General features: G+C 34.8%; 5 protein-coding genes across 7 annotated transcripts; 2 read left to right on the top strand and 3 right to left on the bottom strand.

The window, feature by feature from the left end:
- Positions 1-3,857: 3,857 nt before the first annotated feature.
- On the bottom strand, positions 3,858-14,235 carry LOC132613927 (DNA repair protein RAD4). Of its 2 annotated transcripts, XM_060328224.1 has the most exons (15): positions 14,056-14,223; positions 11,943-12,017; positions 11,678-11,802; positions 10,619-10,942; positions 10,376-10,468; positions 9,459-9,551; positions 9,273-9,374; positions 8,956-9,005; positions 8,117-8,809; positions 6,949-7,076; positions 6,795-6,868; positions 6,138-6,332; positions 5,911-6,063; positions 5,050-5,259; positions 3,858-4,477 (listed from the first exon to the last, which is right to left on the bottom strand). In XM_060328224.1, the coding sequence occupies exons 1-15, from the start codon at positions 14,096-14,098 to the stop codon at positions 4,082-4,084; spliced, it is 2,754 nt and encodes a 917-aa protein (XP_060184207.1). In that variant the 5' UTR covers positions 14,099-14,223; the 3' UTR covers positions 3,858-4,081. The 2 variants fall into 2 exon arrangements, with proteins under 2 accessions (XP_060184207.1, XP_060184208.1); XM_060328225.1 differs by lacking the exon at positions 3,858-4,477 and having other exon boundaries at positions 5,056-5,291; positions 14,056-14,235.
- Positions 14,236-29,696: 15,461 nt separating this feature from the next.
- LOC132613677 (THO complex subunit 4D-like) lies at positions 29,697-33,822 on the top strand. 2 transcript variants are annotated; one of them, XM_060327813.1, is made up of 7 exons: positions 29,697-29,856; positions 30,949-31,215; positions 32,285-32,431; positions 32,517-32,585; positions 32,731-32,915; positions 33,318-33,377; positions 33,512-33,822. In XM_060327813.1, the coding sequence occupies exons 2-7, from the start codon at positions 30,991-30,993 to the stop codon at positions 33,678-33,680; spliced, it is 855 nt and encodes a 284-aa protein (XP_060183796.1). In that variant the 5' UTR covers positions 29,697-29,856; positions 30,949-30,990; the 3' UTR covers positions 33,681-33,822. The 2 variants fall into 2 exon arrangements, with proteins under 2 accessions (XP_060183796.1, XP_060183795.1); XM_060327812.1 differs by having other exon boundaries at positions 33,506-33,822.
- A 1,154-nt stretch (positions 33,823-34,976) lies between these two features.
- LOC132615308 (uncharacterized) lies at positions 34,977-35,429 on the bottom strand. The gene has a single exon (XM_060329890.1). It carries the CDS (start codon positions 35,427-35,429, stop codon positions 34,977-34,979), a length of 453 nt encoding a protein of 150 aa, XP_060185873.1.
- Positions 35,430-38,700: 3,271 nt separating this feature from the next.
- LOC132613614 (uncharacterized) lies at positions 38,701-47,183 on the bottom strand. Its single transcript, XM_060327710.1, has 6 exons — positions 46,059-47,183; positions 44,088-44,521; positions 42,821-42,879; positions 42,566-42,694; positions 40,601-40,736; positions 38,701-39,273 (listed from the first exon to the last, which is right to left on the bottom strand). The coding sequence occupies exons 1-6, from the start codon at positions 46,321-46,323 to the stop codon at positions 38,920-38,922; spliced, it is 1,377 nt and encodes a 458-aa protein (XP_060183693.1). The 5' UTR covers positions 46,324-47,183; the 3' UTR covers positions 38,701-38,919.
- A 4,927-nt stretch (positions 47,184-52,110) lies between these two features.
- Positions 52,111-55,737, top strand: LOC132615907 (GDSL esterase/lipase At5g37690). The gene is made up of 6 exons (XM_060330503.1): positions 52,111-52,697; positions 53,315-53,442; positions 53,532-53,658; positions 53,894-54,006; positions 54,128-54,377; positions 55,341-55,737. Exons 1-6 carry the CDS (start codon positions 52,463-52,465, stop codon positions 55,574-55,576), a joined length of 1,089 nt encoding a protein of 362 aa, XP_060186486.1. The 5' UTR covers positions 52,111-52,462; the 3' UTR covers positions 55,577-55,737.
- Positions 55,738-71,919: the final 16,182 nt, after the last annotated feature.

The raw sequence follows: 71,919 nt of genomic DNA, 5'->3' as shown, positions 1-71,919 counted from the left end.
AACGCTAAAATTTCCCCTAAACTATTCGAAATATAACAATTTTGTCCTTCGTTAATATTTGGGGTCGTCCATGCTAGGGTTGTGCATGTTAATGGTTAAACCAATAACCCGAACCGATTATTTGGTTATTGGGTTAATGGTTCGGGTTAATGGATTACCGGTTCGGGTACCGGGTAATGTTTTTGGGTTATTGGCTTATTGGGTCGGGTCGCGGGTTGACCAATTTTATAAACGGGTTACCCGATAGCCCGATAACAATTTAATTAATTACACTTCTACCCTTTCATATATATTAAGTATCATCCTGTGATACTCGTATTATTAGTTCATCTGCTGGATCAAATGCTTCTTTGGTTGCCATCCCATAGTTTTTTTGGGAGCAATAGAAAGTATAACAGATTGTTGACAGACAAACAGGTTCCACCGGTGGTTAAACCATTTTTTTGTTGTTGTGTGAAATCTTAACGGTTAAACCGATAACCGAACCGATAACATACAACAACCGATTAACCGATAACCCATTAACCGATATTTTAACGGTTCTTTAACGGTTTAACATGTCTACAAACCGATAACCAATAAGTTAAACCGATAATTTTGAAACCCGAACCGAACCGACCGATATGCAGCCCTAGTCCATGCCCTCGTCGTCGTTACGAGGTGGCATATATTTGCCCTTATTTTAAAATCCAGCAAACAAAATCATTAAAAATGAAAATCCAAAAATGGCCGTCACATTTCACCTTTAATATAAAAGATTTAAATTATTTTATTCTTACGAAAAAAAAAAAGTGTCCTATTAGTATAGTTCATGGGCAATCTTAGCTCTTTCTTGTTTTCTTTGCTAAAAGTCATCACGAACTTAATCCCCGGGACAATGGATAATCAATCTAGAATGTTCAAGTAATTCTAGAGAATTGAAAAAAAAATAATCTAAGTTCTAGAGTGGAGTATAGAAAGATTCTAGAAAGAATAACTCTAGAAATAAATAGAAGTATGATTCTAAAAAAAGGTAGTCAAGAAAATTCTAGAAAAGAGTAGTAAATATCCTTACTAGATCATTCCATCTCCACCTATAAATAGAGGTGGCCATTTGAGTTGCAAGCAAGAGAGTAAAAGGAGCTCAAAAAGTGATAGAGGTAAGGTGTACTCAAGTATTAAGTGTCTCAACAAGAAGTGTGATAGCTAGAGAGAAATAGTAGGGAGCAACAAAGAGAATTGCAAGAGTGTGAGTGCTAAAGAAAAAATTGAGTGTAAGAATTGTAAGATCGAAGTTGGTCCTTACTTTGAAATAATAAAATTCAAGTTGTGCCTGACGATTCTCAACATTTTCATCCTACTGATTTTCTTTCCTCTTCTTTCTCTTTCTTTTTTGTAGTGAATAATAAGTATCCCTTCATTCTTAACCAGAGGTTTTAATTCGAGCTTGAGATTTTTTTATGCAAATCTAGATTAATCGAAATTCATAGCGGCAATGAAAACCGAGTGGAAACAAAAAAGTTGAAATTGCATATATATTAGTACAAAGTAAAGAGCATGGAGGCAGTGCTTGGTAGACTTATGAATATCAAAAATCAGACATGCCAATCAAGCCAACTAAGGATACAGTTGTGCGTTAGGATATGTGTTTGGACCACTCATTGTATTTGACAAAAATTTCCTAACACAAACTTCTGTAGATTCATTTAATGATATCACAATCTCCTATTAAGTACACCGGTAGAATCTTGGAGAAAATGACATAACTAGCCCCTTATATATGACGTGAGTTTAAAATAGTCTCTTAAACATATCTTTTAGCTGTTTTGGTTCTTTAAATTGTTAAAGGTGAACACTCCAGTAATTATTTAACAAACTTTAGCCGTTAAATTTAGCGAGAATTGTTAATAAAATAAAGATTTAACCAAACAATTTGCAAGAACGAGAATACAACAACAATAACTACTAATCCTCAATTCCAAGCAAGTCGGAATCGGTTTGAACCATCACTAACCATGTCGTTTAATTAAAGCTCACAGCGTGCTTAGATGAGCACGTCTCAATGATATATTTTATATTACGTGAATTCATCATATATTTAGTAGTTTCATGTTAGCTGACAGCATACTGTGATCCTCCTCCTTTATCCGAGTTTGAGATCAACAATGTGAGCCTACACAGAAAAGGTTTTGGAAGAAAGTGTAACAATATCTATTTTAACCAAGTCTTTCTCCTGCCTTAGGACATGTATTTGGACCTTGGACCGCTCTTTCTATTTGAATTTTTTGCCTAACAGAAGCTGTTGTTAGATATAAAGATCCTATCTTGATGAATGGTCAGCATCAAAGTTTCCTCTTAGAGCCCGTTTGGATTGACTTATAAGTTGCTTATAAGCTGTTTTCAGCTTTTTTGAGTGTTTGGCTAGCCAGCTTAAAGTCATTTTGTGCTTAAAATAAGCTCAAAAAAATAATTGGGCCCATTTGACTTAGCTTATCTAAAGCAGCTTATAAGCTGAAAACAGCTTATAAGCCAAAAAAAATAAGTTAGACTACCCTAACTTATTTTTTTTAGCTTATAAGCTGCAAACAGTTTATAGGCATAAGTCCATCCAAACAGACTCTTAGTATAGTTGTAGAATCTTGTCCTGCTTATTGTGGTAGTAGTAAAGGACCACAAAGCCACGTCATTTTTTCCGGCTAATTTACGCAAATATCCCTTTTTTAAGTTTCCATTTAGATTTTGTTTTTATTTTAAAAAGTTACGGTAGTACAAACCTTTGGAAATTACCCTCCAGACAATGTTAGATCCGAGTCTAATATTTGCTCATATATTTATCAACATTACCAGCAAAACATTAGATTGTAACCAGAGGCGAATCTAGGATTTATAGAGCATGTGGGTTCACCACTAAAAAAAAAAATGTATTAAGCAGGATTTGATCTCTAGTCCCGTAGGTAAATAACTCAACTTTCAACCAAGTGCACCATTTGGTCTTTTGTAGTATGTGTTCCAGTAGGTAGTATTATACTAATTTTAAAAAATATATACATAAAATACTTAGTTTTACGGCGAGATCATGTGTTCATGTGCTCCAAAAAAAGGGCCTAAAATCGCCCCTGATTGTAACGTTGCAATACTTTACAATATTTTAGAACGTTGTCTTATGTTTTCTCTTAAAAATTTAGCTTGTTTGAAAGGAATCTTTAGATCATAGTCTTACAAGTCCATAAATTATAAAAGAAATAAAAGGATCATTTACTAAATGGTTGTCCTTGAAAATTCCACATTTTATCACCCTTACTAGTTAGTTCTCAATCTTGTCTAGCATAAATCGATCCCAATAGTTATAATGGGGCAAATTTGGTAGAACAACAATACGAAATGTATTTTAACCAGCTCTTTCTCGTACTTTTATCCTTCCTGATCGGAAAAAGGAAAATATTTGGTTGAAGTTGAAAAATATGAGTAATTAAAATTGAAAGGGGAAAGATATTGTCCTTTTTTGGACGATAGTAGGACCCACACACATTGTTGTTTCATGATCTGATATTACACGACATCTCAATTCCAAGCAAATAGAGGTCAATTACCAGGTGCGGATTCAAGTGGAGGTGAGGATGTTCACCCAAACACCCTCGATAAAAAATTACAATGTATATATAGAATAAATTTTCTGTGTTTATGTATATATATTAACTTTTGAACACTCTGAACATACGTAAAAGGTTAGCTCAAGCGATCCAAAATGTTCAAAATTATCTCTAACACCTTAGGTTTTATTCCTATCAACAACATTACTTTTTATATTTAGCTTTTGTTGTTTTTTTTAACCCCCTGAATGAAAATGTCGAATCCGCCACTATCAATCACATGAATCCTCACTTACCATGTCGCCCCACTTAAATTCACCTCAAACCAATATTACACAAAACACAAGCGTTTTAAGTCATGATCTGATGTTACATACAATTATACATTACTATTTCTAGCAACCTAAACTTACAACCCAACTTGCATGAGATAAAATAGAGAGAATAAAAAATTCTCTAAACTTCTCATACTGAACCAAAAACCTACTGATGAAAAAGATAGATTGAAAGCTCTACAACTCCTCGTATTGAACTGAAAATCCACAATGACATCGCTTCGTCCTTGTTGAACTTTCTTCATCGACAGTCTGATCTTCTACTAGGAATACATGTTCATGGTTTTCTGCAAGTACAATTGGTGGACTATTAGATTTGGCAATCTCACATTTTTCTTGCTGGTACTCAGGAGCGGTCCTCGTGTTCTCAATGCCACCAGCTAGTGGGGAGGATTTATCATTGGACGTTGCAATATTGACAACTGATTGTGAGGATGCCCCGTCCACGTAGCAATTGTGCAGCCTCTGTCGAGTAATAAGCGATGCAAGAAGCTGATACCACCGAGAAAGAGCTTCTGCTTCATTCCTTTTCCGCTCTTTGGCCTCTCTTCTCGCCTCTTCTTCTGCATATGCCTGATAACATCTCAACAAATTCAACATTAGTTCTACTGGATGGCTTCGAATATAATAATAGTCTTGACACGTTCGATAGCATTAGAAAGAAAACATTCGAGCACTTCACAGAAATGTGTGTGCGCATGCGCTTTTGCCCCAAGACTTCAAAGAAATTTATTTGGTAGTTTATGTCACAAGGGACTTGTTCATGGAGACCCGCATAAACAAAGATAAAAACGTTTTGAGCGTGGGGAGGAAAAATACAGAGAGGCGCGATAAATATTTTAAACAAAATAGTGTCTACCAAAAGTATAATTATGCATTGCAAGAGATAGTAGTCAACAATAAGCTTTTTTGACTGTTGCACATCCATAACAAAGGAATAATCTTATCGTATATTTGATTTATTCTTTATCTTTGACCGCCGCCAACCAAGAACTTGAAAAGAAAAGGAGAAAACATTAGAAATATCTCAGTGTCCTATATGTCTAGTAAAGTGAGTCTTAGAAACGCGATTGCTCCGCCATTACAAATGACATTAAAACGTAAGCAAGCAATGAAAATCTATTCCAGTTATCCAATTTATTTACCTCCAGAATTGCATCCTTAAACTCGGTACACACCACAAGCCCCTCATATACAGGTAGAGATCGACCATTCCGGAACTCAAATCCAACCATAGCAGGTGCAAAATCAATTTCCAGCCTTTTAACAACAGGAACCAACCTTGGAAATCTCAAATGGACTGTACCCGGTGGAAGGCACTTCTCAGACCAGACATCCACTTGACCACGCTCATTCTAAGAAAAAGCCACATACCAACTGTCACTTCCTGCTCAAAAACAGTCATAAAAACAAGAAAGGCAAATAAACCAAAAAATTAAAGGAGCTAAATATCGTAACCAATTATTATATCCGCTACAAATAGGAAAAGAAGCAAAATGGTGTACATGTAGAATGTGTGAACAGGGACAGATAGCGTACCTCTGTGTAACTCTTTATCGAAAAAGGAATTTTGTAACTCTTTATCGAAAAAGGAATTATCTTACACGGAAAGAGAATACAGAGAAATAAGAATTGGCTATATAAAGTAGATGGAAAAGACGACGCTTACACGCTATAGATCTGTCAAAAGAAATCCATAGCTTTACATAATGCTGTCAAAGGATAAAAGAGGTCTTTACCGAAGACTTTGCACCCGAAATATGACTAATGAAGATACGGGCTTTCGGAAAGATGAAGATGTCAAAGGGCAAAGAGTCCATCTTTTGAACAACCAAACTAACATAAGATGCTAGCATGCACCCACTTAGAGCAGATGGAGATTCTCAGATGGGAAAAATGGTAAATACTCTATCCTAAGCATGATCCAAATGAATATTGATCTTATAAATTAGCATAAAACATCAAATCCCAAATAAATCTCAACACTTCTATCACTTAGGCTTCACCTTAGGTACCATGCCATTTACTGCATGAGGAAGAAACAGTGGTTCAGTTTGCCACTGTCCATAGAGGGCGAGAGTTCCTCCACAATCCCCCTCGCCACAATCATCATCTTCAGCATCCTGTCCTTTGTTCTGCTTTCCAGAACGCTTCAGAACCTGAGCATAAAACAAGAGGATTATGGTACTTGTAGAGTTGTGGACACAAAAAGATTTATGTACAGGGTAAAAACCTTTGCAGGGATCTCGTTAGCTTTCACTTGGAGCCCCTCGCGAAGCCATCTTTCCTTTCTTTGGAGTGTTTTTACACAGGATCGTGGGTATACTGGATGACCAGAACAAAAACCTAATACAGGTCCTTTGGGGTAAAGTATTTGATACTTGTTAAGCCATCTTTCAATTATGTATAAGTGATGGTTTCTGTAAGCCTGCAGAGAAAATTAGTTCAGGACAAATCTATCAGTACAACATAGTGTGTCAAATGGGCGGGTTGGGCTGAATTTTGGGCGGGTTAAAATGGGCTGAGTTATTAACCCACCCAAAGGTTACTTGGGCTGAAACAGGTTGGGATAAAATGGGCTAAAAAGCAGATCATAACCCAACTCGCCCAATTCTTACTAAGTTTTAATTTTTTTTTTTTGATGTCTTAATAATTTTTTTAAGTACCTAATTAAAAAATTGTTCTTTATCATGGCTATACATAAAATATCTTTTTAAAATATTTTGACAAGGTTTCTGATGGGTCAATTTGCTACATATAAGCCCAGTTTTCAAATGCGCTGAATTGGGTGGGTCAAAATGGGCTGCGGCGCTAAACGGGTGGGTCATGTTTCATGGGCTAATTTTGCCACCCCTAGTCACATCTTAGCAAATACTTGTGTTTGTTAAACCTGTTGATTTGTTGGAAGAGGTTCAGTCAGTGCCCTAGTTTCCAACTCCATATCTTCGAGCGAGCTCCTGGTTGCTGTAAAAGAATTCCATGTTAAGAATTCTGCATGAGTTTTCTATCACTATTTTCACACATATCCAGCAGACAATCATTACCTCCTTGTGCAAACTGAACTACATCACTGGTGGCAACCGACTCCAACTCCTTTAATGGTGCCAATACTGCATCCCACCAAATTGGGTTGACTCGTTCAGATTTTATCTTGTACCACTTTGTACAGTACCTGACAAGAAAATGAAAGATATATTAGACAGAAGTATCTACTATCTACCAGTCAATCTCATTCTTAAAGACTCTATCATCTTTTTATATTGTTTATAAGTCGACCCATCCAATTAATTTAAAAGCTTCCGAATTGATCATCAAACGTCGCTGCCCTGAGGAGGCATGTGCCAATATTGATATTTTGGTTGTACTAGGATGCTCTATTTCCCCTTACCCCCAAATTTCGCCATAACTGTCCTCATTACTTGCTTATTCATGAACTACTACATGAACTAAAGTACTTTCTCAGTTCAAAACTAGAAAAAATAAATAGATAAATAATCATGACAATCACTAGAATTGACAACGGTGATAATAATAAGAGTACTTTAGGTCATACAAGAAATGATGAAGACTATGATGATTGAGTAACAAATTTTAAAAGAAAACCAGAACTCATGGCTTGCATCTCGTCTATGTGAAGGGGTAAACGAGGAAAAACTGACACAGGAAAGAGAAAACGGTTTAAGATTCTGTGTGTGAAAAAATGATGGTACGAGAAGAGTAATTGTATAGTAATAAGACTGACGAATAAATCAAGATGGACAAACCATAAAATATGAATGCATAAAAAGTAGTATCATGCTGCAGATAAAATGATTAAGATTATATATTAAAAAAATGATTAACAGAATTAATAGTCTGTTTTTTCAAGCTTCCAAAATCAGCTTATTTTGCAAAGTGCTTTTCGGAAAGTACTTTTAGAAAGTAGCAGTTTGTGTTTGGCTAATCACTTTTGCCAATATTAGAGCAGCACTTTGTGCTTGGCCAATGTTATAGAAGTGTGTGCGGGGAAAAGCTGCTTTCTAGAGCTTCTGAAAAACAGTTTTTGCTACTACTTAAAAGCACTTATTTTTGTCTTTAAAAGCTTGGCCAAACAGCTCAACTTTCTACAATAAGCCCTTTCCCTTTCCCAGAAGCTTGGTCAAACAGGTTATAAATCTAAGAGAAACTATAGCAGTCAATGAACGGAACACCAAAGCAGCAAGAGCTGGAAACCTGCGTGTCACATCTTTAGCTCCATTTCCAGCAAAAGCAACAACATATCTTAAAGGCAACTTGCATGCAGCAGCTGCAGCTTCCACAGTTTGCTCTCCATCGGTTATTGCATTTACAACATCAACATGCACCCACTTCCCTGTCAGGTTCTCACCACTGCAGTAGACCTCCGCCCAGTATAGAGGCGCCCCTACTTTCTTAGACCCAATAGCAGTCGATATTCCATGAGAGGAAGTTGAACACTCTTCTGCTTTAATTTTCTTCTTTTTGAATGGTGATGCATTTGATGTACTTTCTACATCCTTCACATCTGAGACCGTAGCGTTCCTAGCAATTTCAACTGCGGTGGTAGAAAGAGCCATTTCCAACTGCATCTCAAATTCAACATCCCCTTTTCTCTTTGGCCGCTCTCTCTTCATAATACATGCATCATTAGCATCAGGCTGAGCATCCGATGTTGATTGCGACATTCTTCTATTAGCTTGGCCAGCAGATGTTGAAGTTTTATCAGGACCATTATGCTTGCCATCAGCCATAGATTTAGCAGGAGAGAGAGGAGAATGCTTTGATCCAGTCACCATCAATGTCGAAGAGTTAAATATCCCACTACCAGCCCTACCAAGGCCTTGACCAGAGGGATTTGTTTTCTCAATTTCAGGCTTCAAAGGAGCCACATCCAATATTGATACAAACCTGCAATGAATGTTTTCAGATATCTCGAAGGTAATTTCTCATGAAATAACAGTCATTCGGAAGCCAGAGTAATGGATAATACAACAGTCAGTAGACAAACAACAGAGGCTATTTAGTTGTAATAGAATAGGAAAATAGCAGCTTACCTGGTCGTAAGATTCAAAGCCCTAAACAGTGCCACAGACAATGCAGCAACCTGTAATAGCGAAAAACAAAAGGGAATGTTTCTAAGAGCAATGGGCAACATACTAAACATTGTTTCTTTAATCAAGATATAAAAGCCAGCACAGCCTCTAACTCTGCTTTTGAATATGTAGGCTCCAAAACTTAAGCAATTGACCATGATATTACACCATATCTAAATGACCATTAGTTTCTTTAATTTTTTTTATTTTTTTTTAAGGAAATAAAAGGGCAAATAATGAACAAAAGAACTACCTAAGTGAACAAACACAAAACATACCTCTTCTGGTGTCCCTTCCTGAGACTCAAGAGTTGATGCCAAAGCTGAATGAAATGACTTCTCCGTATCATTTGCACCTCTAACACGGAAATGACTGTGGAACTGCATCCAGTGGTAAATAGGTGAAATAAAAGAATGAAACTTGTATATCAAAGGGCAGTTATGATGATGACATATAAGAGATACCCAATTGACAAGAGGAGCTAGAGCCTTTGCAGTAAGTTTTGGAACATCCGTTAACTTTAGGAGATGTGCCGGCAGCAGTGAAAGCAAAGAAGCCTGGCAAAAATAAGTAAATTCTTATATAGTATAAGTATCAGTACCTGGAGGGAATGCTTTAAAAGGTCAAAAACTCACCAGTATTTCCATATCATGCGCCCAAAACAGCTACAAAGCATACTAAGTCAAATATTAATGTTCCTTTTTTTTTTTTTTTTTTTTGGGGGGGGGGGGGGGGGGGGCGGGGAAGTCATGCTAAGTCAAAGATTAATGTCATACTAAATTAAGTTACAAGAAAAACATATGATAACTAAAATTTTCTGGGGTTACGTATCCATAGCCATAAAGTTCCCAATGATCATGTGTTTACACAATTTCTAAGCTTAACACATATCACAACGATAACAACAACAAAGGTCACAGATGACAAATCTAATTGGACATCAAATGGCATTTTCCTACAATTTTCCACATCTTTGTAATTATTACTCCCATTCACATATTCCCCAAAACTACTTTAAGTTTCTAAGTTTAAAATATAATTTTAGAAACCTGTGAATAATATTTTGGCACAACTTCTAAGAAGTTACTGTGTCCCCCCCCCCCCCCCCCCCCCCCCCCAAAAAAAAAAAAAACCAAGTTGACCAAGGAAAATCGAGAGGAATATATTGCTGCTTAACTTAGAATTAGTTAATTCCCTAAAGCTGGAATGAACTTTCCTGTTTTATTTATCTTCTATATCTTTTTTTTTTTCTTGGAGACTAGATAGTTGGGGAAGATTCAAGTTAAGAATAAACAACAATCAAGTAAAATTTAGTTGTTTTACATTCTAATATTGTAGACAACTGGGGGAAGAATATCACACTACAGGCATAAGAAAGAACCTGGATAAGAGGATCATTGCAAGCACTATCTACCAACCTGCCCCTTGCCAGTAAACAAAGCAAATTAACCTTATGCACAAGCTCAGCCAATTCCTGTAATTAAAGGGACAAAAAGTATAACTTGATAAACGTCCAACCAAGGGACTAACAACTTAGATCATGGTATTCATATATTTTCTCTATATTATTCAAACCACATTTAAAAAAAAAAAAAAAAACTACAATAAAGATTATTCAAACCACCTTTTCTTCAGCAGTTGCTCGGCGTACTGTCTTCTGTTTACTAGGATCAGGCAGAGCATCAAACTCAACAGTCACACCATTGATTGTATCTTCCTTAACATCGCTTTCGGACTTCAAAGTATGAACCGACCCATCTTCCCAATCAACACCATCAAGTTCATCTTCCCTCTCAATATTCTGATACTGAACATTTGTACTTTCATTTTCCACTTCCGATGGCCCATTTTGTAACACATCTCTAGTGCAGCATTTAGCATCTAATGTAGTCCTCGCAACTGTAGTACTAGTAAGTTGCTTTTCTGTCTCCCTTGATCCGTTCTCTGGCTAAACATATAAAACAAAATAGAAATTAAGAAATCCACTATTCAAATGGAGCTTCATGTGAAAATGACAATAATGATCTTATCTTTGGTAGTAGGTTCAAAATAGTCCCTTAAGTATTAATTGACCAGTTTTGATCCTTTAAGTTTGCCAAAAGTGAGCACTTTTGATCTCAATCAAATATTTACCAAACTCCAATTCTTAAATTTAACTGGAACAGGGAGGGGAGGGAATTAACCAGTAACACCAGAAATTTTCGTCAAAGTTTCAGAAACCGCAATATAAAAAACTACACTAGATACAATCATACAAAAAATAACAGAAACTGCACAAAAAATAACAGATATTGCACCTCAAAAAGTTGCAACAAACTCTTGAAATAGATCAAAAATAACATAAACTACAAAATTAGTACTGCCAAATGTGAGTTCCCATTAAATATTTTTTATTTTCACTGTTCCGATTAAATTTAGGTTGGGTAAATATTTGACTGAGACCAAAAGTGTTCACTTTTGAAAAATTTAAAGGACCAAAACTGCTCGACTAATACTTAAGGGACTATTTTAAACATACTACCAAAGATAAGGGACCAGTTTTTCTCTCTAAATTATCAACCGGAAGACATGGAAACACATATGATTATTGAGCATTACCAAACAAAGACGTCCTTCTTGCTGAAGGAAATGTTTCACTCGGTACATTGCCTAACTGAAGTGATAGAGCAAGAAAGAAACAAACCTTGCCCTCAGAATCCTGTTTGCATAGGTAACTATCATCTGTTTTCAGACGCCGAGAGCCGCGTGACTTGTTGACTCGTTTCAAAAGTTTCCCCACTGCACCTCGAGATATATTTGCAAGAGTTTCTGAAATCGAGCATGTTATTCTTGATATAGTTTCAAGCTTCAAGTACTCAGATCTCTACTATTATTGTCAATGCATATTAAAGTACTTCTCGAGATTTTTGAAAATAATATTAATACTGAACGATTGGAATATAACAAACCATTGCCACTGGCTCCATCTTTGCAGCCGCGTCGGCTCTCCATCTCACCATAGTGTTTCAAAGAATCTTCATTTGCTGTCCAAATGGAACACATAAGTTAAACCGGACCTCAATGTGTTCCAGTAATGAAACTAAAAAACTAGCACATTACAGAAGTCCATGCATAAACATATTGATCTTCTCCCTTTTGACAACTGATCACTAGTCATTTGTGAAGTTCATGAATGTTCATTTCAGAGTAAGACACCACTCCAGGCAGACAAACAGAAATACTGATCATCAATATACACACGTTATCAATTGAAATAAAGAAACATGCCTCAGATGGTCTGCTACGGAGTACTCACTCAGGCTTTCACTTCAGCCACATGCTTTCTAAAAGCTATAACTCAAACCAAGAAAGGGCTACCAGCCAAAAAGTGGGGAGGGGAGGGGGAGGGGGAGAAATCCCAAAAAAACTAGCAAAGAAAGATGAAGAATCCCATAAGGGGGTAGTTAAACAAGAGGAGACAAGTTAAAAAATGTGTGAAACAAGAATCTAAGCAACGACTTTTATGCATTCTACCTTATGTTTTGGTGTCATGTTGTTCGTGATTAAAGAAAAAATACCACTTCATAAACAGATTGAGAAACAGTAATCAAAGATTGATCTTTTATGCATTCTTGGTTATGTTTTGCGGTCATGTTGTGTAGTTAAACGGTTGCTAAACTGAATCCCAAAGAAAGCTAGCAAAGAAATATGAAACAATCCGATAAAGGGGAAGTTAAAGAAGAAACAGAAGCAAACATAATGAGAAACAATAAGCAAAAAATTGAATTTTTATGCATTCTTGGCTGTGGTTTGGTGTATTATTCTGTAGTTAAACAGTTGCTAAACTGAATCCCGAAGAAAAATATGAAATAATCCTTTAAATGGGTAGTTAAACAGTAATCAAATATTGAATTTTTAAGCATTCTTGGTTATGCTGTGGTTAAAAAGTCGCTAAACTAAATCACAAAAAAAAAAAAAAAAAACAAGGAAATGTGAAACAATCCGATAAAGGGGAGGTTTAAGGAGACACAGAAGCAAACAAAAATGAGAAACAATAATCATAAACTTGATTTTTTATGCATTCTTAGTTATGTATTGGTAACATGTTCTGTACTTAAACGGTTGCTAAACTGAACCCCAACGAAAGCTAGCAAAGAAATATGAAACAATCCGGTAAAGGGGAGGTTAAAGAATACACACAAGCAAACAAAATTGAGAAACAATATTTAAAAAAAAAAATGAATTTTTAAGTATTCTTGGTTATGTTTTGGTGTCACATTGTGTAGTTAAACAGTTGCTAAACTGAATCCCAAAGAAAAATATGAAATAATCCTTTAAATGGGTAGTTAAAGTAAAGGATAAACAAACTAAAAAAGAGAAACAATAATCAAAAATTGAATTTTTAAGCATTCTTGGCTATGTTTTGCTGTGGTTAAACAGTTGCTAAACTAAATCAAAAAGAAAACTAGCAAAGAAATATGAAACAATCCAATAAAGGGGTGGTTAAAGAAGAAACAGAAGCAAACAAAAATGAGAAACAATAAACAAAAAATTGAATTTTTATGCATTCTTGGTTGCGGTTTGGTGTATTATTCTGTAGTTAAGCAGTTGCTAAACTGAATCCAAAGGGAAAATATGAAATAATCCTTTTATAGTGAAAGAATATGATAAATAAACTAAAAATAAGAAACAATAATCAAATATTGAATTTTTAAGCATTCTTGGTTATGTTTTGCTGTGGTTAAACAGTTGCTAAACTGAATCACAAAGAAAAATAGCAAAGAAACATGAAACAATAAAGCAGCAAAAATGAGAAACAACAATCAAAAAAGTGAATTTTTATTCATTATTGGTTATGTTTTGCTGTAATATTCTGTAGTTAAACAGTTGATAAACTGACCTAAGAACAATATGAAAGAACCCCATAAAGGAATAGTTAAAGAAGAGAGATAAAAGATAAGAAAAATGTGAAACAAGAATCAAAGATTGAATTTTTATTGCATTCTTGATTTTTTTTTTCTTTTGTGTGTGTGTGTGTGTTTTGTGGACATGTTTAGTTGTTGAAGAGTTAAGAAAACAAACCAGTTGATTGATTCTGTTGTTTTGCCTGATTTCTGGTTCGCATATTTTCAAGCAAAGAGAAGAAGAAGAGGCGCGAGATTTATGGTTGAAACCTATAAAATTCCCAAACCGGGAAGAATTGTGCTTTGTTGTTTTTATTTTTATTTTTTTGTGAAATATTGAAATACTTTTTTTTTTGCCCGATGTCCGGATTTTTTTTTTTTTTTTATAGGAGGGTTGGAACTCAAGACCTCTAATTATGGAGGAGCAGCCCATTTGTACCATGGTATTGAAAAAGTTTTATTTATGGAACATAATTGTTTCATTCACCTAACTACCATTAAGATAGCAAAGAAAAAATGCATAAAAAAATCAATTCTTTTGTTGTAAAATTAAGTTAGAAATAACCATATTGAATGATTTAAATAATAGAAGATATAAGAGATGAGAAATTTTTTATTGATTCAAGTGTATTCAATTATATCTATATCACATTCTATATCTCTAATTATACTACTTCCTCCGTTTTAATTTATGTGAACTCATTTGACTGGGCATGATATTTAAGAAAGAGTGAAGACTTTTGAAACTTGTGGTTCAAAATAAGTTTTGAATATTTGTGTGATTGTAAATCATTTCATAAAGTGATTTGTTTCCAAATTAGGAAAGAGGTCATTCATTTTGACACGGATTAAAAAGGAAATAGGTTCACATAAATTGAAATAGAGGGAGTATTATTTAGCGATAAGATAACAAAAAATATACTCATGACATTAACCAATTGGCATCATTGGAAAGTGAGGAGAGATCACGTAGGTGTGGGAGTTATAATCACATAATGGTGGGAAGTAGTAGGAAATTTTTTGTATTGTGAAGAAAAATAGTGAGAGTTATAGCCTATTTGGCCAAACTTATTTTTCCCTCAAAAGTACTTATTTTTTCAATAAGTGCTTATTTTAAAAATTTGAGGTATTTGACCAAGTTTTTTGGAGAAAATAAGTATTTTTGGAGAGTAGCAGAAGCAGTTTTTCAGAAGTTAAAAAATTTTTTTGCCCGAAAGTACTTTTTTGAAAAGTATTTTTAAGAAAAATACACTTAGAAGCACTTTTTAAAAGCTTGGTCAAGCACTAATTGCTGCTCAAAAGTACTTTTAAAATTAATTGGCCAAACACAAACTGTTTTTAGACAAGAAAAGCATACTTTTAAAAATAAGCTGATTTTGGAAGTTTGGCAAGCAGACTTTTAATTTGTGTAATGGATATTCATACATTGGGTTTCATAACATCTTTTCTTGAGATGTTCTTGATACGGAGAACTGACAATACGGAACATGGGCCGAGCTTTTCAAGATTCATGCTCGTTCTCACAAGGTCGTTCATCACATCATTCCTCCCCCCACAGGTAAGGAGAAGTCGGCTCCCAAAACTGATGAGGAAGTCGAATTATGGACGACCATTGACGCCACCATGCTTCAATGGATATATTCGACAATTTCGAATGATCTGTTAAACACCATCATCGAACCAGACGCTACTGAAATGGAAGCTTGGGTCCGCTTGCATGATATATTCCAAGATCATCAAAACTCTCGTGCGGTGACTCTCGAACAAGAATTCACGACGACCCGTATGGAGGATTTTCCCAATGCCTCCGCCTATTGTCAGCGTCTAAAGAGCCTTGCGGATCAACTGAAAAACGTCGGGCTCCCGTGACGAATAGCCGCCTTGTCCTTCAACTGGGTTCAGGTCTCACTGAAGCATACAAAGGGGTTGGGACACAAATTCGCCATGCTAAGCCTCTCCCCCCATTCACAGAGGCTCGGTCTTCCCTTCTTTTGAAAGAACGTGAACTTGCAGCCATGGTGTCTCACGGGTCTGGTTCGGCTATAGTAGCCGCAGTTGACGACGCTGCACTTCAATCTGAAAACACAAGCTCACACCGAGGGAAAAACAAAAATTCCCACCGCCACAATTCTGGGAATGGCCGTAAAGGGGGTTCTGGCCGTAGCAGCGGTGGGGCACAGCCAGCGGGCTCCTCTTCGCAGTAGTGGCATGCCGAACAACTTGGTCATCGGCAGTGGGTACCACAGACTCAATGGGTTGCTGCTCCTCCCCCCATGTCCTTACCCAACCACTTCTTGGGCTCGTCCCCCAACTGGCCCAACAAGGCAGCAAGGTATATTGGGCCCTCCTCCAGCCCAGCAGCAATAGCACCTCATGGATCGTATGTTCCAACCGACATCGAGTCCGTAATGCACACCATGACCTTGAACCAGCCCCATCAAAATTGGTACATGGATACCGGGGCCACTTCTCATATGACATCCTCGAACGGTAATCTCTCGTCTTATTTTAATTTGAGCAATCAAAATAATGGTATTGTTATGGGAAATGGTCATTCGATTCCAATTCGTGGTTGTGGTCATACTAGTTTGCCTCCCCCAAACCCCCATTTATCCTTACGGAATGTCTTACATGCTCCTAAACTCATTAAAAAATTAATTTCAGTGCGGAAGTTTACTACTGATAATTCTGTGACTGTTGAATTTGATCCATATGGGTTTTCAGTGAAGGATTTTCAGACGGGGATGGCACTAATGAGGTGTGATAGTCGGGGAGATCTTTATCCAATCGCCACCATCAAATATCCAACCACCACTCCATCAACCTTTGCGACTTTGTCCTCTCCCTTTTGGCATGATCGTTTGGGTCATCCGGGAAATTCTATTTTGGATTGTCTTAGGCTCAATAAAAGCATTGAATGTAATAAATCTAGTCATTCTAGTATTTGTCGTTCTTGCGTTCTTGGTAAACACATTAAGTTGCCGTTTGATTCTTCTATTTCCGAAACTTTGATGCCATTTGATATTATTCATAGTGATTTGTGGACCTCTCCCGTGTTAAGTTCATTGGGTCATTGGTATTATGTTCTCTTTTTGGATGATTTTTCGAAGTATTTATGGACTTTTCCTTTAGCTAAGAAATACGATGTTTATGCGAAATTCTTAGCTTTAAAAGCCCACATTCATACCCAATTTGAACGTCATATTAAAAATGTCCAATGTGATAATGGGAGGGAATATGATAATGGTCAATTCAGGAAATTTTGTAAGTCTAATGGGATGTCATTTCGTCTTTCTTGTCCACATACGTCCTCACAAAATGGGAAAGCCGAAAGAAAAATCCAATCTATCAATAATATCACTCGGACTCTCCTTGCTCATGCTTCTCTTCCCCCTTCATTTTTGCATCACGCCTTACAAATGGCAACATATCTTCCTAATATTTTACCAAGCAAATTATTGGGTCATGTTTCTCCTCTTCAAGTGTTATACCAAAGAAAGTCATCTTACTCTCATCTTCGGGTTTTTGGGTATTTATGCTATCCCCTCTTTCCTTCTACGACTATCCACAAATTGCAAGCCCGGTCTACACCGTGTGTATTTTTGGGGTATCCTACGAATCATAGAGGGTATAAATGCTATGATTTATCGTCCAACAAAATAATTATTTCTCGTCACGTAATTTTTGATGAGAATGTTTCCCCATTTTCGAATTTACATTCTCCCACTTCAACTACTTATGATTTTTTGGATGATGGTATTTCCCCATTTTGGATGCATCATATGGCTAATGATCTGGATGATCAGCCAGTCCACCCCAAGTTGCACCCGTGGCCCGGCCAAATACCCCCCTCCCACCGTGGATCTTTCTGCCAACTCCCCTCAATTGGCAGCGCATGGGCCAGCCTACTCCCCTGCAGGCCAACCCCCTCTGTTGATAACTCCACAAACAAACCCACCTTCCCCTCTCACCTCTGTCTTGGGCCAACAACCATCTGGTCCGTCTCCCACACCCACACAAACATCACCCCAGCCGCCCCAATTACCAATCAGCCTCGAATGGTGACCCGGAGTCAACATGGTATTTTTAAGCCAAAACGTACGTTTAACTTGAATACCACGGTTACGAAATCCCCTCTCCCTCGTAACCCTGTGACCGCCCTTCGTGACCCGAATTGAAAAATGGCTATGGATGATGAATTTGATGCTCTTATTAAAAATAAGACGTGGGAGTTGGTGCCCCGTCCACCTAACATGAATGTTATTTGTTCTATGTGGATTTTTACTCATAAAGAAAAGTCTAATGGTGATTTTGAGAGGCATAAAACCGTCTTGTAGTTGATGGAAAGACTCAACAGGTTGGCATTGATTGTGGTGAGACCTTCAGTCCGGTGGTCAAGCCGGCTACGATCCGTACCGTTCTCAGCCTTTCATTATCAACGAAGTGGCCGATTCATCAGCTAGATGTCAAGAATGCTTTCTTACACGGCGAGCTCAAGGAAACAGTGTATATGCATCAACCTATGGGTTTCAGAGATCCCATTCATTCGGATTATGTATGTTTACTCCGTAAGTCCTTATATGGACTTAAGCAGGCCCCAAGGGCATAGTACAAGCGTTTTGCACATTATGTCTCTTCTCTTGTTTTTTCAAACAGCAAATCTGACAATTCTTTGTTCATCTACAAAAAGGGGTCCAACATGGCATACATTTTACTTTATGTTGATGATATTATTCTTACTGCTTCCTCAGATTCTCTCCGATGCTCCATTATGGCTCTACTTGCCTCAGAATTTGCTATGAAGGATCTGGGTCCTTTGAATTATTTCCTTGGCATTGATATCACTCGCCATAAGGATGGCATGCTTCTTTCGCAACGTAAGTATGCCGAAGAAATCATTGATCGAGTTGGGATGTCTTCCTATAAAGCTACTTCTACTCCGGTTGATACTAAACTGAAGGTGAGCAGCACATCGGGTGCTCCATATGATGACCCGGCTCACTATCGCAGTCTCGCAGGTGCACTTCAGTATCTTACTTTCACGAGGTCAGATATTTCTTATGTTGTTCAACAGGTATGCTTACACATGCATGCTCGGCGAGATGATCATATGTATGCTCTTAAGCGCATCATCCGTTACATTCAGGGTACATTTGATTATGGTTTGCATCTTTATCCATCCTCAGTTACTGACCTCCTTTCCTACACTGATACGGATTGGGGGGCTGCCCTGACGTCGGTCGATGTCTGGTTATTGTGTCTTTCTTGGAGATAACTTGATAACTTGGTCTTTGAAACGCCAACCTACCCTCTCTCGTTCGAGTGCTGAGGCGGAGTATAGGGGGATTGCTAATGTTGTCTTTGAGTCATGCTGGATTCGAAATCTTCTGTTGGAATTACATTGTCCTATTCATAAGGCTACTATGGTATATTGTAACAATATAAGTGCCATTTATCTCTCAGGAAATCCAGTACAACATCAGCGCACTAAGCACATTGAAATGGACATCCACTTTGTTTGTGAGAAGGTTGCGCGAGGACAGGTTCGTGTCCTTCATGTTCCATCCCATTATCAGATTGCCGATATTTTCACCAAAAGACTACCACAAGTCTTATTTGAAGATTTTCGGGACAGTCTCAGCGTTCGTAAACCTCCCGTTTCGACTGCGAGGGTATGATAGATTATGTAAATATTAGTTAGAATATTTCGTAATCTCCTATTTTAGGTTAGCTTTGCTTAACATATTATTTGGTAGAATTAGCTCCTTAATTCTAGCCTAATATTACGGTTGTATAGTTTGTATGTTAACCAAGTCAAGGAATGAAATGAGGCACGGAAAACATTTCTTTCAGAAAGTTTTTCCAACACCCTTTCGCCTAATGGACAACCAGAATTTAGGTACGTAATCCTCTTCCCCACACGTCTTAATTGTTTTATTTTTTAAAACAATGTTTTTATTTATCAGAACTACTGGTAAATATTAGAATGAGATAATGGTAAAGAAACACACCTGATCTGTCACCTTTTTCGCAAATTTCACGCTTCAACTATTAGTTGTTCTATTTTCTTACATGAACTCAGGGCCCGTCCAAGGCCAAAGCCACTAAGGCAATGTCTTTGGGCCCCCAAATTTTAGGGCCCTATTTTTTATTAAGTTTTATGCTAATTTGTTTCAAATTTATTGTGACTTGTGATACTTTTATGTAATTTCTAAATATGTAAATTATTTTTTTAAAACTTAAAGATTGTATGTCTGAATTCACGATAGAAATAAAGAATTTGGACTCTTTAAATTCAAATTGTGTCACATAAATCGAGACAGGCGAGTGTACAATATTTATAAAATAAAATAAAAGAGAAGAAATTCTTTTAGTTGCGTGATTGATTAGCTATATTGTCAGTTGAATTTTTTTCCAAATAAATTGATTTGAAAAAATTGTTAACAACTTTGCATTGTTCATGACGACTATAAAACAGTAATTAATGACTTCCCATATAAAAAAAACTAGAAAAATAAATAAAAATATATATGACGATCTTTCTCTTTAAAAAAAAAACATAATTAGGCCTCTATCTGAGGTTTGGGTTTAGGCCTCCAATCTTATTGAGACGGCCATGTCTGAACTATTACTATATATGTATTAAACACCCAGTTGAGCTTTAAGGGAACAGTTGATAGTTAAGTAGCTTTGAAGTGTGTTTTAATACATAGATGATGATGATAGTTCAATTAGAAAAAATGGAACAACTGATAGTTGTGGAGTGAAACTCACGAAAACCTGATATTTCATATGTGTTTTTTTACCATTAAATCATATCGAGCTATTTCGAGTAATTTACCATGAGGCACTTGACCGAGTTAAAACATGGGAGAACACTCTTGTCCACTAGATCTCTAGCGTTTTTGACTCACTTATCAAAATCTGTATGTAGGTTTGATATGGCAGTGATTTGGTGCATTCTTATGCCAAGAAAATATCAGAATTAGATGAGATGGTAAGAAAAATGGTTTTTGAGAAATTGGGGTTGGAAAATTACTGGGATGTTCACAAAAAGTCAACAAGTTGTGTACTTGGCATGTTCCATTACGGAGTACCTAAAGCTGAGGAGACAAAGGTTGGACTACCTGCTCATTCTGATAAACTCATTACAACAATTTTAAGCTAGCATGAAGTTGGTGTAAGTGGGCTGCAAATTAAGAAGAAAAATGGGCAGTGGCTTGATGTTGAATACTCATCACCTCATTCATTCATATTCCTCGTTAGTGACTGTTTGATTGTAAGTGCCCTTAGCTTTCTTTTTATGATCTCCTTTTAGCTCATAAGTTATTTCGTAACTTGTCTAGCACTATTAGTTTTTGGAGCGTCAAAACAAAGTCCTATTTGATTACAATATTTTCAAACATTTTAAGTTTATTTTTAACTTTAAAATATTGTAATTATAATTTTTTGCCGTATCCCAATATGTAGTTTTTATTTCAAGTGATGTGTTTCTTAGTAAATTTCTTTTTTCAAATTCCTTCTCTTTTGAACTAACTATATATTAATAATCATTGTAGGCACTTACAAATGGTAGGCTGCCATGTCCATATCATCGAGTGTATATGGGAGACAAAGTGAGGTATTCCATGGGGTTTGCCACAATTTCTAAAGAAGGGTGTATCATAAAAGTGCCAGAAGAACTTGTTGATGAAGATCACCCTTTGCTTTACAAGCCCTTTGATCCTGTCAAATATCTAGAGTTTGTTCTTAAGGGTGGTAATGGAGGTGCTGATGGTTGTGCTCCCGATAGCTTCTGTGGTGCTTAAGCTTTGGCAGTCATTGGTTGCAGTCTATCTTGTACTCCCTTCTTTTCATTTTATGTGTCTTTTAGTTTCGCTGGGCACAATGTTTAAGAAAAATAAGAAAGACTTTTAAATCTTGTGATTTAAATTAAAAATATGTTTAACGTACCAAATTTTCCTTTGTATTTTGTGATCTTAATCAACCATGCCATATGAGATGTTGGAATTAAAAAGTTATGTACAAAATATAGAATGTGACACTCTTTTTTAAATAGATTAAAAAGGAAATTAAGACACATAAACTGCAACTGATATTGGAATACTAGTTTAAACTACCTTTGAATAAAATATACATGCAATCTACGTTTGAATAAAATATTACATGCAATTTATAGCCTTAAGTTCGAAGTTCATCTACATCGCCACCCATACAAAGCCTCAAACAACAATTAAGATACTCGCTTATTAGTTATTATTATAGTAAAATTTGATAAAGTGGAGATGCTTATCCAAATTATTTTTGAAGTCAATGATACATGCTTTCAACATGGCCTCGAGTAGTTGCATAGATCTTTCAGCCTATCTATTTGCATGAGAATGGAAAGTTGTATTGAGAAATATCTGCCTACTACCGCCTGAAACGACTGCCAGAGTGAGCGATTAACTATGCACCTCTGTTTAAGATAATTGATACTGAAGTATTGTGCTTTAAGTGCAACGAATTCTAATGAAGCCGCAGTGTTGACCGTCTTAACCAGTAGAAGTGTGTGACTTTGTCTTAACTCATGGTCGAGCAAACCAACTGTCATGACATATACTTATCTTATTCCATTCAGCAATAGAAATCATAAAGAGTTTAATAAACATTTGTAAGATCATAAATGTGGCACTAGTATCGGTATATTTTTGGGGGAGGGAGGGGAGAAAGGCAAGGAGAATACATTAGATCCTTAAAGCATGCGATGAAGGATGAAGAGCCTCAGCCAACTGAGCTACTTTCTCTCAAATGTCTATTCATCATTATTACTGTTTCTATATAGGAGGATCGTCGTCCATCACTTAAAAAAAAAATTAAGGTGGGCCCCACTCTTCTTTAATAATAGAAAAATTGTAAAAAAAAAATTGAGAGGAGCCCAATCTTCTATAATAGTAGGAATGAAAAAAAAAACAAATTTAAAGTGAGGTCCACTCTTCTATAATAGTACAATAACAACAACAACAACCCAGTGAAATCCCACAACGTGGGGTCTGGGGAGGGTAGAGTGTACGCAGACCTTACTCCTACCAAGGTAGGACGGCTGTTTCCGAAAGACCCTCGCCTCAATAAAAAACATAAAAAGAGGTCAGATAAGGCTAAGAGATTCAGAGCGATATGAAAATGAAATAACGCAAGCGACAGAGATAACATAGGATAATCAAAGCACAGGAAATAACAGATAACAGCAGAAATCGGAGCACAAGAAATTATACTGCGATAATGCGACTACTAATAAGAAAGGATCACGAGACTATCTACTAGCCCTCTACCCTAATCTGGGTCCTCCAAACCCTCCTATCTAAGGTCATGTCCTCGGTAAGCTGTAACTGCGCCATGTCGTGTCTAATTACCTCTCCCCAATACTTCTTCGGCCTACCTGTCACAACCCAACCCCCATGGACCATGACTAGTGCCCAAACTGGACACCCGTATACGAACCTGTTAATATAGTTAAACTGGAACTAAGGACAATAGGGAAACTTGTAAAAACAAACGAAGGGTTCGCAACACCACATATCATAACCCTTGTCCCCTGAGAAGTCACAGCATAACAATAACACAATATGCAAGCCGACAAGGCTGCCACTATACACGGGGATATCCAAAGCATAACAATAACACAATACGCAAGCCGACAAGGCTGCCACTATACACGGGGATATCCAAACCAAACCATATAGACACAGCTGACCAAAACTTATATACAACCCACACATGTCTACAGACCTCTAAGAGTACGAGAGTGAAATATGACGGGGCAGGGCCCCGCCGTACCCCTGGATGTATATATAAGTCTATATAGAAGATCTGTACCAAAATATCTAGGCTCCGAAACAATTGAGCTCTCCAAACAGCTGAGCCGAAGTCCTAAGTTGGAGGATCACCAAATCGAGTATCTGTACCTGCGGGCATGAAACGCAGCCCCCGAAGAAAGGGGGTCAGTACGAGATATGTACTGAGTATATAAAGCATGTAATGCAATAAGGAAAATCACAACTGCGTAAACGATTACAGGAGGCAAGTATGATAATCAAAGATACCAATGCACTTGTGCCTTACGATATGAAAATCATGCATGTCTATATCATATACCATATCCGGCCCATTATGGGACTTGGTGAATAAGTCATCATATACCATACTCGGCGCCATAATCACATCATAATCATATATATATATATATATATATATATATATATATACCGTACCCGGCCCTCTAGTGAGGTACTCGGTGAACAATGCAGTGAAACTGTGCACGAAAACATACCCGGGCCGGGACTCGGTGAAAGATATATTAACAGTATGCACGAGCAGAGTAGTGAGCAACCATATGCAAACTAAATCATCATCTGAGACTCAATAGAATAAGTAGAATAACTAACACTTGAGTATCAAAGACAACAGTTATGTCAAATGCCCCTCGAATGTCATTATAGATCATGTCAAATAGAACTTCAGGAATCATAGACACGTATCAAAATATAATGAAACAGGTTCTGGAAATTAAAGACATTAGCCATCCTAGTGTCTCTAAGAGTAGGAACTTCTTTGGAGTTATACGCTCGTCGTCTGTTTGTTTCATAAAGATCATGCCAAAAAGAAGGAAGGGATAGCTTTACATACCTTTAACGCTTATCCGCGATACAATACGAATACGCTGTCCGAAGTACCTCAACCTATATTAAAACGTTAAGAACTATGGTTAAGCTACGGAAAGGTTTAAAACGTATTTCAACGTTAGCAGCTTATTTCTAGAAAATTAAGAGCTGCCATGACTGTGAGTTGCCATGGCTAAGCTATGAATTTGCTTTCAAGAAAATGAGAGGATGAAGTGTGATTCATTAGTCATCAAATGCACTATTATATGCAGCCCCTCCATTGGACACGTGTCCCACTATAGCATGGACCAATCAGATTTGGCCATGTTATAGTGGGGTCCATTCAGCACATTAATTAGTTTAATTAACCCTTAATCACCACTTAATAATCTAATCATGGTTAGTTAATTCCTAATTTTCTCTAATATTTCTACACTAATTGAAATTTACAACAAATCGTGCACTTTATTAAAATCGGGTTTAAAAAGTCCTTGTCTCATATCTCAAAAATAACCTTGTCCTTGAACTTACGTCGATTAACTTACGAATAATCCAACGTACAAAAATACGGGGTATAACACTACCCCTACCTCGTCTGAAACCATCCATGGCCAACCTCTTACACCTCCGCACTGGGACATCTGTGTCTCTCCTCTTCACATTCTCAAACCATCTCAATCTCGCTTCTCGCATCTTGTCTTCCACCGAGGCCACTCCCACCTTGTCGAGATTAAAAAAAATTAAGGTGGGGTCCATGTGCAGAAGCAGGGGACAATTGCTACGAAAAAAATTAAGGTGGTGTCCACGCGAAGAAGCATGAAACAATTACAACAGAAAAAAAAATAAGATATTTAAATAATGATAATAAGTTCAGAAAATGGTAAAGGTAGACTTAGAGAAAATGTAAAGAAGAGAAGTTCGGGAAAAAAGAAATAACGATTTAAATTAAATACAACAACTGCTAAAGAAGTCATAAAACCAAAAGATTTAAAACTTATACCTTTGGGTTTAAGTTTAGACACATACGTCTCACACCAATAATGAGGAATAACATCAAGAAGACGAAATATAAACGGTCTTCTATAATAGTAAATTAAAAAAAAAAAGTGGGGTCCACTCTTCTATAATAGTAATTTTTTTTTAAATTAAGTTGCGGCCCACTTTTCTATAATAGCACAAAATTTTAAAAAAAAATTAAGGTGGGGCCCACTCTTCCATAATAGTAGAGATAAAAAAATTAAGGTGGATCCACGTGAAGAATTAGGAGATAATTGCAAAAAAAAAAAAAAAAAAAAAAGGTGGGGTCCACATGAAGAGAAAAAAAATAGCACATTTAAATAATGATAATAAGTTCAGAAAATAGTAAAGGTACGCTTAGAGAAAATTTAAAGAAGAGAAATTTAGGAAAAAAGAAATAACGGTAGAAGTCATAAAACCAAGAGATTTAAAACTTATACCTGAAGGTATAAGTTTAGACATATATGTCTCACACAAATAATGAGGAATAACATCGATAAGACGAAATATAAACGGTCAAGAAATGTATACACATATTTTCTTAAAATGATGAAGTTGGTCTATACTTAAAAATTTAAGACTACAGCAGATGCTGACACATAAAAACGCTTTTCAGTGTTGTTGAGTACAAAGAGATGATGACATGAAACTCGGTAAGAGAAGGTGTATATCAAATCTTTCAATTGGAGAACCAAACCAGGAAAGTCATATATGGGAGAAGCGGACTAAATAAAATAATTTATTGATATTTTCAATTAATTGAATTATAGTACTTTGTGTAATAAAAATTTCATAATTATATTACTAAAAGGTACTCTTTCTGTCCTAATTTATGTGACATAATTTGACTAGACACGAAGTTTAAAAAAGAAAGGAAAAATCTTTGAAACTTGTGTCTAAAACAAATCATAGATATTTGTGTATAAAAGGAAAAATTTCAAATTAAATGATTTCTAAACATAAAAATATATCATTTTTTTAGACAATCTAAAAAATATATGGTACTATTTATTGTGTTGGGCCTGTGCTAACACGGGCTTCCATCTTCTAGTTTATAATATAAAGATAATTTTCCTTTTTAGATATGACCGCACATTCATCTTCGCATTCGTATATCTGCAACACTCATATTGTGGATATGTTGAACTTTAAAGCCCAAACAAGGGCAGAGCCACAGTGCTCCAAGGGTGTTCACTCTTAGTCGGAAAATAATACTGTGTATATAGATAAAATACTGCAATATATCAATATATATTATATTTTGAACACCCTTCCTACAACTAGGTGAGGTAGCTCAGCGGCGGAAGGGTGTTCAGTAAAAGCTTAGCAGTACTTTGCCTGGGTCGGATTCTCAGCAGCTTCCATTATTTGAACATTTTGTAAGTTTGATTCTCAGTAATCATACACATTGACTATACTTATAGCTAAGGGTGTACAAAGTACCGATAAACTGCACCAAATCGATAAACCGAATCAAACTGAGAAAAAAATCTGATTAGTGATTTGGTTTGACTTAGTTTGGTGTTGAAAAAAAAAACCATAATTGGTTTGGTTTGGTTTTAGCTAAAAAAAATCAAACCGAACCAAACCGACCCGACACTACATGTATTCATTTTTTTAAATATTTCATACATAAAGATAATTATTTGTAATGTAATTTATAAATATTTCTTAAATTTTTTCGTAGTTTTTTGTCTTTTATCATAATATATTTCAAGCTTGAACTTAGAATTTTGAATATCAATAAGTTTATATCCCACGAATGTTAGTAACTTAAATAAAGTGCAAACCGAAACCAACTCAACACTAATGCTAACAAAAGTAATTCAATTCTACCGCTAGGAATGATAATGATGTTGGATATCTATTCTTTAGTTTTGCATAATTGGTTTAAAGAATGAAAATACATAACTTAATTTTTTTCGTTGTCATGTAATTAATACTTATTAGTCGTACTTATTTTAACATGACTTAGTACTTTTAGATTATGGTCATTTTATTTATGGTTTATTAATTAGCAATATTTATTTTAACTGATTTTATTATCTTTCTTGTTGAATATTTTAATACAATGTCATCACTCATCTCACATTTTGTGTTTTTATTTTTAAAGAAACACCTTAATTATATGGTTGTATCTTAATAGGACTAAAGAAATAATCAAAGTAAAAGTTATATGTTTTGCATAAAGACTTTTCCGGAGAAAAACTCGAAAAACCCGAGAAAACCGAATAACCCAAGAAAATCCGAGGTTGAAAAACTCAAATTTTATTGGTTTGGTTTGGTTTAGTGTATAAATTTAAAAACCCGACGCAATTAGTTTGGTTTGGTATTTAAAAAATTCGAACCAATCCGGTCCATGTACACCCCTATTTATAGCCTTATGAGCGGGCCTACTTTACATTTTTAAAGCAACATTAGTACTCTCTCTGTTCCAAAAAGATTGTCCTTCTTTCCTTTTTAGTCTTTCCCAAAAAGATTGTTCCCTTTCTATATTTAGAAACAATTTAACTTTGTGAGATGATTTACACCGTACAAATATCTAAAGCTTATTTTGTATCGCACATTTTAAAAGTCTTTCTTTATTTCTTAAACTTTATGCCAAATTAAAAAAGGATAATCTTTTTGGGACGGTGGGAGTATAAAGTACAAACCTCACATCCGACTTTTTCCTTTTAAAAAAACAAACCCACCGGTCTCCAATTGGATTCCAGATATGTCTTGGACTTCCTTTTTCTTTTATTTAATTAAAAGTTACTTAATGAATAAGTCATAAAATCTCTCTACAACTCTCGTGGAAATCGAAAGTAAAAAGGGCTACACAAAGAAAATTAAAAAGAATCCTCTTTTGATTTTGGTCTCTAGTCATCATGTCTCGTTGTTACTTGTTAGTGCTTGCGTATCGGAAGAGCCACTGAAGCGTGAAGCTTAAAAATGTTCTTGACTCTAAGACTCAATTCTCTTTATCTCTTTTTTTTCTCAATCAGTTCACTTCATGTTAAATTAAATATATATAATTTTTTAGTTCTTTTTAATGCTCATTAAACTAATATTAATATTGCATAGTTTGATTTTAAAATTTTCAGTGCACCCATTCATTAAATTTTTATTTTACTAATATTTTGTACTACGATTTTTAATTTTTTGGTGCACCAACTCACAAAAAAAAATTTTGCTTATTCAAAATCTGAACACCCTTCGTGAAATTCTTGGCTTCGCCACTAAGCCCAACGTTCACTACCATATAACATTATTAGTCTTATACTCTCTTTGTTTCGATTTATGTGAACCTATTTCTTTTTTAGTCCGTGCCAAAATGAATGACCTCTTTCCTAATTTAGAAACAAATTCACTTTATGAAATGATCTACAACCACACAAATATTCAAGACTTATTTTGAACCACAAGTTTCAAAAGTCTTCACTCTTTCTTAAATGTCGTGACCAGTCAAATGGGTTCACATAAATTGAAAGCGAGGGAGTAGTTGTTTTATAGAACTTACATTTTTACTTTGGTAGACATCTTTCTATCACGTAACACAAGGATAACATTTTTTTTCGTTTCTTGAGCCAAGAGTATATTGAAAACAGTTTCTCTACTTTCGTTATCCTTTCCAGACCCCACTTGTAGGATTACGCTGATATATTGTGTTGTTGTTGTATAACACTTTTTCCTTTCAATCATCTGATTTTAACACTATGAGTAACATCTCCACCTATTGTACATTTCTTTTTAATTTCCTAAACAACCATACATTTTTTTCTACACTAAGCGTGTAAATAAATAATTAAAAAATCATCTACAACCACACAAATGTCCTTCTATAAAATTACATTTCGAATATTAAAAAAAAAAAACAATCCCACAAAGATCACACGTACTAAACTGCGCTGTTTTCCCTTTAAATGGGTTTGTCCTTCAAAATCAAATTTATGCCTAGAAGAGTATAAGTTATTTAAAGAATTCAACATAACTTGTGATATATTATGACGTGAAAATATAAATTTATTACCCGTAAAAAAAAATAACTTGAGGGACAAAAATTAAAGACAAGCTAGAAGGCTTTGTATTGGGCCTATACCCGAAGGCCCAAATACACTTTCTTCCACAGTAAGTCTTCTCATCGTTGACGCCAACTATGATATAATGACCCCCCGCCTTCACAAAACAAAAGCAAAGTAGTAGAAAATACTCTCCAATTCACCTTTTTTCTCACAAACCCTAGCATCAAAATTCATCTCTATTAAACCTAAAAAATCTCTTCATAATTTGTGGAAGAATTGCAGATTTTGCTTGTTCGTTGTGTGTTTCTACAGATCTCGGTAAGTTTTTTTTTTTTTTTTTTTTTTTTTTTTTTTTTTTTTTTGATATTAAAACTAAAGTAATGTTCATGTTTAGCGTTATTCAATAATTTTTTTTTTCTTTCTGATTTGCGATTGTTTTTGTTTGTTTGCTAGTTTATCTATTTGTATAATGCGTGAAAACGGTGTACTATTGATTTTTTTATTTTTATTTTTAATTATGAAAGCACAATTATTGTTTGCTTGTTCGTTGTGTGTTGCTATGCTACAGATCTCTCGATAAAGCCTTTTATCGTGTTTTTTTCCCTCCTTTTTTGCTGCTATTGAAACTGCGGAAAGTTCATGTTTAGCGTAATTCTGTAACCTATGGTTTTGCTGATTTTAGAATAAGTTTATTTGTTTGTTTTTATCATGCGTAAAAAGTGTGAATTATTGATTTTTTTTTTAATTGTGATAGTACTTTTTTTAAATAGTGTTTTTTTTTTGTGTCCGAGTCTCTTTTGAGCCCCGACTAATCCCGGGGGTGCACAGGCCCTCGGCAAGGAGTTTCCCGCAAGTGCACCACGGGTAATTCAGGGTTTCCCCAGGAAATTGTTTGCACCCATGCGGAAAGTTAATGATTAGCTTTGTTTGATAACCTATGTTTCGGTTATTGAAATTGCTTTTAGAGCTGTAAAGATCCTGTTATGTTGTGATTCAATTGCCATTTGTTGGCATGTTTGTTTTTTACTCGGTTATTGTTTGGTACGTGCGAGAAGAGGACGTATACTTCTTGTCTGGAACCTAATTTGTGCTATTGGAATTTCTTTTGTTGAAATGGGAACTTGTTGTTTAAGGACAGATTGTGTAATGCTTTGAATCCAATTTATTATTTCTGTGCTGTTGGAATTGTTTGATCTCTTTTTCCTGGTAAATAGATCCATGTTGATTAGTAATTTCTTTGAGCTGTGTGTGATATTTATGTTATCTAATTAGTGGAACAGTTTCTAGTTTAAATGCCATTGGAAGTCTGCTTCTTTTGTATTTTTAATGGTTTGTTTCTTGCTAATTGTTTTGGTTAAACATGTTTGCTTTACAATCATTGTTAATGTGATTTGTTGTCCTTGCTTACAGATTGGCTTTTAGCTGAAGTTCTCCTGTTCTGCTTAGATCATCATGGCTTCGCTAGACATGACCCTTGATGATATGATAAAGAGTAGGAGAAATAATGAGAGGGGTGGCAGGGGTCAAGGCAGGGGCCGACGTGGAAGAGGGGCAGGGGGATCATTTAGAGGGGGATCGTTTAGAGGTGGATCATTTAGAGGTGGAAGGACAACAGGAGCTCCTCGTAGAATGCCACTTGGCGTTAATGCTCAGCCATCAGCCCACACAATTGCCAAGGCAAGCTCAAAATTATTGGAAATCTTATGATTTCATAGACACATCTGATATGCTTTATGAACCCAACTGAAGGTTCTCTGCTTTTGTTTAGTTGACATACAAGAGACTCTTGCTTTTTTTGGTTCCAAGGAGAAGTCCACTTCGGTTCAGCCATAATAAGCTGTTCAACTGTAGTGCAATTGTTGATGATCTTTGAACTTTCTCCTTACTCGAGGATTTCTGATGGATTTTTTTGATATAAGTGGGAGATTCAGGTGGCCCTGCTCAGGCAAATCACTTCCATGTAGCATGCTGTCTTTGCGAGATTCATTAACTGAAAATTTGAGAGCCGTTTCACCATTTAAACACCCCTAAATGTCTAGAGGGTTGAGTTTTGTTCACCATCTATAATCCTTATTGTCTGGTAGCCATCTCAGTTAAGTCATAATAAGTTGTTCAACTGTAGTGCAATTGTTGATGATATTTCAACTTACTCCTTACTCGAGGGTTTCTGATGGATTTTGATATAAGTGGGAGATTCAGGTGGTCCTGTTCAGGCAACTGAAAATTTAAGAGCCTTTTCAACATTTTAATGCCCCTAAATGTCTTAAGAGGGTTGAACTTTCTTAACCATCTATAATCTTTATTGTCTAGTAGCCAGGGCTCTAGTTTCTCTCATTACTGGTTTAAAGAGGGAGTTTGTGGCTGTCCTAATGAATTCTACTTGCATTTTGTGGAACTACCAAGGGACAAGATCTTCTGTTACCATCTCATTTCAAGGCGTTTTTTGCAAAGTTGGCTTCATTTGAACATCAGAACTGGAGCTCTTACCTTTTTGCTTAACCACCTGATGTGCAGTGGGTCAAATCCTTTAACTCCCATCTACACTTAATTCTTCATCGTTGACTTCTCTTTTGCTATTAGAGTGCATTTTTTGAGCAATCCAACTTAACTGGAAACTACCGCTAGTGCTATGGAACTTTGATGAATTGATCTACTGTCGAAGAATGGTGAATTTATCTTTTTGTTTGGTAGCATGCTGACTTTTACTTTCAAACCTGTTAATCTTTCCGGCATATGCTTGCTTCAGTCTTTCCGCAGAACCAAGAATTTGCCATGGCAGAATGGTTTGTTTGAGGATAGCCTTAGAGCTGCAGGATTATCATCAGTGTTGGAGAGTGGCACAAAAGTATATGTCTTCAATTTGGACATTGGAGTGACTAATGAAGATATAAGGGTACACATCTCATGTCTTTTCACATTATACAGTCCTTTGCAGTAGATGTCTTTGAAGATTTGTTAAAACCAGACTTGAAACGCAGGAGCTCTTTTCCGAGATTGGAGAACTAGTACGATATGCAATCCACTATGACAAAAATGGACGTCCAAGTGTAAGATATTCTTCCCTTCATTTTGTATGAGTTTAGCAGATTTGTTTTCAATATGTAAACTCGACTTTGTTGGATTTTATGATGCTAGTCTGTATGGTTTTAGTTTTGTCCTTTATTGTAAAGTTGATCTTATCTTAACTTTCAGGGAGCTGCTGAGGTGGTCTTTGCCAGAAGAAGTGATGCATTCCAAGCTCTTAAAAGATATAACAATGTGCAGTTGGATGGGAAGCCTATGAAGATTGAAGTAGTTGGTTCCAACCCAGAAATTCCTATGTCAGCTCATGTAAATGTAGTTGGAGGAACCAACCGGAGGAGGACTGTTGTCATGGCGTATGTCTATCTATTAGCCATCTCTTTCTTTGACCAATAATTTTATTGTTTCATGTTTGTATATATGTGAATGCTAACTTTGTGCGCTTACATACTTAATACACTCTCTGTAAATGCATCATACTTTTTGTCTTGATCAAGTCTCATGCAGTGGATGTACTTGTGGTTGTAGTAGTGCTTTGTAGATTCTAGAGTCTGCTCCAATTGATTTGTGTTCTGTATCAACCTAGGGTGGCATCTATTTCAATATTTGTTTTCCTTTGTGTATAGGACTGGAAAGTATTATGTTTGCTGTTTTAGATTTTGTTTGTTTCTATAGGGCGTTCTATGCTTGATGGTGTAATGTCTTGATATAGGTTGTCTTGTATTTGAGAGTTAAAATTTGTACTTCGATTAATGCAGGTCGGGTGGCTCAGCTCGTGGAAGAGGAGGCGCTACATCTTTTACTGGTCGGGGTTTTAGGTAAATTTCTGACGTGGACAGTTATTTATTCTTTAGATGACTTCCAGTTTTTGGCAGTCCTTATCCCTTTAGCATGAGCTGTTTTCATGGCTGCATATGCCTAACCTGGATTTCGTGTTTCTGTACGGTCAAAGGGGCCGTGGTGGTTTTAGGAATGCACCTAGGCGTGGTCGGGGTGGCGGTCGTGGTCGAGGTCGGGGCCGCGGTGGTAGGGGAAGTAACAGGGGTGTTGAGAAGTCAGCTGAGGATCTGGACAAGGAGCTGGATAGCTACCATGCCATAGGTGAACCCATGCAATCTTAGTTGTGCTAAACTTGCGACTTAACTAGAAGAGCTGCTCAGTGCTGCTATGTTTTCCAGTTGTAGTTTCTTACCGTTTATGATTGTATGGATGAAGCCTATTAATACTCTAATGAATGAATGGAAAATAGTGTGGTTCATGTTTCTTGCCATCTTCCCCTGCAATTGAAGTTCGGCATGAATTATGCTTTAGGCAATTTACATTGTTCAATTGTATCACCAACTGAGCAGACAGATGAAAGAGAGAGAGAGAAGCCCTTGAAATCTGCAGATATTATGAGAACTATTGAAGGAATCCATATTTGGTGTGGCCATTGATAAAGTGAGTGATTGTGTTGAGTGCTTGTAATGAACAAAAGCCACCAGAATGAGAATTGAGTTAAATACTTGCTACGACGCACCTTTATAACTTATGTATGACAGTTATGCGCGGGCCGATCGTGGCTTTTCCGATATAATAAAAACGGAAATGCAGACGGCGATAGATATAGATTTGAAAAAGTAGAAGTGAAATGAGCAATCATGAACTTTTGTTTTCCTATGTAGCTTGAGCAAATAAACAAGAGGAAATAAGAACTAGCCATTGCAGCTCTCCATGGACAAGATAACAACTCTGTCATTAAACTGATTCACTTCAAATTTGAATAGACTTCCCTCAATGATTAATGAATATTTTAGTTCTCGTAACTCTCTCAAAATAAGAACTACCAACTGGATTTTGTCTAGCTTTAGCACCCAAAAGTGAAAAAAAGAAAAGGAAAGATCAAATAGTAGGAAATCATATTTCCGCGTTCACATTTCACTGATGATTACATAGATAAGACGAGACATTAAAATTATTCAATCTCAAATATGAAATACCCTACAGCCGCACCCGACTCTTCCCCCCTCGTATGTTAATCCTGAAAAGGAATGAATGATAAGAGAGAGGCATGTTGTATCAACGGAAAGTTCTAAGAATATTTCGTTATTTCTAGAAGAGTATATTCTTCTCCTTCTCGTCCTCCTCTATTTCTTCCTCCTCCTTCTCGTCTTTCTTATTTTCTTCCTCCTCCTCCTTGTCGTCCTTATTTTCTTCCTCTTTCTTCTCTTCCTCCTCCTTGTCCTCCTTCTTTTCTTCTTCCTCCTCCTCCTTATTTTCTTCGTCTTTCCTCCTTATTTTCTTCCATTATCTTTTCTTCCTCCTCCTCCTTGTCGTCCTTATTTTCTTCCTCCTTCTCATCCTTATTTTCTTCCTCCTCCTCCTTGTCCTCCTTATTTTCTTCCATTTTCTTTTCTTCCTCCTCCTTCTCGTCCTTCTTATTTTCTCTTTTTTATTTCTTCCTCCTCGAAGGCAGATACTGGAAACGTCCTTTTAATTCCACTAGGTATGGCAAATGTGATTTTATTGGATTTAGGGTCCTTAATCCATATATCAGAAACATTAACAGTGAAAGAGAGCTCCTTAGTCTTGACGCCAGTGATATTTTTCAGTCGACGGTCCTCAACAAACGATGTGACCTCAACAGCATACGTCACCGTTCTTTTGATCTTCTTGAAATAGTGGTCAGTTTCCTTCTTCTGCTTCAGCCAAATGAAACCGGTTTCATGGTTTCGACCAGCCTCCACGATGTCCTCCAATGGGAAGATTCCACGTGGCAAGTTGATTTCATCTAGCAGTTGTAGACATTTCTGCATGCATATCAATGGATCAGTATATACTTCAGCATTTTCACGATGGTTCTCTATAACTTCAACCTGAGTTGATGACATTTAAGCTGGGGAAAGAGAATGAGAAAAGATAAAATTTAGTGTAATTGATATGTGATTGGAAGTTCTTGAGTGATGGATATGGCAATTGATAGGGATACTTATAGGGTAAAAAAGTACTCGTGCTGAGCGTTTGCACGATGAACGCGATATGTGTTTAAATATGCACAACTAATCACTTAATCATGATTAACTAATACTCCTCCGTTCATAATAAGTGTCTTTTTGGCTTTTGACACATTCCGAATACCTCTTAGAAAAAAAATAGATATTTTGACTTACTCACTCTTAATTAAATAGTTATTTAATAAAGTTTCTTAATTACATAAAAATCCATTTATCTAAAGAGGTAAAGTTGAAAGAAAACAATTAATAATCTTCTTGATTATATAAATAGTCACTTATTTTGGATCAAAATAAAAAGGTCAAAAGAACTCCGAGGGAGGATAATTAAATCACATAACAACGCTATAATTGCATCAATATAATGTAACCACTTGGTAAAAATAAGTATATTTACACCAAGGCCATTTGAGAGTTGAAGATACCAATGCCCTTATTTTCGTAACGTGCAAATTGCGCAACTACAACTTGGATGGATAGCTCTTGATTTATAACAATCACTCTTGAAGTTCAAAATTTTAATTTCGACTTAATTAGATTGGAGTGAAAAAGACGTTACTCAATGAACAATCACAAATGAAGCAAGTAATCAATTAGTCATCGTGATTTGTGAATGCTCTGGATGAGGCAGGGATTTTTAATTGAGTCATATAGTTGAATACTTCCTTAGGTTAATAATAACTAGTATTCGGTTGATATTAAAAAATATTAATCATCGCAAATTATAATCTGATTTGTTTGAACACAGTAAATTGTATTTCTTTAAAAAAAAATGTCAACCATCTTGTTATTACACTAACCATTATTACCGTCCAAAACATGTTAAACCACATTTTATTAATCTTCCATTTGCCATGAGCTTCCTCAAATTGATTACATCTCCGTTTGAAGGTTATTCTCTATATGTAGCCATCTTCACAAAAAAGGCATGCCTTTATCCTTAGCGATGGCATTTATCACTCAATAAAATACGATGAAAACTTGAAATAATTTGAAACAAATGGAGATATATTCTTTTAACCAATGTATCGACGCAATAGCATACTATCATATTAAAAAGGATAATAACTAATTTAAATAACTATGTCAAGTTAAAATTTATTTTTATTCTCAACTAAAATATGATATTTCAAATTAAAACATTGATCTTCGCACTTTGATGATTATTCTTTTTGAGACAGAGAAAGTAAAATTTATTTCCTCTAATTCAGCAAAGGGAAATCAGCAATAAAAATTACTACTTAGCAGAGCTCTTCGTCGCAAATGCCGTATGCATTTTATCACCCTTCCCAGTGAGAAAACTTTCAGTTCTGCAAAACAATGAACAGTTATGATTTCTTCAGCAAAATAGCGAATAGAAATTGTAACCATCTCCAAAACTGTAATGTAATTATTAAATTCAAATTTTATTCACTTCATCTTTTACTAATTAACCACTCTACTCTCAAAATTTAAATAATTTTATAAAAGAAGATCCCTAACCGAAAATAAGGGATACATCCCTTAAATTTACTCAGTTCGTTACTCACTTCGAAAATAAGGGATACATCCCTTATTTGGTTACTCAGTTCCTCTTATACACGTTTTTTAATTAAAATCAAATACTCCTGGTTTAGTTTAGTTACTCAGTTAGTTTTCAACTTTTCATACTCATTGTGAATTTGCTTTTTTTTTTCTTTTTCTTTTTCTTTTGCTTTCTAAAAGTGGGATTTTATATATTTGAGCACTTAATAAAATTTCAAGTATAATCATGCCACACAATTTTCTATTAGGTCTAAAACAATTACGTATCGAAAACAAAAAAAAAGCTATGCATTGTCATTCTTTTGCTAACATGTAGCTAAGTTCCTGCATTTGAACAATTACCAATTATGACTCCAATAAAAATAAATCGTTATCTACCCTTATTTTTTTAAACACACTTGATCAACATTGTACAAAAATTTTCAAGCTAAAAGTAAGAAATCATTCAACTTACTTTAAACACTGTAGAACGTAAGCTTAGACAATTATCATTGTTAGAAACAATTCAAGAAAACTGACCACACACAAAAAGCAAAATTTGTAGCTCAATGATAAAAAATGAAAGAAAATGTGTAATTAATATAGTAACAGAATCAATATTTACATAAGAAAGGGTTTATTTGGCACGACCTTTAGAGTCTAGTAATTAACTTACTTTTAGTACAATTAAGTACTCTTTATTATTTTGGAGAAGAAAATAACAAATCTATCATACTGATAATGGATGAAGTACGTCTCTCTATGAATCTCTTATAAAATAATATTAATAATTATTATTTAGTATTTTGTGCAATTAGCAATTTTCAGTTGTATCTCTATCCCCCTCTTTAAGTCTTAGAACAACAATCTGCAGTTTTCAACAATATATTATCCCTTCTCACACCGACGATTTAGAAGGTATATTTTACAGTTTATCCAATACAATTTCTTAAGTAACAAATTTTAGCAATTAAAATCTAACACACAGTATTTGAGTCAAAAGATAATAAACCATAATATTCTTATAAAGATTATACTGTTACTTTACCCAATCTCACTTAGTCAATATAAGTGAAATATAAGTGAAAGTATATTGTCAACATCAATCCTTTGATCCATTCATTTGTGAATATTCACTAATTTGCCATGATTACCAATTGTTCCATTACTCAATTATACATAAGTTATGTCAGACTTGTATTGTTACTCCATGTTTATCAATAACACAATTCTAAACTGTCAAAATATAACATATTTCCTATGTAAAGAAACTAAAAAGACATTTTAAATAATTGGAAATTGTATGTGTTTAGTCAAGTATCAAAAGTAATAAAATCAGAATATAGCAATAACTGAGTGACCAAAGATGCTATAATCTCTCTAATTTTAGGAATCAATTGTAGCTCTAGTATCAGACTGACAGCTTGTTTCTAACCTTGGACATATAATCTTAATGCAACCTTATGCCAAATAAGATAAATATAGAAGTATCTGTTGATAAGCACACAGAGTAATTGATCAAATTCGCAAACGTTCCCGTGAGGGAACACATGATAGCAGCAAACATACTCTAACAAGTCGAGAGGATAAATTCATACACATAATCACACGAGCAAACTATACAAAAGCATTTCATACAAAACAAAAATGCAATTACAACCAATCATCATTTGTTTCTGCTTCTGTTTCTATTCCCCTCTATCTGGGGCTTTAGAATTGTACATTCTATTTAAGATATTGCTTTACAAAAGAAAAATGTACATGAGCAATGGATACAAAAAATTGTGGAAACATGAATAATAATACTTTGCTTCAAGTATCACAAAAATTTGAAGAAAATAACAGAGAAAGCATTAAGAAAGCGTCGTTATTCACCACTTGCTTCTTTGTTCAATGTTAACTTCCCTGTTTCGTCTCTCGTGAAAAGTTTTTCAACTACTTCATTCCAGTTAGTTCTTGCATCAGCGGAATGGCCCGTACCTGTGGATGCATCTTCTTCGCCTTTTATGAGAGAAGCCGCCTCTGTTACTCCTCGTGCTGATTCTTCCTCTTTATGCACTAAGGGTTCCTCCTCTGCATCTTTTGGCACCGCATGTGGAATTTTTAAAGTAACAGCTCTTTCTAGTGCCTTTTTGTGTTCTTTTTCTAGTGTGTGCTGCCTTTCAATTTTCTGCACTGGCGGTGGGGTCGTCGGTGCCTCAGAACTAGCCTCCTTGAGTCTCTGCAAGGAAGCATTAACTCAGGAAAAATAAAAATTCCTTCAACAAAAAATTTCAAGTAAACGACAAGTCGACATAGGCTTTCCTGCATGCGGAAATATAGTTGACTTTAGCACACTAATTCTGCTACTTGAAGATCCTAAGGGTCGTTTAATTGTTGGTTAGGAAGGTAATTATTCATGTATTAGAATTAGCATAGTTAATACCATGTTTGGTAACTTTTTAGTTGCTTGTATAAAATTCAGCACACCAAGTGTGACGTTCTGGTTATCATTTTACAATCTCTCATAACTAAAACATGTATGAGTCAATATATGCATCATTTTATGAGGGGTAGAAGACGGAATAACTAAACACTGAATTACTAATATACCTGCATAACTCTAACCAACAACCAACCAGTCCCTTAAGAATTAAAGCATATTCATGAAAACTAAAGCTGATGGACATTCTTAGTAGGGTGTTTCTCTTTCAGACTTTAAAGAGCATAGACATATCAATACAGGGGCAGGGCCATTATCCACCAAGTTCGAAACTGTGCGCCAGCCAGCCCTTGGGAATTTCATGATTATCAAAAAGAAAAAGAAAAGAATGCAGATGAACTAATGCACCCTATACCAGATAGCAGCCACAGAGTTAAACTACTTTGTGACTTTGGAGAAAAACAGGCCTTTCTTGATTGGCCATCGGAAAAATGCTAATGCCCCCCAAAAGCTATGCCTTCTAACAAGGGTGATAAGCTATCCCGGCCCAGTGGCGGAGCCAGGATTTCAATAAGGAGATTCAAAATATAACGAAATAAACACATGAAGACACCAAGGGGATTCAACATATACTATATATAAACACATAAAAATTAGTTTTGACCTTGTATTCACAGTGTAACTTTTTGATGGAGGGGGGTTAGATAATCCCTAGCTCCGCCAATGCCCTGGCTACTACTCACTCCATTTCACCATGTGCATGCAGGCTTATTTCAATGTAATTATCATTTCTAGAAATTTTGGTTCCTTTTGTGGGATAACCTTGAAAGATAATCTCTGTCTGAAAGCCCCATATACTCCCAGCATTTCCTCTTTCAGCTTAACCTCACTCGAAAGAGCACAAGGTTGATCTACTAATGTTTGTTAAAAGATTTCCAAGATGATTAGTTCTGCAATGTTTATCGTCATCTAATCTAATTAATCATCTGTGTTCACACGCGCCTTCCTTTCTTAAAATTTAATCCTCGTTTGCTTGCAAAAATATCTCATGTTACGGATAAGAAAATTGTAATCTGAAGGGTGAGGCTCTCTTTTCAAATGACAAAAATAAGCTGAAGCCACTTACGGCTAATGCCTTTTCTGATTCTCTTTGTATCCAAATAATTGCATGATCCGATGTTGCATTGCAGGACAGCACAATATGTTCAAATCTTCCATCAACTGGGATAGCAGTTCTAACATCTGGAGGGAATCTCCCACATCTGTCGAGCAGGAAATGTAATTAAGAGAGAGTATTGAAGCATATATGTTTTCAACATCAGTCAAATGATCTACAAGGGTAAATCAAATTCAGACCATTTTTAAAATTCTACGCAAGAGCGCAGCTTCCAAAGCATTCCAAAGGAATAAAACATCTTTTTTCATTTCGCTTAGAATATAAGGTAAAAGCCCTCAACACTGTGTACTCTAAGATTTCATATGGATGCACTTCATATAGCAGCAAACAATCTGTTCAAATAACTCAGAACCCGAAGCATGCATAATATCAAATAGTTTGTTTTGTTGTATCAGAATATGGAAACTGAGAATTTAGTTAGCAGTAAAGTTCAGTAAGTATTGCACTCAGATGACAGCATGGGATAGAGAACAGGCAATGGTCCCAGTCTAGGCAAACTTGTAATGTACTTAAAGGAGAAGAACAGAGAAACACAATCAACAGGCTCAGATTAAAAGGTTTAAGCTAAACTTTTGAAACTAAAACAATCAGGTATGGTAAAGTACTTCAGTTTGTTAACAGAACTGTTATGCTTCCAATCACTACCCTCCATGTACGACACGCTTAAAAACACCACATTATTCGCCAATAAAAATGGCATTCATGGTAGGCAGCAGGTAGAATACAAGAACATCTCTTTGTCCGGCCAGAAATTTGAGTTCAGACTTTTGGATGTTTAGAGTGAATATATCAATTCGCTGGAATGAATGATTTTACTTACATAACTTCTCTGCTTGTTGACTTTGTAAAGGTATACAAGTACAACTGCCTGGCCTCTTTGTCCAGATAAAAGATTTGAATTGAGCAAAGTTGGCATGCACATTAATTACTTTTTTACGTGCTCCTTTGACTGTGCATGCATATATGTTCTTGGTGTCTATAAGTGTCATTCTCCTTCCCCCCCTAGAGTTTCACTAGGTCGAAGCGGCAACAAATATTGATGCAAGGCTACATAGCCTGCATTTGTTTTCTCTTTAAAATGGATACAGCCTGCATTATTCTATTTGCTTGGAAATAGCACTGAAAATTAACAAATTTCAGATATTGAATAAATTTCAGTAACACCTCGAATAGTTCAGAAATGTCTTTTTTATTTTGCTGTGGTACATAAATGCTTCTTAATCGAAGATATCAGGTTGGCGTGTTGCCAAAAGCTGGGTCACCTGTTTGAACCTTTGATGCGCAATTCGAAGATTTTATGCCTTGGAATAACAGAGAAGCACCTCACGCGGGCGCTTCTACGTGAGACCCCAAAAGAAAAAGATAAGGCTGTCTATTCTACCAAGCCTGCTGGAATGGGAGCCTTCTGGAAGTAGGGGCTATCTTTCATCTTCAAAATGCGGGGAAATACAGGAAAGGGATTGTTGCATCTGTCAGGCTTGGTGTTTCACAAATCCATGCATAGGAAAAGATGAGAGCCAGGCAAAGATTTATTTGCAATATTAGAAGTTACTTAAACAAGGTTAAAGAGCAAATTGATGGGCCAGAATAAAATCTTCAGAGTTCATAAAACGCCAGATATTTCTCTTTTAGGACAACGCAGGCGAGTCGGTAATAGCACAGAATCAGGTACCAGTACCAAGCAGGCGCTAAACATAACACAGACTCGAGACAACAGAAGACTAAAAGGAATGAAGCCTCAAGATACAAAACAGAGGAATTATTAAACGAATATGTGATGATTAGTTTTGGCACAAGGAATATGTATTGATTCCGAGAGACTTAGCACAGAGGCCTGCTACAGAATCATCACTAATTTGCAAAACTCTTAACAGTAGTGTGGAGTAGTAGTATCACTATTTGAACGTGATTTACCTGCAAAATTTTCTTTCAACAACATGATACATTCGACCAGGTGCATATAATCTTCTTGGATCTCTAAGCTTCCTACCTTCAGGTATGAAGGTATCTCTCAAGCACACCAAAAATAACAAGCACGGTAAACTGTTGAAAGCATTAACGTCCAGTTTAAGAGATACTTATAACAATTCCTCCTTAGAAAAAAAAAGCAGAGGGAAAAACTCAAGGGCTTTGCCCTTCACCCGAAGTATGTAGGATAATTGAACTAACCAGAAGACAGTTTTGAATATATCTTCCAGTGGGGTGGGTGTTCTTGGTAAGAAATCATCCTGAAGAAGAAGCCAAAATTGAAATATTAAATTCAGAGAACATGAATGTTCCGTGAAGTTCCATTAGCAATAAGGAACAAGTGAGCACCTAGTTTATTGCGTTCATGGCTTTCAGCCTACAGCAGTACAATTTTAGTTCAGAGATCATACAAGGAAAAGAAATCCCAAGTTGGAATCTTCCAAAAAATATTTCGGATAAAAACAGCACAAACATCACTTTTGGTAATTATTTTATTGCAATATCCTGAAAGTTTGACTTCCCCTTCAATTAGTCGAGGTTCGCGTAAGCTTGTCCAGACACCACAATTATAAAAAAGAAAAACAACTGATCAGACAAGATAAGATTTACACAGAGTGAATTCAAATGAGCTAGTTTTTGGGATGAGAAGAACGCTAAGCTAATTTCGACAAAAAGCTGACCATTTGGAAGTCTCAAATAGTCTGACTTTGTACGGACTATGTCCCAAGTCACGGTACCTGTAATATATAAGTTATAAGCTTATTGCGCAAACTTTAATCTACATTAAATTGGCCGTAATATAGAAGAACTAAAAACTGCCATTGGCTAGTACATCTGTCTCCTAAAGTTTTCCGATGGCTATCATACACAACTCCTGCCCAATAAAATCCTGTAAAAACAAGGTATCATCAATAATTAAGAAGCTTTTTTCTAGATTTGTTCTAATACATGTAAGCATCCCAAAGTCTTGATATGTGCTTCTCAAGTACTATATATACATGCCAACAATTCTTGACACAAAGACAGCAACTATAAACAAGAGACCACATTTATCTGCACTAAAAATAAGGACGGAATGATAGTCAAAGCAGTCACAACTCCCAAGGCATTTTCACCACTCACTCATCACAAGTTGATAGCGATAAAGGAATGACATTCAAAAAAATAAAAAATAAAAAATTCAATCCGCTTCTATATTTAAGGATGTATTAAGTTATCAACATCAGATTTGGTTCTTTTCCTCTAGCCTCCTACATTCTTCAGCCCAAAATTACTAGCTAAATCAACTGACCAAACAATCATCTAGTCTAGATCACACTAAACAGGGAACACCATATCCAACTTTTTCAGTCACAAGCTACGAGTGTACAAAATATTAATCAAGTAGTAACATATTTTGGAATATGTTGCTAAAGTATAATTGCAACAAATTAGAAAAGCCAAATCAACGACAACTACACCAACTCACCTGCAAAACCACTGAGTGTATAACATCAGCATATTTAACAGCCAAGTTGAGAGACATACACCTAGCAGGAGCAACAGCATAGCAACTGATTAAACTCCTCGGGATACCCCCTAATCTATCCCGGTGATTCGCCACAATTATAGTCAACAAAGATGCAACTCCAGAACCCAAAGAATGCCCAACAAAGATCATCTTGTAACTCTTCCCATTCTCAACCCAAAGCCTTTTTAAAGTCTCAGATTCTCTATTTAACATCCAAATTGCTGCCTTCAACAAACCATGATGCACATACCCTCCATCAAACATCTGTTTCCCAAGCTTATTATCCATCAAGCATTTATAATCACTTTCTTTAACCAAATTTAAACCCCTAATGGCTACAACAATCTCATGGTGGTCATGATCAAGGTAAATCAAATAAGGTGGAGCATTACCTGTCAGAGAAAATGAAATAATACTAAATGAAAATAGTGTTAGAAATAAATGGAAAAGAAACAATATAATTTTTTATGAGCACATACATTGACAGTTGGGGGTTTTTGGGGGGGGGCCAAGAATTTCACATAAGGGAATTCAAAACTACTAAATTATCACATCACCTATCATTTGAACCTGCAACCTCAACTAATTTTTTTTTTGAACCCCCTTTGACACTACCAAAAAAAAAATCTCTTAACATTTTTGCGCTATTTGCTCAATATCATAATTTTTTTTCTCTAACATTTTTGCCCTATTTGCACAGTATCATTAAGAGATTCAATTGAACCCCCTTGTTGTAACCTAGCTCCTTGTTACCTATTGTATTGTACCGTATTGTTACTTTAAATGCAATGTTTGTTACTTAAATTTTGTTGTATCGTATCATTAAATCCACCGACGAAACACCCCCATTTTATGTAAAGACCGATTTTTGATGTGGTCGCGCCATTACCTTATTTTTTTCTCATTTTGCCTTTGCTTATACTTTTTTTTTTTTTGATGACATGAGAACCCACAGCCGCTACCCTTTGGATGCGCATAGGGTAATCCCAGCTCCCATGCAATAGCTCGCGAACCACACGGGAGAGGTAACCCGCACTAGGCAAGCCCCGTGCGACGAGCTCGACCCAGAAGGCAAATCCCCTGCAGTCGTAGGTAGGGGGTTTCGAACCTGAGACCTCCATTATGAAAGCTCCATGCTCAACCAACTGAGCCACCCTTGCGGGTTGCCTTTGCTTATATTTAATAAACCAATTTTATACTTTACCTTATCTTTTTAATAATATCTCTACCCCATACCTTATTTTTCAATATTAAGTTTATTCTTCATATTGCTCATATTTGGCATTATGTAACGACCGAAAAAGATACAATCTATTCAAACGTTGTATTCATCAGAACAATAGAGCACAGTTATGAAAAATGATACTCCCTCTGTTTCAATTTGTTTGACTTACTTTTCTTTTTAGTCCGTTAAAAAAAGAATCAACTCTTTAAGTCCAACTTTCCATATGGCATGTTAAAGACAACAAGATACAATAACATTTTGGCATAATACATAAATAGGCCCTTAAACTTGACTTCAGCTGGCATGTATGCCCTTCAACTTTGGTTGTGCACAAGCAGACACCTCAACTTGTATAAAGTTGAACAAGTAAACACAAATGCTGACATGGCATTAATGTGGCACTAACGTGGCCCTCCAATATTTATGTGTCACGTCAATGCCATGTCATCATTGTGTTTACTTGTTCAACTTTATATAAGTTGAGGTGTCTACTTATGCACACCCAAAGTTGGAGGACATACACTCAAGCCAAGTTTAAGGGCCTATTTATGTATTATGCCTAATATTTTGGTACATTTTTGTGACCACAAGATTCATTACTTTCTTAAACTCTGTGTCAAGTCAAAACTGGATAAACAAATTGAAACGGAGAGAGTATGTAACAACCAGTCAAAGAAACTAATTCAGCAATGCGAAACATTTACCAAGTGTTTCTTGATATGCAACACGTTTCACAGCCCAGTCAGGATTAATCTTATAGCCTCCTTCAGGTGTGAATTTTGGGTTATGAAGGTCATCTTCATAAACAGCTAGAATTGTATGACAAAGACGAGGAATAGGTTCAAATTCATCGTAGGTTGCTGGAGGCCACGTGGCACTGTCATCATTACCTATGTAAGTACAACGTTTCCATACCCAACGCATACATCCTAACACAACTACACATTCAAATCCACAAGCAACTGACATTAATTAAAGCTTAAAATGTGTAAAATGAAAACCAAGAACTGCTAAAAATATGTAATTTTTTTACTAAAGATTGTGTTTTTGAGGTTTGTAAGTGGAAATTATCAAGTGGGGTTGTAATAATTTACAAGAATATGTGATTTTCAAGATTGAATGAAAGTGGAAAAAATTCAAGAATGTAAGTAGAACTATTAAAAATCTGTAATATAAATATGGGTATGTAAAAAGATTGTGTTTTTGAGAGGTTTGTGAGTGGAAATCATCAAGTGGGGTTGTAATAATTTACAAGAATATGTGATTTTCAAGATTGAATGAAAGTGGAAAAAATTCAAGAATGTAAGTAGAACTATTAGAAATCTGTAATATTTATATGGGTAGGTAAGGAGATTTTGCCTTTTTGAGGTTTATAAGTGGAAATTTCAAGTGGGGTTGTGAGGATTTACAAGAATATGTTATGGTTTAGGTTTTTTTTTTTTAATAGAACTGGGAGATTATGAAGAACTAATAAAAATCTAAACTTTTTTTCAGATGGGTATAGCTAAAGATTGTATTTTTGGGGTGTGTAGGTGGAAATGTTATGTGGGGTTGAAAGAATTTACCAGTTTTTTTTTTTTTTGGATTTTTGATGATTGAATAAGAATGGGAAAATGAAGAACATAATAGAACTTAAAATAATGTGTTGTTGAGGTGGCTAAGTGGGAAATGTCACGTGGATTTACAAGAAATGTTATGAGTTTAAGATTATTTTATTTCTCAAGGTTGAATATAGAAGGAATTGATATGATTCTAATCTGGTTCTTGGCTTTGGGTCTAAGTAAAAGTGTTTTGGGTTCCACTTTTTGTGGTATAATGGAATAGTCAATTGAATTATTCTTTGTACCAATTCATATTTGCTAGGAGTTTGGATATATATTTGATTGGAATTCTTTATAAAAATAACAACAACAAAAAAATAGTAATTGAAGTGGTGTTTGAATACTGTGTATTTCACTGAAAGTTAAAGATTGTCCGCTGAAAAACGTGTCTTAAAAAGCTAAAAAAACAGTTAGTCCAAATGTCCAATATTTTGAAATTTTCTTTAAAAAAGAAAAATTGTCATTTTCAAGCGTCTCCTTATTTTATTTTAATCATATATGAGCTGTTTTTTGTAACTTGGCGTTTGGTTTTAATGGTTTAGGAGCTGCACGGATTATTGAGTGGGGAAGGCACAAATTAATTCGACGAATTGACTATTTTCCACATTATATGTACATTTTGGATTCTGGAAAATAACTAACTTGTGTTACCAAACTTTTTGCAATTAAAGATATCTAATCAAGATATAAAATGGATTTTTTATTTGCGAAAAAAGCTCAAATATGTCATCGAACTATTGAAAATGGTTCATTTATATCACTCGTCAATAGTTTGGTTCATTATGTCGTTGAACTATCAGAAATGACTCATTTATGACACTCATCAATAGTTTGACTTATTTATGCCACCGTCGTTACCAAAATGACTCATCCATGTCATTTTTCATTAACGACGATTTTACAATACCAGATATGATATGTGACCTCCAACTAGATGGTTGTGAGTGGATTGGGTGTATGAGTCGGTTTTTTTATTAATTTGAGATTTAACATGTTGTAGCACGTTGCTTATTAACAAATGTTTGTTATGGTGTTTTACATTTTCAGTGCCTTTATAGTATAAATATTTTTCACAATATTAATGTATAAAACTTAAAGAACTCATAGAAATTAGATAGTTTTTTTGGCTTCCTATTCGGTGTTTATTACTTGTTATGAAACTTGAACAATTCGAATTTGCGCCACTCAAAATTTATTAAAAGATGAAACAACTTTTGTCATAATTTTACTTATTTTTAAGATTCTAACCTGAGACCTTTGATTAAGTAGTTGTGTAGCCAAACTTTTTGCAATTGAATGGTACAAATTAATTAAACAGTCAATTGGCTGCGTTTGGTGATTTTTCCATGAAACGGCAATTATTATTTTAGTCTGACCATTCAACAAGTTGAGAAGGTATTGACCATCTACTTTTCCCCATGGCCCAGGAGAAAAAATGATTTTTTTCTAGGCATACGTTGAATAAATTTTGAAATTGCAATATTAAAGTGAGAAAATTAGTTTAAAGTCCAATACAGCAAATATAAAAGGATTAAGAGTCCTATAAGTTCTTTTTCCATCATCTAGAACTTCAAATGCTACAATAGTTTTTTTTTTCCGGTCATAAATTAATATTCTACTACTACAAATTAGAAAGTTTACTTCATGGAAAAGAAACATATATTTGTCACGATAATAATTAAGTAAGTAAATGCATGTTCCTTTAAATATTTAAGCTTTTAAATGAGATATTCATAGACTTCAACATGATATTAGAGCATTCAGAAGTCCTAGATCTGAATCTCACTGTCATCCATTATTTAAAAAGGAATCAATAAATTTTTACATATTTGGCGAACGAAAAATAAATAAGCTCGCACATGATGAAACTTCTTTTCTTGTTCACACTCAATAGAATTTGCTCAATCCTTTTATTTGTTGTTAAGGTGGAAAATTGAATCATGTATTCTCTATCTTCATCCGCAATCAGATCATTGTTCGTGATTCAGAATTATATTTTATCATCAGTTCAAGCCTTTTTTTTTCACCCTAAAAATGAATAGATTTTTACGTGTATGATTTAGATGCCGCATATTTTCTCGAAAATTTATTCCATCGAAGGGATTTGGTATAAGATCCCTGATCTCATTGATCGCAGTTCTTCTCTTTAGAACATAGTGATTTGACCCCGTAAAAAAATTATTTTTCTTAAAATTCACAAGCCCACCCTCATTTTAAGAAAAGTTTTAGTTGAAAAAAAAACATGATTTATAATAAGATAAGCTATGATAATTCTATTGTCTAACTCATTTTCCTTTGTCTGCAATTCAAAGTGAAAAAGAAAAGAAAAAAGAGAACATAGATCATCAAGCAACCCCAGAAACATATGGATAGGATTTGTCTTCTAAGATTTTGGCTCATTTCTCTTCTACCTCATCTAACTCAATCAAAATTCTAGAAGAATGTCTATTCTTATTAAAATCGTGAACTAAGGTCTATTAAAATATTAAAAAGCTAGTAGCTAAACAGTAGAGCAGGTGAATTAATTTTTTAAATAAACCATAAATGGTAGAGCTAATATCTTACATTGTAAAGTTCGATTTTCGCAAAAAAATAAAATAAATCTGCATGATCGCAACACATACTTAAGGTGAGGAGCTTGAAATTTCATATATTTTTAGGGTTAAAATGAAAATATAAAAAAGATTAAGAATGACGAGGTGAAATAGCAAATTAAACCTCTGATCCTTTTTCACGCTAAAACAGAATTTAACAATGGAAAATTGGAAATACAACATTCACTTCCAACTTGGGTCATAAGGACCCTACAACACAAGAATGGGCTCAACAGCCCATTTACCGGGAAAAGTCCATTCAAAAGTCATACTAAGTAATCTGTGTAAGTTCGATTTAAAGGGAAAGCGCTTCCTATTTAAATTTTTTCTATGTTCATGGTTCGACTCTGATACTTTTAATTAAGGATGAAAAGATCATATCTAGTCTACCATAATTTTTGGTGTTCAATTCTATTTCAAGTTTAGGGAGAAGGAGATCGATCCTTGCTACTTTTCTACCCCTAATGAAAATTATGAGTAAATTTCACTTAATCCTCGATTACATTAAGTTTAAAATAATATCTCTTTCATTTTTAAGACAATGACCAAAATATTTGTCTTTTTTTGTTTTTGTTTTACACGTCTCTTAAGAAATATTAATTAGGAGGTGTATTTGACTAACTTTATCCTTATTTATGTCTTATAATATCTCTCTATTAAATTTTTACTTTATTTATGTGTCATCTCCATTAATGACAAAATTCTGTTAAAGGTAAAACGGGGAAAGAACAAGAACAATTAATTGTGCCTTGAATTTCTAAAACGATAAATAATTTGAGACAACTATTTATATTAAGCCCGACAGATAATTTGAGAACTATGTAAGTTTATTATTATCGAAAAACTAGAAATTAAAAATATAAAAGCCAAAAAATAGAGCAAATATGTAACAAATATAACCATGATGGAGGACCCATCTAGCAAACTGACAAATTATGTTTGGACCCTGGTTAAAGAAAGGAGCATGTGCAGAGGATGCCTCTATATTGAAGAGGATATATTGTATTTATGCTATGGAGTTGTCTCTTTATTTTCTTAGTTGCTTAGATTAATTCTGAAATCTCCATCCCTTCTTCCTTTTGATGTTCTTCTTCCTTTCGAAGATTTGATCAGAGGCGGATGGAGCATTATAAATAGGGGTTTAATTGAGCCCCAAACTTTTATTGTGGGTTATAAATTTATGTGTAAAAAATTGCTAAAATTATAATAAATAGTAGATATGAACCCATAACTTTATAAATATAATGGTTCAATACTAAAAAAAAATTAGAAGGTTGAACCCCTATAGTACAAATTCTAAATCCGCCTTCAGTCGAGGGATGAGAGTAGTCTTTTTCCAATAGGCTAGCTGCCTATTGCAGGAGTTCCTGACCTGAAAGGACACCAGCAAGCTGCTACTGAATGTGAACAAAGTCAAGGAGATGGAAGAAAAGAAGCCTCAAGCCGATAAGTCATCATCTTCGAGAATTTCGAAAGAAGAGCTGAGGGCGCCCATTGTCCAAGATTCCCCACTGCTGCCCCCCGTGGGAGTCCGGGCCGTGTCTCAGTCCGACCAGTCGGTCTCACAGTCAGGCAGGCTTATACCATTACGCTCACGAGCAGAATCTTGGATTTGATTATAATTTGAAGTATTTGTAGTAGTATGGAGAAGAATGATTATATTAATGTATGCGATTACATCTCTTTTTCTTTTTATTTTGCATCTACAAAATTATTAAAATGTGGGTTAAAGTGACACGGATGCTTTATAAACGGAATTTGACATTACAACATAGATCGCATTTCATAATTGCTATCTATACTGAAATCGCCAAGGTAGCTATTTTAGAACCCTACCTTCTTTGTGATGATGAATTGACTCAAAATAACAAAAACAAATAAAAAAATACATTGCTACTCCCTGCAATGGCAATTTGGTACCTCTCATCGGCTTTCTATTTCACAAAAAAAAAAAAAAAAAAAAAAAAAAAAAAAAAAAAAAAAACAGTGATATTAGTCGAACAATCAATTGTTAGCTAGAAAAAGAGAATTACAATTAAGTTTTATGGATTTAACAATTCCCGAAATAATAAAAAGTACCCTAACATTGTATAAAAGTGAGTAAATTTTAATTAAGATTTTGGGTGACAAGAAAACAATGCCTTCTTTATCTTTCAAATTAATCAAAAAATTCTAGTAACCTTCTTTGTTGAAAACTAAACATGTAAGTGCCTTTCTAATGTGTAGTGATGGTACCATTATAGTCCACGGAGCTAATTTGTAGAAAGTGGATTCGGCAGAATTTAATAATATTGATTAAAGTTACATATTTGTCTTTAAAAAAATCATTTAATATGTATATATTATTAATTTAAAGCTCAATAATTCAAAAAACTAAAAATTTCGAACTCATAAACTTCAAATATTGGCTCCATCTCTAATTATAGTCTTAATAAGTTGAGAACTTTTCTTACACCTACTAGCCATAGCAACAAGCCAACAATATAGTTGTGTTTTTCTTCCTGCCTAAAGCAAAAACAAATACACTGACTTATCCAATTCAGTTGGCCAAATGCAAGAAAAATTTCAACCATCAGTAAGAAACTCCCAACTACCAACAAATTAAACTTCCATAAACCTTAAACTTATCACTCAGATTTTCTCATTAAGTGAACAACAAGGAAAAAATCAAATCCATCACCTACTATCATCAAACTTGAAGTACATGACATAGACTAAAAAAAGATGCCATGCAAATTCACTACACACTTATAAATTCTCACTATCAATTGTAACATTTCTCAAGGACTAAAACCAAAAAAAAAAAAAAAAAAGAGCAATTTCTCGTTCTATCCTGTAGTATCCATTCACTCGAAACTGCTCGGCCTCGGTTTCTAATTTCCGTAAGGAGAACGAGCTTTTCGAGTTGTTCAAATGGTTAATTTAGCTCAAGTTCTTGGATTTTTTATCCTTGGAATTGTTGTATCTGTGGCTTCAGCTGGAGAATCAGTAGTAACATATGTATTTGGTGACTCATTGACAGAAGTTGGGAACAACAATTATTTACAATCTCTAGCCAAATCTAATTACCCTTTTTATGGAATTGATTATGAAGGTGGAAGAGCTACTGGTAGATTCACTAATGGAAGGACTATTGGTGATATCATATGTAATTTCTTTGGACTTATGCTTCATAATCTTGAGTAACTTTTTTTTTTCCTCTTATTTCCGGGTGGCATATAGGCGGGTTGGATTAAAATTTATGTTACTCGAATTCTTCAAAAATATCGATGCACCCGTGGTGGATCTTGCAAAAATGCACTACTTTTGGAGGATCCTACACGCACTACACGGCATTTTTAAAGAATCCGAGCAACATAGATTAAAATGGATCGAACTTTTAATAAAGTGGTCATGACCCAAGTCGTCCAAAAGTTTGGTTGGGTGGAGTGGGTTCAAATGACGGGTCATAACCCAAAGTCCACCTTTTATTCTTCTTTTAAAAAAAACAAATGTGAAGTTTGTACATTTTTATTTTCAAATTTACATAATTCCCAATCATCATATTTTGTTTTGTATGTCTGGATTTGAGTTGCATTTTGACCTTCCGATTTAAGCTAGTTTGACCGTTTTGAGCCCTATAGTTTGATGAGTCGTTTCGAGTTCAAGCCGTTCAGTCAAAACAACAAATAGGTCATAATTCAACTCGTTTAAACTTAATCGGGATGAATGAGTTACTAGAAAATGGGTTGATTTTTGACATTTTTTTTCCTCTTCAACTTTCAGCTGCAAAACTTGGGATTCAATCACCACCCCCATATCTATCTTTAGCACCTAATGATGATGCAATCTTGAAAGGGGTGAATTATGCATCTGGTGGAGCTGGGATTCTCAATGACACTGGACTCTATTTTGTAACAATCATTTCCCTTTTTAAAAATTCTAAATTCTCTAATTAATTTCATTTCCAGCTGATTCTAAATTGTTACTTGCACAAAAACAGATTCAGAGAATGACATTTGATGATCAAATAAAGTGCTTTGAGAAGACAAAGGAAGCAATCAAGGCTAAAATTGGAGAAGAAGCTGCAGAAAAACATGTTAATGAAGCTGTCTACTTCATTGGAATGGGTATGTATGTTGCTCCGACTCTCCAGAAATACTATCCCACCCATGTCGGATCCTCTAAAAATGCACTAGATTTAGAGGATCCGACATGCACCAGACGATACTTTTAAGGAATCCAAGCAACATAATAGCATAACTTTGTGGATAGCAATAAAAACCACAAACAAATTCCTCTCTTGGTAATGTATTTGCCAAAAAAAACTAGTGCTCTGATGCCAACTTGTTGTAATCTTTTCAGGTAGCAATGACTATGTCAACAATTTCCTGCAACCCTTTTTAGCAGCTGGGCAACAGTACACACACGACGAATTCGTAGAGCTTCTAATCTCAACCTTAAGTGAACAATTCACAGTAAGTTATTCAGAGTTTAGTGATAAAAACAAAATAATAAATTAGCAATGCAAGATTTTATAATGGAAACCAAACATAGTAGTGAAAAAGATTAAATTTTTCTTATATTCTTGAATTTTAGAGTCTTCATCAACTTGGAGCAAGAAAGATGGTGTTTCATGGGCTTGGACCATTAGGTTGCATTCCTTCACAGAGGGTGAAATCCACAAGAGGAATATGCTTGAAACATGTGAATCTATGGGTGCAAGAATTCAACTCAAAAGTGAAAACATTGGCTGCCACTTTGAATAAGCATCTCCCATATGCACAAATATCATTTGCAGACACTTATCCAATAGTTCTAGACTTGATTGAGAACCCCACTGCTTATGGTAAGCTCACTTTTCCCACAACTACGAAAAGTTATGTTTGTAAAACACTTAAAGATTTTTAGATTAAGAGGAGGGCAAGGTGTACTGCGGCTAACATAATCCAATTGAAATTCATGCACCTTTTTTTTCTTTTTTTCTTTCTAGTTTTCTCTTAAACAACTAATATTTGTACTTAAAGCGAAATGGGGCAGGGATTTATCCGCTAAATGATAGAAAGGCTACCTTCTTAACGAAGAAGACTTCTTTCAAATTAAAGCTAGGTGTAATCAAGTTTCTTTTGAGCTCAAGGGACACTTGTTACCCTTTTTTTTTGGCATCCGGTTGTTTGGTAGCTGTAATGAGGCCCGAATAAATTAATTTGCACTGGAAACTCTTCAATATCCAATAACCAATACCCAATTTAGTTCTGAGATAAGGAGTAACAAGTACTCCCTCTATCCCAATTTATGTGGTAATTTTTGCTTTTTCAGATTTAAACTATGTGAATTTTGATCAGTATTGTAAAATATATTTTTATTCAAGATAATAACATGAGAAGTTATAGCACTTACCGTGCAGCTTTTAAATATCTAATACTCCCTACGTTTCAATTTATGTGAACCCATTTGACTGGACACGACATTTAAAAAAGAGTGAACACTTTTGAAACTTATGGTTCAAAATAACTATTGAATATTTGTGTAACTGTAAATCATTTCATAAAGTGATTTTTTTTTCAAATTAGAAAAAAAGGTCATTTATTTTGACACAGACTCGTTTTTAAAATATTGAGTTAGTTTAATACAATTTAACTTAAAAGAGTAATCAAATTGACTCTCAAGGACCGAAAAGCGCCACATAAATTCAGATGCATTGAGTAATATTTTGCCGCTAAGCAAGACTTTGGTAATATTTCTCACTACTTAGTTTATTCTCTAATTTGGCTTGTTTAAGCTGAAATTTTGGTACTGTTTTGTTCTCTAGGTTTCAAGATTTCGAACACATCTTGTTGTAATGTGGACACAAGTATTGGAGGGTTGTGTTTGCCAAACTCAAAGCTGTGCATGAATCGAAAAGAGTATGTTTTTTGGGATGCATTTCATCCAACAGATGCAGCAAATCAAGTGCTTGCGGATAGAATTTTTTCCTCCCTATCTCATCAGGCCTCTAGCCCTGCACCAGCACCTTCTATTCGAAAGTTTCTTTCAGTGAGAACATAATGAAATCCCATGCTATAGACTGATACTTTATGTTGGAGTAACAAAAAATACGCATTCAGTTTGTCATAAGATATTGTAGCTTTATTGAGAGATTATGCTAAAAAGCACTAAATTATTATTGCCGTGTGAATTTCGTTTATAAATTATTGTGTGTTACATTACTTTCTTGGCCATGGCATTACACATGGAAGTATAGAACTATTGTGAATTTTGTGAATTTAAAAATCCAGGGAATATAATTTGCTGAATTTCAAAGCTAAACTATTGTGTTGTTAAAAAATCTCTGAACTGTCATAAATTTATTGTGATAATTCAAAGGGAATTTAACCTACTCATTCAGTTATTTTTAGTGTTATTTCATATTGAAGCTTTACCTATAAATCCCTTTCAAGCTCATTTATCCGATTAAAATCTGTAAAGTTCAGTCACTTTGTGTAAACATGAAACTTGAAAAATAAAAATATTATTTGCAAGATTATATTACAAAGATTAAAACTACATACCTAACTTATTTAACGTAGAAATAATATGTCAGTTACCATTCCTTTCATTCAAATTTAATTACAATGTAACTATAAATAATCAGGTTAGACAAAATTTTGAAGCAAATTTAGTCAACTTTCATAATTTATCAATTATAATTCCTTAACTCACTAACAAAACGATCACTAATCTTTTAACATTATATGCTTATTCAACAATTCCGTCAATTTAATTTCTTTCTATCCCATTATACAAAGTGAAATGTTTTCTTCAAACCTCTAATCTTTATCTAATAGTTCAAATAATTATCACAATGAAACATATCTTTATCTAATAAAATTCATAAATTATGACAAAAAAAAAACTGAACAAGTTCAAAAATGTAAAATCAAAAGGGTTATTGCTCTCAGACATGGGCCAGGGTTTTTCCACATGAGAAGCTAATGAGAATTTAACAGACCCTAAAGGATTTTAGACCGAAGAAATAAATAAATCCCACTTAATTTCAATTTGCTCAGCGAAAAAGCTTTCATCTTTACACCCAAAAGAAATTAGAGTAAAGATTCATAAAGCCCTTTACAAAGCAAAAAAGAAATTAAGTAAAAAAACACTCTTCAGCTAAAAATCCAAAAGGGTCTCTACAAATTCCCAACAACTCCTTTTTTCAGTGTGGTTAAAGCAAATCAATCATCATTGAGCAAGCAAATTAGCAAATTTTTTTTTTGAGTTGGCCATAAGTTAAGAATTTACACCGAGACAAGAAAGGAGATCACATGGATTTTCTTATCTCGTTGCACACTCATACTGACGACAAACTCAAGAATACTTTTTAACTCCAAACTAAGTTTAAACCAAAAAAAAAAAAAGAGTTTTGCTAATGTGGAACTTACGAGAAAACGCATAAAATCATGAGAAAAAAATACTGAAATCAGCGTGTCCATAAGTGCCAAAAATAAGAAATTAATTTAGCATCTTTACGTATTTACTCTGTTGTTATTGATCGAAACAGAGAAAATCATAGTAGATGCTGTAAAAAATTAATAGAAAATTGAAACTATAACCAAATAGAGAAGGAGATTAGATTGAAGAAAATTAAAGCAGATCTACATACGAGAATTGTATAATTTTCTTAGTAGATATGAATATTTATAGGACCCGTAGCTAGGGTTTTCTGATGGGCTTGGGCTTCAGCCCATTATGGTTGAGATTTACATGGATCATATCTCTTCATCAAATCTCTTGGGTTACGATTAATACTTGTCCATGTTTAGTATTTACTCAACAATAAACATACAATTTAACATTAATAGTTAAAAATTAAAATGAAAATATACCAATTTAAAATTTAAAAATAAGTAGATCTATAAAAACAAAAAAAACAAAAAAAGAGTTTAAGTTTTGTACATAATCAATGTAAATAATGCTCTACATTAACAGGTCATCCAAAGGTTATTTACAAGGATAAGTCTACTTAAATGTGAGAATCGAAATCTTGAAAATAAAAAGTGTTATTTGTTACAACAGATAAATATGACCGGATAGTGTAAAAATTATTTACACTGAGCGTAGTAGCCTCCCTACCTCCCAAGATAGAGTAAAGGTCTGCGTACACCCTACCCTTCTCAGATCCACTTGTGGGATTTCACTAGATATGTTATTGTTGTTGACGGTACATACTACATTCATAACCGATAAGAACAGTTCAGCTCATTTCATATATCCCCTGAGGTGGACTGGAAGTGGTAAATGCAAAAAGTAACCGGGCAAATACTTAAATAACCTAAGTTTTACTTAATAAGTTCATGACTAAAGGTTAAGCATATAAGAGAAATAACCAACTCATTAACAGCTATTAAGTACCACCACACCGGCTATACGTACCATCATCTTATGCACAATTTCTCCCATTATCCTGCATATCACCTCGAGCAGCGTTAGTCAGGCTGCCACCATGGACATTGTCAAAATCTGCCGCATAAGACAGGCTTTTCACGAAGCCTTATCTTACAATTTTTTTTTTTTTTTATGACTAAGCCGGAGTTCGAACCCAGAACCTCGTGGTATTTTAGGCGAATGGCAAAATACCTCTTTTTTCCTTTAGAGCATAATATGATGCAAATGCCTACAACAACAATGATAAAAATCACTATTAATATAGGTAAAATGCTGCTTATCACATCCAACACCTCCATTTCTCTACCAAGTTCTAGTGAAGAATTGATCCTGATTTTTATAATAAGTTTCGCAGGAGTTATTTTCCATAGTTTTCTATAAATGTTTGGAGTTAATTCCACCTCCTGCAAAACGCAATTACCTTATTTGTTTAAGAGTTGCAGAGCTATTTAATATGATAGTCACATGATCTTCTAGGAAATTTCAGTGTAATGTCATCAAGAAAATAACATTTGGTAAAAAATAGTATGCTTATTTATATTACTTAAAGTCTTTAGGAGCAAATTGGGATTGGTGATGTAGAAACATTATCATGAAAATGTTTGGACGAGTTTCTTCAAACTTATAATGTTTAGAGATGTCAAATGGGTGGGTTACGGGTATTTGGATGGATCAAAATGAATTGAGAAAATATATGGGCATATCAAACTGAATTTGAACGGATCAAAATGGATTGAGTTAACAAATGGGCAGGTCATTGTTGCTTGGGCTGAGCATATTGGGTTAAGATGGGAGTCTTAACCCGCCACTACCAAATTTTAATTTCTTTAATATGCTTGTTTTCTTATATAACTTTATTTATTTATTATGATTACATATAATATATCAAACGGAAACAGAAAAGATTTTATTAAAAAATATGTTGCTAAGGTTGCTAATGGCCAATTTTGGCTACCTATTTAGTTCAAATCAACTCAACTTTAGATGGACTAAATTAGACGAGTCAAAGTGAATTGTATTAATAAATGAGCTTGTTATTAACTCGCCCAAACTTAAGCAGGTTGGACAAACTCATATTTTCATGTGCTAGTTTTGTCACCCTAATATTGTTCAAGCTTTTACCTATAATTATCAAGACATACTATAAAGGTGCCATGAATAGAACAACAGGGAATCTATAGTCCATATAGAAAGTATGAAGGGGATGATGGATTGCAATTGAGATAATGTATCAAAATCCCCCTAAGCTATTATGTTTTTGTTAGTTTGATACTTAAATTACTTCTAGTTTACATTACTCTCTTGAACTATAACTTCCAGGTGCTAACCATCCCCACCCCCCAACTCCACCCCCTCCAAAAAAAAACTATCATGCACATTTTTATTAATTTGATACTTAAACTTTTTGTAGTTCACGTTATCTCCCTGAACTATAACGTTCAGGTGCTAAAATCTCTGGTGGCTTGACAGATGGAAAAGTGTGACCCCCCCCCCCCCCCAAACCTTTGTTAGGATTTGTCCTGAATTTTCTATCTTATTTGGATTTTACCATAATTGTATTTTACTTCAAAAAAGTTTCTTGATGGAAAAAGGTTTTCTTTGTGAAAAAGGATTCTACCATGTCTATCCTTTTCTTGGAGGAGAAGTTTTGGACTTCTATAAATAAGTTTTTCTTTTACAATGTAGTTGTTTAGAGAGTCTTGTTTATGGGGAGATTATTCTTTCCATAGCTTTAATGCTTTCTTTTAAATTAGGCTTTTTTAATATGTAGGTCATTTGATCAAACAATTTTAAATATTATGTTTATTTTAGTATGTTTTTTCTTTGTCATCTGATTTATCGTATTCAAGGTTTGTAATTATTAGCTTCCGCATGATGCACTGATTATTTCGATCCCAACACTTTTTCCCTTTTCTTATTCAAATTTTGAATAACCAACAAAAAGAAATCTATTTTTTTTTCTTATATAGAAAAATCTTCCTTTTTTTTTTTTTTTTTTTTGCTTTTTGTGCTTGAAATAAATAAGAATAGCTGACGCTTTCACATATGGTTTCTGTTTGGCAATTATCTTTAGGATATTCTACATTTTTCTTGGAAATAGTAGAGAAGCTTTAATTTTTTTTATCAATCCCATATTTCGATTCATATATGCTTTAATTTAGTTAACAAAAGAACTTGTTTGGTGGGTTTTTTAGGATTTATGAACTTGTACATAGATTATACTCCTATTAAAATAATTATACGTTTCTTACTTTTGAACCACACATTTCAAAATATTCTTTTATTTCTTAAATTTCGTGTCAAGTCAAACTAAGACAATCGTTTTGAGACGGAGGGAGTAGTATTTAGTGTAAAGTTATGATATCAAGATGTAATCGAGGACTTCTCTTTCTTTTACCGATTTACATGAATAAGGAGAAGACCATAAATGGTGGAAATATGCTACGAATTCAAACTCGTGATATTATTATGAGTTTAAATTGAACTTTGGCCACGAGTTGTAATATTTTGGACTTCCTTCTGAAAGTATACTACTACTACTACAACGGCAACAACGTGAGATCTGGAAAGGATAGAATGTATGCAGACCTTACTCCTATCAAGGTAGGACGGTTGTTTATGAAAGTATACTAGTAGCAAGGATTTATTAGTTACGGTGTCGCTGTCAATAACCTCAATTGGCCACGTTTTCTAGTGAAGTGTCTAAAACGACACTCAATCCCAATACTGAATAAAACGGTGATAACAATGATCTATGCTTAATTGCATAACATGCATTTGTTTCTAGCCATGAAGAAAACAATTGGTCATATAAAAGGTCTTAAAAAAATGTGAGCCCTACGAGAAAATGACAAAACCTGGTCCCTTATCTTTGATACTAGGTTTAAAACAGTCCCTTAAGCATCACTTGAGCAACTTTGGTTCTTTAAGTTTGTTAAAAGTGAACACTTTTGATCTCCGTAACGCATAATCAAACTCAGATTGCTAAATTTAACCGGAATAGTGCAGCTAAAAAATATCTTACGGGAACCCACATTTGGAAGTATAATTTTTGTAGTTTATGTTATTTTTAGTCTATTTCAAGAGTCCGGTGCAACTTTTGAGGTGCGATATCTATTATTTTTGGTCTATTTTTCTCTTGTCTAGTTTTTTGTATTTCAACTTTTGAATTTTTGATGGAACTTTTTTGTGTTTCTGGTTAAATTATTTTTTTAGAGTTCCGATTAGATTTGAATTAGAGTTTGGTAAATATATGATGGAGACCAAACGTGTTCACTTTTGAAAAATTTAAAGAATCAGAACTGTTCAGGCGGATACTTAAGAGACTATTTGTTTTTTTAGTAACTAACTTTTTTCATTAATCACCAGTGAATAATTACAAAATGATAGCAAGTAAAGACTCACTTGTTATTTCATAAACTGAAACTAAACTACGCAACAAAAGGAAACCAGTTACAAATTAAAACATAAACTGATAAGCAATAGCTGTTAGGCAACCTCTCTAACTATCAGTTCTCATCCTCCACTCTTTTTTAAAAAAGAGATCTCTGATTTCTCTCCAACTAAACAGCATACACACATTCAGCATAGAGCAGTTTAAAGATTTGAGCACTTTGGGACTTTCCTTTGCTGGACTTGATGACTTGCTACAGATGATGATTCCAATTTCCAACATCTGGCGAAATTGTATTGCATCTGGGCCCACTGCATTAGCTTCCCCAATACTGACATAGTATATTCACATGTGATAAATAAGTGATTTCTGGTTTCCTGGTGCTTTTGATATAGCACACAGTCGAGTTCAACATCCTTACCCCATTTATGGAGCCGGTATAGTTTATCCTGCTACGAAAGATTAGGGGCCCTTTTGATCTTCTTCAATAACAGTGATGTACGAGTCAACTATTTTATCAAGAACCTATTATGTTTCACTAGTAGAAATAACAGATATAAAATTCCTTCAATTGACGAATGAATTAATATTTTCCAGCAAAGAAAAAGAAAAACATAAAATCAGAACTTAGTTCACAAACTAATGTAGTTCACATTTCATACACTACGTGATTTATAAAAAGGAGTTGATCTTGGTCCTATGAATTTTCAACAACAATAACAACATATTCAGTGTGATCCATAAGTGGGGTCTAGGGAGGGTGAGTTGTATGCAGACCTTACCCATATCTTAAGAGATATAAAAAGGTTGTTTCGAATAAGACTTTCGGTACAAGAAAAGCGTTTCAAAATAAGTTTGAAAGATATAAGAGCAAAAAGCTATGATGAAAATATTGAAGAAGAGAAAAGTGCTGACAACAAAATAGCAAAGATAATTAAAGTAAAAGGAACACCAACATAATAAAATTGAAAATTGAGGAATACGATAGTAATATAACAATAGTACATGAGACTGATAAGGGAAAGATGGAGTAGATAAAATGCTCTAAATTAGAGCCAAGCTATTTAACAGAAAAGATAGAAAATGCTCGACCACATACTAACCATCATATGAAGTTTAAAAAGCATAAATTATATCCCCTCCTTAATTAAGTTCGATATCATATTTTCCCCCCTTTTACTTGTCTTTTTCTAGCTTAGCTACTAGTACTACCTATTTAGCATGGCTAGAACCACCAGTAACGCCACCAGCTGCACCACTATCAACCCCGTCATCACTACCATCACCATCACCACCACCATTGGCACGGATATCACCGTTCACGGAGACCGACTCCAACTGAATATTCTTTTTGCAGATGCCACATTTATTAGTACTGCTAGTATTTACCTTACCACTTATGTGATCACGAATGACTATAGTAACATCTTTTGCACCACCACCTTGGGCGGCTCCACCGCCAGCTCGAGCAGCGGCAGTCTGGCTGCCACCGTGGACATTGACATTGACAGAAGACGAAGCAAAAACAGGATGGGTGCCGCTTATTTCATTAGCTCTAATATCAGTGCATAATTCTATGATGAACATAAATGCACCAACAAAGACAAAAATCAGTAAAATGATGTCTAACACGTCCAATGCATCCATTTTCGAATTAACCAAGTTATGAAGTTCTAGTAAAAGAACTAAGCCTTCTTTTTATAATAAGTTCATAGGGTGTTATTTTCCATTATAGTCTACAAACGTGTTTGGAGTTAATTCCACCTCCTTCAAAACGCAATTACTATCTTTGGTTACTTTGATAGTCTCATGATTCTTGTACGAAACTTCTGCGTAATTTCATCAAGAAAAATAACATTTGTTGAAAAATAGCTTCATGCCAATTTATGTTACTAATTAAAGTCCTTAGGAACAAAAATTTGGTATTGGAGATTAATGTAGAAATATTGTCATGAAAATGCTTGCAAAGATTCTTTAACTTAGAAGTAATTGCTTCTTTTCCCCCAAGTTTAACGCTTGTAGATCACATAGATGAGTGAGAAATGATGAATTGCTAAATCACAAGAATTAGAAAGGGCTAAGGCGTGAAGAACAAGAGATTATTATTCCAATTATCATAAGGAAAAAAAACAATATATAGAACAAATATAAAGACTTGTGAAATGGTTCAAATTGTCACCCTGCACTGCATAATAAACTAGATACAGGTTCTCCCATGGATTTGCACAAAATTATGTGGGCTCTTAATATTTTTAGTCAGGCGGCTGAAAATATTTTTCACCCGCCTAACATTAACTATTTGTAGTCCTTGCTAGTGTTAGTGTATACTCAATGTGTACAAAAGAATAATAAGTATAAACAGATTGTACAGTAATTACAGTGGCTAAAATTTATAAAAATAAAAAAAGTAGGATTATTTTTTTCTATGAACTTTGTTGGACTGTTATGTAGTGTAAAATTTCCTAATTATGCGGTGTCTAAAGATCAGTAACCTACTTTTTTTCAAAAAGAATTAATGAATCAACAATAAAATATCAGTAGTGTCCTCTAGAAAAATGTGCAAGGTGCATCTTGTGCAATGGCCACGCACCATCACGGATAAATGTTAATTAAAGAACACAACCAGAGAGACTGTCATGCTACAACAGAACCAAAGAATTCGCAAAATCGCAATTAATTAGCAAACTTGTTGAAAATAATAATTCAAATTGTACAAAACAAAAATTGGTTAGGATTTAATCTTTTAATCCATGTCCAATTAGGATTTATAGTCAAATTAGTATAGGAATAGGTTTTCCTGTTTTGAGTTAAAGTAGGTTTTATACTATTATAAATAAGGTTGCTATTTATTTTATGTAGTGGAGATTGTAGAGAGTAGTGAGAGATTCATAAAGTTTATCAATAAAATATTTTTCTCCAATTTGGTATCAGAGCTTTTACGATCCTGGTAGAAAATCTAAGAGTTTCAACTGCCAAGCGGCTATGACTCATATATGCCGCCCGTCTGGCCAATGATGTTAGCAAACGTCGGGCTAATGATATGCATGAAAAACAATCATGCTGACAAGGACTAACAAACTATTGCAAGTTTAAAGAGGTGCAAGAATCTACACACAAGAGGAAGAACATCTTCTCTAAAAGTTAAAGAGAAGGCAAAAAAAAAAAAATAAAAAAAAATTGAAGGTTGATGAGAAAGTGCATCAACAAAATTGGAATGTTGGAGAGAAAGTGCTCCAACGATTATGAAGATTGAAGAGAAAGTGCTTCAACAATTGAAGGTTGATGAGAAAGTGCACCAACAAAATTGAAATGTTGGAGAGAAAGTGCTCCAACGATTGTGAAGGTTGAAGAGAAAGTGCTTCAACAATTGAAAGTTGATGAGAAAGTGCATCAACAAAATTTGGTGTGTTGGAGAGAAAGTGCTCTAACGATTGTGAAGATTGAAGAGAAAGTGCTTCAACAATTGAAGGTTGATAAGAAAGTGCACCAACAAAATTGGAATGTTGGAGAAAAAGTGCTCCAACGATTGTGAAGATTGAAGAGAAAATGCTTCAACAATTGAAGGTTGATGAGAAAGTGCATCAACAAAATTAGAATGTTGGAGAGAAAGTGCTCCAACGGTTGAAGGTTGAAGAGAAAGTGCTTCGGCAATTGAAGGTTGGTGAGAAAGTGCATCAACAAAATTGGAATGTTGGAGAGAAAGTGCTCCAACGATTGTGAAGGTTGAAGAGAAAGTGCTTCAACAATTGAAGGTTGGTGAGAAAGCGCATCAACAAATTGGAATGTTGGAGAGAAAGTGCTCCAACGATCGTGAAGGTTGAAGAGAAAGCGCTTCAACAATTGAAGGTTGGTGAGAAAGCGCATCAACAAATTGGAATGTTGGAGAGAAAGTGCTCCAACGATTGTGAAGGTTGAAGAGAAAGTGCTTCAACAAATTGGAAGATAGTGAGTGACGATTGATGAGAAAGTGCTTCAACAATTGATGGGCTGGAAACAAGTGCTCCAACAATTGGAAGATGGTGACAAGTGCATCAAGAATCAGATATACAATTTTGAATTACGGGAGAATGTTGGAAATAATAATTCAAAATTGTAAGAAACAAAAATTGGTTAGAATTTGATATTTTAATCCATGTCCAATTAGGATTTATAGTCAAATTAGTATAGGAATAGGTTTTCTTGTTTTGAATTAAAGTAGGTTTTATACTATTATAAATAGGACTGCTGCTATTTATTTTATATAGTGGAGATTGTAGAGAGTATTGAGAGATTCATAGAGTTTATTAATAAAATATTCTCCTAAAAACCTGATCATAATGTTAACTAACCTACAATAATAAGTTAAGCTACACTAATCATGTAAAAGATCTTCATAATATTAGTGTAGACAACCTAAATTATTGGTCACTACAACCAAAATTCTCTTTGTTTAATAATAGTGGTAAGATTATGGATAAACTAGTGGGCACCTTAGATTATTTTATCAAGTACATATTACTTTCCATTAGCTAGTACAAATACCAGATATAAAATTCCTTTGGCAACCAAATACTAAAATGTTTGGCGAACACTGGATCAACCGAAATATCTAATTTATGGTATTCTTAGGAACAAATTTGGGGAATGGTAAAATTAGAAATATATAATATCATTAAAAAGCTTGCAAAGAATCTTAAACTTTGCAGTCATCTTGTAATTAATCTTCCAGAACTAATCAGAATGGCCAAGAAGAGAATAACAAAGTCTGTAGGCCATATAGAAATTAAAAGCATAGTGCAATGATAGGGTGCATTAATACTGATCTCTTCATTATAACTCGTGTATAGCTTATCTTCAAACCAACTAACCCCTTAGATTAGATTAACGCAAATGGTTATCCACGTTTAGTATTTACACCAAATCAAATAATTCACGGATGTATAAAAAAAATGTCTTGTATCCATTGTAGAGAACGGTCAGGGGGAATGTATAAGTTTTTCCCTATGATTATATTGCCATGTTATAATGAAATAAGTTGTATTCATTAACAGTGAGAAAAATAACTACTAGAAATAGAGGTTTTTCCTAGTACTGACATTCAGTGGAAAATTGGTGCTACAAAACATGATTTTCGGGCCTCATTCTCACAGAACCAGCTCATTGCACTACAAGAAAGTATAGAAATCGCAATAAAAAAAATTATATTTGGCAACAACTTAGTTTTATTGTTGGCAAATGATTTTTTTGTTGTCATAGTATTGATTATTGTTGCAAAAAGTACTTTTGGCAACAAAAAAAAAATTGTTGCACGTTGTTGCAATAACAGCCTTGGAGAAAAGTTCATGAAACAAAATATTTTTTTTGTTGCCAATAATACTTTTTGCAACAATAATCAATCTATGATAATAAAAAAAATTGTTGCCAAATATATTTTTTCTTGTAGTGCTGGGAAAACGCATGGTGGGAAACAGATTCTCATTGCAATGTTGGGAAACTATCTATTTTTTCCATGTGAAAACACTATTATTTAGATTTTTCCCACCAACATAAAAATAGCCACAAAACATTTTTCAGCGGGAAATTCAATGGAAAAATAGATATTTTTTTATCAGTGAATGTTCATGATAACCATCCATTGGTAACTTAATAAGAATGATAAAAACCTACTGTAACTTTAATTTCTATTTAGTTTCAAAAATATGATATCAAGCTAAGCTGTAGTTGTGGGCTTCTCTTCTTTTTGTCAATCATATTCAAACTCTGTGATATTATGAGTGTAAACTAAAATTTTGGTCACGGGCTGAAATTTTCTTTGGATTTCTTTCTGCCTTTCTTGCGGATTGGGCTCCTCTCCATTTTCCTTCTCTCCATTTTTCTCAAGTTCTATCTTGGATTAAAGACACATGACATGAATTAGAATTAATGGCTAAGATTTAATTGACTAAAACAAGGCTCTAACCATGATTTACATAATTAATAACTTATCCATAAAAATATTAGAATATTATATCTCTCTTCCTATCTTACTTTTCCTACCCAGTAAAATATCTTTTCTGATTTACTCGATTATTTTTTGCCACTTATTATTATTTTTTTTCCTACGCAGAAATAGACCCCATTATTCAATTGGTGATATTTTCTGTTTTTTTTTTTTTTATTATGATGCTTACTAATTCACATAATGTAGACCCCATTATTCAATCGATAATGGTATATTTCTGAAAGAGTTGTCTATATTCTGAAAAATATCTCCATTAAAGAGTTGTCATAATTAAAAAAAAAATGGAATATTAAAGTAGGAAGAGAGAGAAAATATTTTAATATATTTATGGATAAGTTATTAATTATATAAATCATGATTAGATCTTTGTTTTAGTCAATTAAATTTTAGCCATTAATTCTAACCCATGTCATATGTCTCTAATCTATGGTAGAACTTGGGAAAAATGGAGAGAAAGAAAATGGAGAGGAGCCCGATCCCTTTCTTGCAGCGTCGATTTGCTTGTTTTTGGTGTCAATCTAATCAATTGACCCTATTTTCTTGTAAAGTGTCTAAATAACAGTCGATCAATATACTCATAAAACTCTGATTAATAGTAATTTAAGCTTAAATTTGTAGGTCACATAACTGTATTTAATTTCCAGTCATGAAAGAGAACTCATTCGTGAAAGTTCTTGATGTCATCAGCGCCATCGGTGCCACCTGCCATGTTTAAATTTGTTCTTTGTGTGTTAGAAATCTTGTGGTACACGGGCAATTTTGTGGCACACATTGACTATTTTATCAAGTACCTAAATCTACTACTTTCTACAAGTACAAGTACGAGATATAAAATTCCTTTCTTAGGCAATCAAATTGTACAATTTCACGAGCTGTAATATTTTGCAATTCCTTCTGAAAGTATACTAGCAGCCAGGATTTGTTAGTTGTTGCTATCAATTACCTCAATTGGCCATGTTTTCTAGTGGGGTGTCTAAAACAACACTCAATCCCAATACTGTATAACTTAAAACAGTGATAATAGTGATCTATGGTTAACTGGCAAAATACATAAACACCGTTCCGGTCAAAATTTGACGCGTTTTATTCAAAATCCCCTTGAATTATGTCTAGTCTTAATTACCCCTACTTGACTTTTTCTTTTATAACCGTTACCCACTCTAACAATAAATGATCCTAAATATTCCCTGTACTTGACTTTTGTATAATTCAAGTGATTTCAAATGACGTTTGGCGCATGAGAGATGTGTAAAAAAATCTAAAATATCATTTTCTTTTACATTTAGTCATTCCACTGGCTATTTCTTTATCTCCTTCCATATATCTTCTCTATTTCTCCACCAAAATATAGCTACCATTTTTTTCTTTTTTTTTACCATTTTTCTTTTGAAGGGGTAATGATTATAAAAAATCCAAGTATATGGGGATAATTAGGATCATTTACTGTTCGAGGGGGATAACGACTACAGAAAAACTAAATACATGGGAGTAATTAGGACCAAGTATTGTTTAAAGGAGATCTGAATAAAGCGCATCAAGTTTAAGGGATCTTTATACATAACATGCATTTGTTTCAAGCCCTGAACAAAACTATTGGTCACGTAAAAGTCTTCAAGAAAATGCGAAAACTACTACCAAAATTCTCTTCTTTAATAACAGGGATGTACGGATCAACTATTTTATCAAGTACCAGTCACCGGTACAAGTATCATATATAAAACTCCTTTCGATTTAGGGAAGAATGTTCACTAGCAAAGAAAAAGAAAATCATAAAAACATAACTTAGTTCACGAACTAATGTAATTCACATTTCATACACTATATGATTTATAAAAAGGAGTTGATCTGGATCAACATGAAGTTTAAGAAGCATAAATTATATCCCCTCCTTTAACATAAGTTCGATATCATAACTTTTTCTTCCTTTTACTTGTCTTTTTCTAGCTTAGCTACTAGTACTACTTATTTAGCATGGCTAAGACCACCACCAACGCCACCAGCATCGCTACCACCACCACCACCAACTCCACCAGAATCTCTACCACCGTTTATGATAGAGATATACATGACGTAGGTTAGTTACACATGATAACTACACTAGTCCTAAGCCTAATCTAAGTCATAGCTGTGTATAGGTTTCCTTGTATAATGTTAATTGTATTGTAGATGAGGATATAGTGGTTCAGTTAATCACTTCACGTAGGAAAAGTAATATTGCTTGGTAGGACTCTAAGAGCCAGGGCAGTATATAAATATGCCTGCTCTATGTAACCAAAATTCATTCAGCAAAGACCACTGTTTCTATCTCTATTTTTCTTGATATTTTTTCATGGTATCAGAGCCAGGTTTCATTGATTCTAACTTTCCTACTCATGCATGCAGGTTGCAAAAGGCATTATACGATTTGAAATAGGCTCCTAAAGCATGGTTTCACAAATTTAGTACTCATCTGCTACACTTGGGATTCAGTTGCAGCAAGTCGGACTCTTCTCTCTTTGTTTGGAAGTCCTCTAAAGACACTATTCTGCTTCTTCTCTATGTCGATGACATCATACTTACTGGGTGCAGTCCCTCTCTTCTACATGATTTGATCAGCAATTTGAATTCTAAGTTTTCCCTGAAAGACATGGGAGATCTTCATTACTTTCTTGGAATTGAAGTAACACGATGCAAGGACGGTTTATTCCTCTGCCAGCACAAATATGCGTTGAATGTATTCGAAAGAACTAAGATGGCTTGCACACGTGCTATTTGATAAGTCGTGAAATTACGCGATATTCGATGCTAATTCCTTAAATTTTTGTGACTCTTTAAGAACTTTTGTTGTTACTTTGTGTGTTTTTATGTTGTTTTGTAGGATAAGATGTCCGGAGAGCAAAATGAAGCAAAACGGAGCAAAAATTGAACAAGAAGCACTTTCTGGCAGCATATGCTAGCAACACATGCGTGCAGCATGTTGAACATGCGGTGCAGCATGTTGAACATGCGGTGCAGCATGTTGAACATGCGAAGCAGCATGTTGAACATGCGGTGCAGCATGTTCAACATGCGAACAACATGCTGTGCAGCATGTTGAACATGCGGTGCAGCATGTTGAACATGCGAACCGCATGTTGTGCAGCATGTTGTGCACGAGGGTATTTTTGCCCAGATTTTGTTTCCGTTTTTGGGATGATATAAATACTCTTTTAGGGTTTGTAAAACACATCTTTTGCCATTTTGCAAGCTTGGAGGCTAGGGTTCATCTACACCACACTTTGGGGTTGAAGATTTGAAGATTTGGTTGAGCATTTCTTAAACCTTTAATTCATTTCTTCAATCTCTTGTTTTGTATTGTATATCTAAGTGTGTAGTATTTCATTTCAATACTTGAATCTTGTTTATGAAAATATTCTTGATTAAAGTTTGGATTGAATCTCTTGTTATGCTTATGTATTGAATGATTTTTATTTCTAATGAAGTGGGTTTATTGTTTTTCTATTAACTCTTCATGCTTAAATATCTCCTAATGGTTGCAAACATTATTTGTGCCTAAGCACTTTTACTTTGCTTGAGAAAGAAAGTGAAAGTTAGGAAAAGACTTATCACTATTCATACTCCTCTTGCTCAAAATCATGAGCTCCATGAACCTCAAGGGTCTCCTATCGATCCTTCTGATTTTAGAAGCATAGTGGGTGCCTTACAGTACTTAACTCTCACGCGCCCTGACAAGCCCATGCCGTCAATCTCCTGTGTCAATTTATGCAACATCCAGTTGCCAACCATTGGGCCGGTGTTAAGCGAGTGCTTCGATATTTGGCGGGCTCCACACAGCTTGGGCTTCGTATAACTGCACGCTCTTCTCTTAATATTGTGGGCTTCTCAGACGCAGACTAGGGTGGTTGTCCCCTCACTAGAAGATCGACAACGGGATTGTGTGTATTTCTTGGCTCGAATTGTGTTTCTTGGGCTTCAAAGAAACAAATGACTGTGGCTCGATCAAGCGCTGAAGCTGAGTACAGGGCTTTAGCATCCTTGGCTGCGGAAATCACATGGCTTACTTATATTCTCCGAGACATCGTCATCTCACTACCTAGTCCTCCTCTTCTTTACTCAGATAATATTTCAGCTCTTCACCTCACTAATAACCCAGTTCTCCATGCTCGTACGAATCATGTCGAGCTCGACTACCACTTTGTGAGGGAGAAGGTGGTCCAAGGTGCCATGCTCACGCAGTTTGTTCCTTCTCAGCTCCAAGTTGCCGATGTGTTTACCAAGCCACTGACAAAAGCTCATTTTCGATTCTTTCGGACCAAGCTTGGCGTTGTGCCACTGCCCACCTCCAGCTTGAGGGTGAATGATAGAGATATACGTGACGTAGGTTAGTTACACATGATAACTACACTAGTACTAAGCCTAATCTAAGTCATAGTTGTGTATAGGTTTCCTTGTATAATGTTAATTGTATTGTAGATGAGGACATAGTGATTCAGTTATCATGTGTAACTAACCTACGTCATGTATATCTCTATCATTCCCCCTCAAGCTGGAGGTGGGCAGTGGCAAAAGGATTTAGATACTATGTTATTTTTGTGGATGACTATACCAGATTCA

Source organism: Lycium barbarum, chromosome 10 (assembly GCF_019175385.1).
Source record: "Lycium barbarum isolate Lr01 chromosome 10, ASM1917538v2, whole genome shotgun sequence".
NCBI lineage: Eukaryota > Viridiplantae > Streptophyta > Magnoliopsida > Solanales > Solanaceae > Lycium > Lycium barbarum.
The sequence above is the reverse complement of the archived record's forward strand: the minus strand, read 5'-3'. Positions and strand labels throughout refer to the sequence as shown.

What these genes read in the sequence shown, in the direction of transcription:
- LOC132613927 (XM_060328224.1), bottom strand. Translation starts at nt 14,098, where the DNA reads ATGCGAACCAGAAATCAGGCAAAACAACAGAATCAATCAACTG. An exon ending in ACAACAGAATCAATCAACTG is followed by an intron (nt 12,018 to 14,055) that starts GTTTGTTTTCTT and finishes CCATTTGGACAG; the next exon opens with CAAATGAAGATTCTTTGAAA. An exon ending in CTAACGAGATCCCTGCAAAG is followed by an intron (nt 6,064 to 6,137) that starts GTTTTTACCCTG and finishes TTTTATGCTCAG; the next exon opens with GTTCTGAAGCGTTCTGGAAA.
- LOC132613677 (XM_060327812.1), top strand. Translation starts at nt 30,991, where the DNA reads ATGGCTTCGCTAGACATGACCCTTGATGATATGATAAAGAGTAGGAGA. An exon ending in CAGCCCACACAATTGCCAAG is followed by an intron (nt 31,216 to 32,284) that starts GCAAGCTCAAAA and finishes TGCTTGCTTCAG; the next exon opens with TCTTTCCGCAGAACCAAGAA. An exon ending in TGACTAATGAAGATATAAGG is followed by an intron (nt 32,432 to 32,516) that starts GTACACATCTCA and finishes CTTGAAACGCAG; the next exon opens with GAGCTCTTTTCCGAGATTGG.
- LOC132615308 (XM_060329890.1), bottom strand. Translation starts at nt 35,429, where the DNA reads ATGTCATCAACTCAGGTTGAAGTTATAGAGAACCATCGTGAAAATGCT.
- LOC132613614 (XM_060327710.1), bottom strand. Translation starts at nt 46,323, where the DNA reads ATGTCAGTTGCTTGTGGATTTGAATGTGTAGTTGTGTTAGGATGTATG. An exon ending in TACACTCAGTGGTTTTGCAG is followed by an intron (nt 42,880 to 44,087) that starts GTGAGTTGGTGT and finishes CTTCTTCTTCAG; the next exon opens with GATGATTTCTTACCAAGAAC. An exon ending in AATCAGAAAAGGCATTAGCC is followed by an intron (nt 39,274 to 40,600) that starts GTAAGTGGCTTC and finishes GCTTCCTTGCAG; the next exon opens with AGACTCAAGGAGGCTAGTTC.
- LOC132615907 (XM_060330503.1), top strand. Translation starts at nt 52,463, where the DNA reads ATGGTTAATTTAGCTCAAGTTCTTGGATTTTTTATCCTTGGAATTGTT. An exon ending in ATGACACTGGACTCTATTTT is followed by an intron (nt 53,443 to 53,531) that starts GTAACAATCATT and finishes GCACAAAAACAG; the next exon opens with ATTCAGAGAATGACATTTGA. An exon ending in CCTTAAGTGAACAATTCACA is followed by an intron (nt 54,007 to 54,127) that starts GTAAGTTATTCA and finishes CTTGAATTTTAG; the next exon opens with AGTCTTCATCAACTTGGAGC.